This window comes from Oncorhynchus mykiss, chromosome 10 (assembly GCF_013265735.2).
Source record: "Oncorhynchus mykiss isolate Arlee chromosome 10, USDA_OmykA_1.1, whole genome shotgun sequence".
Classification (NCBI taxonomy): domain Eukaryota; kingdom Metazoa; phylum Chordata; class Actinopteri; order Salmoniformes; family Salmonidae; genus Oncorhynchus; species Oncorhynchus mykiss.
Genome location: NC_048574.1, coordinates 71,754,232 through 71,824,767, shown reverse-complemented (window position 1 = coordinate 71,824,767; position 70,536 = coordinate 71,754,232). Strand labels below are relative to the sequence as shown.

At 40.8% G+C, this 70,536-nt stretch overlaps 2 protein-coding genes and 1 long non-coding RNA gene across 3 annotated transcripts; all 3 read left to right on the top strand.

Moving 5' to 3' along the window:
• Nucleotides 1-40,437: 40,437 nt before the first annotated feature.
• LOC118966648 (C-type lectin domain family 4 member M-like) lies at nt 40,438-44,183 on the top strand. Its single transcript, XM_036989383.1, has 5 exons — nt 40,438-41,109; nt 41,229-41,371; nt 41,477-41,580; nt 43,017-43,118; nt 44,096-44,183. Exons 1-5 carry the CDS (start codon nt 40,764-40,766, stop codon nt 44,181-44,183), a joined length of 783 nt encoding a protein of 260 aa, XP_036845278.1. The 5' UTR covers nt 40,438-40,763.
• Nucleotides 44,184-59,262: 15,079 nt separating this feature from the next.
• Nucleotides 59,263-63,349, top strand: LOC110514144 (ubiquitin carboxyl-terminal hydrolase 37-like). The gene is made up of 8 exons (XM_036989382.1): nt 59,263-60,285; nt 60,728-60,925; nt 61,186-61,317; nt 61,939-62,071; nt 62,181-62,317; nt 62,490-62,589; nt 62,724-62,803; nt 62,998-63,349. The coding sequence occupies exons 1-8, from the start codon at nt 59,825-59,827 to the stop codon at nt 63,347-63,349; spliced, it is 1,593 nt and encodes a 530-aa protein (XP_036845277.1). The 5' UTR covers nt 59,263-59,824.
• A 393-nt stretch (nt 63,350-63,742) lies between these two features.
• Nucleotides 63,743-65,163, top strand: LOC110534519. The gene is made up of 2 exons (XR_002475140.2): nt 63,743-63,877; nt 63,947-65,163. It is a non-coding gene; the product is annotated as an uncharacterized LOC110534519 (long non-coding RNA).
• The last annotated feature ends 5,373 nt before the right edge of the window (nt 65,164-70,536 follow it).

The window sequence follows — 70,536 nt, the reverse complement described above, 5'->3', positions numbered from 1 at the left end:
GTGTGATAATATAATACATGATATGACTCCCACCAGCCTTAGTTTGATAATATAATACATGATATGACTCCCACCAGCCTTAGTGTGATAATATAATACATGATATGACTCCCACCAGCCTTAGTTTGATAATATAATACATGATATGACTCCCACCAGCCTTAGTTTGATAATATAATACATGATATGACTCTAGATCATGCTATATGATGTATGTATGAATTCACAGGGTCCCGATTTTGGATCTGCTAAAATAAATTGTGATCCTGTTAATTGACAAATACACTACATATATCCTGACTGAGTTTACAGCACCCCCAGCCTTCAAATGGAGAGCACATTATGGATCTCACTCTGTGACTGGTGGTGTAGGGGGAAGTTGACGCTGATCTTAGGTCGGTTTTGCATTTCTACCACAAATGGTTAAGGTTAGGATTGGGGGAGAGAAACCTGATCCTAGATCTGAACCTAGGGGAATCTTCCTTCCGTGGCCATCTACAGTAGGGGTCTTTTTTTATCTATACTGACTGTGAAGAGTTTCTCAGAATGAAAAAGCAGAAGTTCTAACAATATCTCCATTGTTCCAGTTTGACAGATTTAAGAGAAAGAAGAATATAAACTCTCCACATGTTTTATGATAAAACGTTCATATTTCCACCCTGTCTTTCAGTACAACATCAAATCAAATCAAATTTTGTTTGTCACATACACATGGTTAGCAGATGTTAATGCGAGTGTAGCGAAATGCTTGTGCTTCTAGTTCTGACAATGCAGTAATAACCAACAAGTAATCTAACTAACAATTCCAAAACTACTCTTATACACACAAGTGTAAGGGGATAAAGAATATGTACATAAAGATATATGAATGAGTGATGGTACAGAGCGGCATAGGCAAGATACAGTAGATGGTATTGAGTACAGTATATACATATGAGATGAGTATGTAAACAAAGTGGCATAGTTAAAGTGGCTAGTGATACATGTGTTACATAAAGATGCAGTAGATGATATAGAGTACAGTATATACGTATACATATGAGATGAATAATGTAGGGTATGTAAACATTATATTAGGTAGCATTGTGGCTAGTGATATATTTTACATCATTTCCCATCAATTCCCATTATTAAAGTGGATGGAGTTGAGTCAGTGTGTTGGCAGCAGCCACTCAATGTTAGTGGCCTTGAGATAGAAGCTGTTTTTCAGTCTCTCGGTCCCAGCTTTGATGCACCTGTACTGACCTCGCCTTCTGGATGATAGCGGGGTGAACAGGCAGTGGCTCAGGTGGTTGTTGTCCTTGATGATCTATATGGCCTTCCTGTAACATCGGGTGGTGTAGGTGTTCTGGAGGGCAGGTAGTTTGCCCCCGGTGATGCGTTGTGCAGACCTCACTACCCTCTGGAGAGCCTTACGGTTGTGGGCGGAGCAGTTGCCGTACCAGGCGGTGATACAGCCCGCCAGGATGCTCTCGATTGTGCATCTGTAGAAGTTTGTGAGTGCTTTTGGTGACAAGCCGAATTTCTTCAGCCTCCTGAGGTTGAAGAGGCGCTGCTGCGCCTTCTTCACGATGCTGTCTGTGTGGGTGGACCAATTCAGTTTGTCTGTGATGTGTATGCCGAGGAACTTAAAACTTGCTACCCTCTCCACTACTGTTCCATCGATGTGGATAGGGGGGTGCTCCCTCTGCTGTTTCCTGAAGTCCACAATCATCTCCTTAGTTTTGTTGACGTTGAGTGTGAGGTTATTTTCCTGACACCACACTCCGGGGGCCCTCACTTCCTCCCTGTAGGCCGTCTCGTCGTTGTTGGTAATCAAGCCTACCACTGTTGTGTCGTCTGCAAACTTGATGATTGAGTTGGAGGCGTGCGTGGCCACGCAGTCGTGGGTGAACAGGGAGTACAGGAGAGGGCTCAGAACGCACCCTTGTGGGGCCCCAGTGTTGAGGATCAGCGGGGTGGAGATGTTGTTGCCTACCCTCACCACCTGGGGGCGGCCCGTCAGGAAGTCCAGTACCTAGTTGCACAGGGCGGGGTCGAGACCCAGGGTCTCGAGCTTGATGACGAGCTTGGACGGTACTATGGTGTTAAATGCCGAGCTGTAGTCGATGAACAGCATTCTCACATAGGTATTCCTCTTGTCCAGATGGGTTAGGGCAGTGTGCAGTGTGGTTGAGATTGCATCGTCTGTGGACCTATTTGGGTGGTAAGCAAATTGGAGTGGGTCTAGGGTGTCAGGTAGGGTGGAGGTGATATGGTCCTTGACTAGTCTCTCAAAGCACTTCATGATGACGGAAGTTACCTTAGCTTTCTTGGGAACAGAAACAATGGTGGCCCTCTTGGCCCACATATACATACTGAGGGTGGTACGGTCTGCCCAACATCACATGCTCACTAGCACTCAGTGGGTACAGGGAACAGCACGAGGCTCTCCAGAGGGTGGCACGGTCTGCCCAACATCACATGCTCACTAGCACTCAGTGGGTACAGGGAGCAGCGTGAGGCTCTCCAGAGGGTGGTACGGTCTAACCAACATCACATGCTCACTAGCACTCAGTGGGTACAGGGAGCAGCACGAGGCTCTCCAGAGGGTGGCACGGTCTGCCCAACATCACATGCTCACTAGCACTCAGTGGGTACAGGGAGCAGCACGAGGCTCTCCAGAGGGTGGTACGGTCTGCCCAACGCATTTATCGGGGGAGCACTGCACAGCATTTGACATCTGGTAAATATGTGTATGTGACCAATACAATTTGATTTGATTTGAGCAGCAACGAGATCATTACGTCATCCAAAAACATGACAGTCATTGAGTGAATATAAAAAGTACAAAAATCGGCCTCAGCGACAACTATTTGAGATTACAATGAATTGTTTTGTGCACAAAGGTTCTGACTAAAGTGTCTTATTAGGAATTTTCTAATCTGACTTTCCTATGTGGCTCTGTACGGAAAATCTATTTCTGGGTCGAGTATCTGATAAACTGCAGTACCGAAACCAAACTGTTGGAGCATTCAAAACCGTGCTTCTAGACCAGAATCCTGGCCCTTTGGAGGAGACTCCTGGTAGCCCGCACTGGAGAGTGGTAAAATCTGTTACCTGGAGGGAGGAAGGAAGTTAAGAAGGGGAGGAAGAGGGAGAGGGTATAGACAATGCGAGAGAGCAAGAGAGCTTAGTCAGATAACTGATGCAGCTGATAACAATTGGTAGCTAACAGCAACCAATTCCTTTTCAAATCAGTGGCTGTGAGGGAGAGAGGATATGAAAAAAGGAGGGCATTTTAGTGTTTTGAAACAAGACCCTTACTTTGCTGACAACAGACAGGGTTACAGTACATCCGTTCATGACGGGGTGCTAGCGGGCGCCGTGAGGCTCACCGTACTGTTGGCTGCACCGCCCCCAGTCACCATGGAGATGTTGGCAGGGAAGGAAGAAGTGAATCTGGAATTGTTGGTGGCTCGGGCGGTAAAGGTTCCTCCGGTTCTGTTGGCCGTTTCTGCAGTGAAGCATACTGAAATGGTGGAAAAATATGGACAAAACAGGGTGTACACAAATGATGGGTTAGGTAATAGTAGTATTGATAAATGAGGCCTCAAAGCTCTGTTGGTACAGTCCGATCTGCTGTCTGTCCAGTTTTTAGTCTTGGTCGAAATGTAGAACCAACCTTCAAAATCATCTCTCTTCCTCTGTAGCTGGTCTCTCTCTTTAGTTAAGTTGTTGTAACTTGTATGTAGCTGGTCTCTCTCTTTAGTCAGGGTGTTGTAACTGATCTGTAGCTGGTCTTTATCATTAGTCCGGGTGTTGTAACTGATCTGTAGCTGGTCTCTCTCTTTAGTCAGGGTGTTATAACTGATCTGTAGCTGGTATCTCTCTTTAGTCAGGGTGTTGTAACTGATCTGTAGCTGGTCTATCTCTTTAGTCAGGGTGTTGTAACTGATCTGTAGCTGGTCTTTATCATTAGTCCGGGTGTTGTAAAGGGTCTGTAGATGGTCTTTCTCTTCAGTCAGGTTGTCTTAGATTGTCTGTAGTTGGTCTCGTTCCTCAGTAAGGGTGTTGTAACTGTCACATAGCTGACAGATGTGTCATAGTGCCGATCTCACCGTTCCCCCCAGGGCCTCTGCACTGATGTAGATATCCACAATACTTTTCTCCATATCACCTCTGTCAAACCACATTGGTCAAATCTGGCTTGGTATAGATGGCCTCAGACATTTTCAACAATGTTGCCTTAACTATAGGGAAGAATCAAAATGATGAAATGGTAGTTGTGGCTATGCTAATACATAAAAAAGAACAAGTTTACTTACTTGTTTGCATGTGTGAGTGTAAGAGATCGTTACAGTGGTTATTGTTAAACCATTTTCTGCAGAACAATATAAATCATTCCATGTCTCTACATGGTCATCTTGTCCAGAGTATATCTCAACACTGTCCTCCTGTCCAGGGAACGGGACTTGCTATTTGTGATGATGGACAGGACACTATCATACCAGGAAGATATAGATCATAGAGGGGAAGTGGAGAACAAAGACTAGCTGTTAACATATATTAAATATCATATATAACAGCCCCAAGATAATTCAGGGAGTTTCCAGAACTCCTCCTTCCTTTCACCTTTCTGCTGATGTGGACCCTCTGTTTACTCCCAAATATACATCAACATGTTCAGGAGGTCCAGGACTACAAACATGGGTCATTATAATGTCCAGACAATAGATTTTTCACCACAAGATTACATCAAGTGGATATTGAGGGTGGGTATGCTTAACCAGTGAGGATCAACCTGATTGGTTGAGGAGTTTTTGAGTGACAGCTGGTTGAACCACTGGAAATATCCACTTCCCTTCCCTCTTTTGGGACCATATAGGGGAACAACAGTGAAATATGAGCATTTGAGATAGTGCTTATATGTAACTTGACAACAAAGACTGACTGTTAAATATTATTAAGTAACATTGTTTGATATCTCTATTACACTCATTGATTGGTGATACAGTCACCTCCTTCCTATACAGTGTATGTAATGGTGGTTTGGTACTGTTGAGAATGTCATCACCAGGCCTCAATTGGAGCATGTAAATATCTGTAGAATATATTTTAATTGAATATTATGTAAATGCACAAAGTCAGATGTACTGAATTAATGTTGAATGAAGCTACAAGAAGCAAATTAAGACTTTTATTAAAATGATACCACAAAGAAATACAACAATAGGTGTGTGTGTGTGTGCGTTTGTGTACGTGCATTCATGTGTTCGAGCGCATGTCTGAATGAGGCTGTGTGATGGTGTCTGTGAGAGAGAAAGAGACAGACAGAGAGAATGAGAGAGAATGAAGGAGGAAGTTGTGTGCACTGTAAGCTACTGTATGTGTTACAGTATGTTGTCATGGTGATGTTAAAGCACTTTCTCACAAATCCAGCTGAGTTTGATGCCACATGATATGTCATTCCACGCCTCCAGAGGACTCTGATTGTTACGTATGTGAACACAGTCCTCCTCACCATATTCTGGTTTGCCATCACCATTATCAGGCTGATGTGGAGACCAGCACCTACGGGGTTAAAAACAGTCAGATATCATGGTTAATACCAGTACCTACAGGGTTAAAACCAGTCAGATATCATGGTTAATACCAGTATCTACAGGGTTAAAAACAGTCAGATATCATGGTTAATACCAGTACCTACAGGGTTAATAACAGTAAGATATCATGGTTAATACCAGTACCTACAGGGTTAAAAACAGTGGTTAATGGTTAATACCAGTACCTAAAGGGTGAACAACTGTCAGATATCATGGTTAATACCAGAACCTACAGGGTTAAAAACAGTCAGATATCATGGTTAATACCAGAACCTATAGGGTTAAAAACAGTCAGATATCATGGATATTACCAGAACCTACAGGGTTAAAAACAGTCAGATATCATGGTTAATACCAGTACCTACAGGGTTAAAAACAGTTTGATATCATGGTTAATACCAGTACCTACAGGGTGAACAACAGTCAGATATCATGGTTACTACCAGTACCTACAGGGTTAAAAACAGTCAGATATCATGGTTAATACCAGTACCTACAGGGATAACAACAGTGGTTAATGGTTAATACCAGTACCTACAGGGTTAAAAACAGTCGTCAGATATCATGGTTATTACCAGTACCTACAGGGTTAAAAACAGTCAGATATCATGGTTAATACCAGAACCTACAGGGTTAACAACAGTCATATATCATGGTTAAAACCAGTACCTACAGGGTTAACAACAGTCATATATCATGGTTAAAACCAGTACCTACAGGGTTAAAAACAGTCAGATATCATGGTTAATACCAGTGCCTACAGGGTTAAAAACAGTCAGATATCATGGTTAATACCAGTGCCTACAGGGTTAAAAACAGTCAGATATCATGGTTACTACCAGTACCTACAGGGTTAAAAACAGTCAGATATCATGGTTAATACCAGTGCCTACAGGGTTAAAAACAGTCAGATATCATGGTTACTACCAGTACCTACAGGGTTAACAACAGTGGTAAATGGTTAATACCAGTACCTACAGGGTTAACAACAGTCAGATATCATGGTTAAAACCAGTACCTACAGGGTTAAAAACAGTCAGATATCATGGTTAATACCAGTGCCTACAGGGTTAAAAACAGTCAGATATCATGGTTACTACCAGTACCTACAGGGTTAAAAACAGTCAGATATCATGGTTAATACCAGTGCCTACAGGGTTAAAAACAGTCAGATATCATGGTTACTACCAGTACCTACAGGGTTAACAACAGTGGTAAATGGTTAATACCAGTACCTACAGGGTTAACAACAGTCAGATATCATGGTTAAAACCAGTACCTACAGGGTTAAAAACAGTCAGATATCATGGTTAATACCAGTGCCTACAGGGTTAAAAACAGTCAGATATCATGGTTAATATCAGTACCTACAGGGTTAAAAACAGTCAGATATCATGGTTAATACCAGTGCCTACAGGGTTAAAAACAGTCAGATATCATGGTTAATATCAGTACCTACAGGGTTAAAAACAGTCAGATATCATGGTTACTACCAGTACCTACAGGGTTAACAACAGTCAGATATCATGGTTAATACCAGTGCCTACAGGGTTAAAAACAGTCAGATATCATGGTTAATACCAGTACCTACAGGGATAACAACAGTGGTTAATGGTTAATACCAGTACCTACAGGGTTAAAAACAGTCAGATATCATGGTTACTACCAGTACCTACAGGGTTAAAAACAGTGGTTAATGGTTAATACCAGTGCCTACAGGGTTAACAACAGTCAGATATCATGGTTAATACCAGTACCTACAGGGTTAAAAACAGTGGTTAATGGTTAATACCAGTACCTAAAGGGTGAACAACTGTCAGATATCATAGTTAATACCAGAACCTACAGGGTTAAAAACAGTCAGATATCATGTTTAATACCAGTACCTTCAGGGTTAACAACAGTCAGATATCATGGTTAATACCAGAACCTATAGGGTTAAAAACAGTCAGATATCATGGATATTACCAGAACCTACAGGGTTAAAAACAGTCAGATATCATGGTTAATACCAGTACCTACAGGGTTAAAAACAGTTTGATATCATGGTTAATACCAGTACCTACAGGGTGAACAACAGTCAGATGTCATGGTTACTACCAGTACCTACAGGGTTAAAATCAGTCAGATATCATGGTTAATACCAGTACCTACAGGGATAACAACAGTGGTTAATGGTTAATACCAGTACCTACAGGGTTAAAAACAGTTGTCAGATATCATGGTTATTACGAGTACCTACGGGGTTAAAAACAGTCAAATATCATGGTTAATACCAGAACCTACAGGGTTAACAACAGTCATATATCATGGTTAAAACCAGTACCTACAGGGTTAACAACAGTCATATATCATGGTTAAAACCAGTACCTACAGGGTTAAAAACAGTCAGATATCATGGTTAATACCAGTGCCTACAGGGTTAAAAACAGTCAGATATCATGGTTAATACCAGTGCCTACAGGGTTAAAAACAGTCAGATATCATGGTTACTACCAGTACCTACAGGGTTAACAACAGTGGTAAATGGTTAATACCAGTACCTACAGGGTTAACAACAGTCAGATATCATGGTTAAAACCAGTACCTACAGGGTTAAAAACAGTCAGATATCATGGTTAATACCAGTGCCTACAGGGTTAAAAACAGTCAGATATCATGGTTACTACCAGTACCTACAGGGTTAAAAACAGTCAGATATCATGGTTAATATCAGTACCTACAGGGTTAAAAACAGTCAGATATCATGGTTAATACCAGTACCTACAGGGATAACAACAGTGGTTAATGGTTAATACCAGTACCTACAGGGTTAAAAACAGTCAGATATCATGGTTAATACCAGAACCTATAGGGTTAAAAACAGTCAGATATCATGGATATTACCAGAACCTACAGGGTTAAAAACAGTCAGATATCATGGTTAATACCAATACCTACAGGGTTAAAAACAGTGGTTAATGGTTAATACCAGCACCTACAGGGTGAACAACAGTCAGATATCATGGTTAATACCAATACCTACAGGGTAAAAAACAGTGGTTAATGGTTAATACCAGTACCTACAGGGTGAACAACAGTCAGATATCATGGTTAATACCAGTACCTACAGGGTTAAAAACAGTCAGATATCGTGGTTAATACCAGTACCTACAGGGTGAACAACAGTCAGATATCATGGTTAATACCAGTACCTACATGGTTAAAAACAGTCAGATATCATGGTTACTACCAGTACCTACAGGGTTAAAAACAGTCAGATATCATGGTTAATACCAGTACCTACAGGGTTAACAACAGTGGTAAATGGTTAATACCAGTACCTACAGGGTTAACAACAGTCAGATATCATGGTTAAAACCAGTACCTACAGGGTTAAAAACAGTCAGATATCATGGTTAATACCAGAACCTATAGGGTTAAAAACAGTCAGATATCATGGATATTACCAGAACCTACAGGGTTAAAAACAGTCAGATATCATGGTTAATACCAGTACCTACAGGGTTAAAAACAGTGGTTAATGGTTAATACCAAAACCTACAGGGTGAACAACAGTCAGATATCATGGTTAATACCAATATCTACAGGGTAAAAAACAGTGGTTAATGGTTAATACCAGTACCTACAGGGTGAACAACAGTCAGATATCATGGTTAATACCAGTACCTACAGGGTTAAAAACAGTCAGATATCGTGGTTAATACCAGTACCTACAGGGTGAACAACAGTCAGATATCATGGTTAATACCAGTACCTACAGGGTTAAAAACAGTCAGATATCATGGTTACTACCAGTACCTACAGGGTTAAAAACAGTCAGATATCATGGTTAATACCAGTACCTACAGGGTTAACAACAGTGGTAAATGGTTAATACCAGTACCTACAGGGTTAACAACAGTCAGATATCATGGTTAAAACCAGTACCTACAGGGTTAAAAACAGTCAGATATCATGGTTAATACCAGTGCCTACAGGGTTAAAAACAGTCAGATATCATGATTACTACCAGTACCTACAGGGTTAAAAACAGTCAGATATCATGGTTAAGACCAGTACCTACAGGGTTAAAAACAGTCAGATATCATGGTTACTACCAGTACCTACAGGGTTAAAAACAGCGGTTAATGGTTAATAACAGTACCTACAGGGTGAACAACAGTCAGATATCATGGTTAATATCAGTACCTACAGGGTTAAAAACAGTCAGATATCATGGTTAATACCAGTACCTACAGGGTGAACAACAGTCAGATATCATGGTTAATACCAGAACCTATAGGGTTAAAAACAGTCAGATATCATGGTTAATACCAGTACCTACAGGGTAAAAAACAGTGGTTAATGGTTAATACCAGTACCTACAGGGTTAAAAACAGTCAGATATCATGGTTAATACCAGTACCTACAGGGTGAACAACAGTCAGATATCATGGTTACTACCAGTACCTACAGGGTTAAAAACAGTCAGATATCATGGTTAATACCAGTACCTACAGGGATAACAACAGTGGTTAATGGTTAATACCAGTACCTACAGGGTTAAAAACAGTCCGATATCATGGTTAATACCAGTACCTACAGGGTTAAAAACAGTCAGATATCATGGTAAATACCAGTACCTACAGGGTTAAAAACAATGGTTAATGGTTAATACCAGTACCTACAGGGTGAACAACAGTCAGATATCATGGTTAATACCAGTACCTAAAGGGTGAACAACAGTCAGATATCATGGTTAATACCAGTACCTACAGGGTTAAAAACAGTCAGATATCATGGTTAATACCAGTACCTACAGGGTTAAACACAGTTAGATATCATGGTTACTACCAGTACCTACAGGGTTAAAAACAGTGGTTAATGGTTAATATCAGTACCTACAGGGTTAAAAACAGTCAGATATCATGGTAAATACCAGTACCTACAGGGATAACAACAGTGGTTAATGGTTAATACCAGTACCTACAGGGTTAAAAACAGTCGTCAGATATCATGGTTATTACCAGTACCTACAGGGTTAAAAACAGTCAAATATCATGGTTACTAACAGTACCTAAAGGGTTAAAAACAGTGGTTAATGGTCAATATCAGTACCTACAGGGTTAAAAACAGTCAGATATCATGGTTAATACCAGTACCTACAGGGTTAACAACAGTCACATATCATGGTTAATACCAATACCTACAGGGTTAAAAACAGTCAGATATCATGGTTAATACCAGAACCTATAGGGTTAAAAACAGTCAGATATCATGGATATTACCAGAACCTACAGGGTTAAAAACAGTCAGATATCATGGTTAATACCAGTACCTACGGGGTTAAAAACAGTGGTTAATGGTTAATACCAGCACCTACAGGGTGAACAACAGTCAGATATCATGGTTAATACCAGTACCTACAGGGTAAAAAACAGTGGTTAATGGTTAATACCAGTACCTACAGGGTGAACAACAGTCAGATATCATGTTTAATACCAGTACCTACAGGGTTAAAAACAGTCAGATATCATGGTTAATACCAGTACCTACAGGGTTAACAACAGTCACATATCATGGTTAATACCAATACCTACAGGGTTAAAAACAGTCAGATATCATGGTTAATACCAGAACCTATAGGGTTAAAAACAGTCAGATATCATGGATATTACCAGAACCTACAGGGTTAAAAACAGTCAGATATCATGGTTAATACCAGTACCTACGGGGTTAAAAACAGTGGTTAATGGTTAATACCAGCACCTACAGGGTGAACAACAGTCAGATATCATGGTTAATACCAGTACCTACAGGGTAAAAAACAGTGGTTAATGGTTAATACCAGTACCTACAGGGTGAACAACAGTCAGATATCATGTTTAATACCAGTACCTACAGGGTTAAAAACAGTCAGATATCATGGTTAATACCAGTACCTACAGGGTGAACAACAGTCAGATATCATGTTTAATACCAGTACCTACAGGGTTAAAAACAGTCAGATATCATGGTTAATACCAGTACCTACAGGGTTAAACACAGTTAGATATCATGGTTACTACCAGTACCTACAGGGTTAAAAACAGTGGTTAATGGTTAATATCAGTACCTACAGGGTTAAAAACAGTCAGATATCATGGTAAATACCAGTACCTACAGGGATAACAACAGTGGTTAATGGTTAATACCAGTACCTACAGGGTTAAAAACAGTCGTCAGATATCATGGTTATTACCAGTACCTACAGGGTTAAAAACAGTCAAATATCATGGTTACTAACAGTACCTAAAGGGTTAAAAACAGTGGTTAATGGTCAATATCAGTACCTACAGGGTTAAAAACAGTCAGATATCATGGTTAATACCAGTACCTACAGGGTTAACAACAGTCACATATCATGGTTAATACCAATACCTACAGGGTTAAAAACAGTCAGATATCATGGTTAATACCAGAACCTATAGGGTTAAAAACAGTCAGATATCATGGATATTACCAGAACCTACAGGGTTAAAAACAGTCAGATATCATGGTTAATACCAGTACCTACGGGGTTAAAAACAGTGGTTAATGGTTAATACCAGCACCTACAGGGTGAACAACAGTCAGATATCATGGTTAATACCAGTACCTACAGGGTAAAAAACAGTGGTTAATGGTTAATACCAGTACCTACAGGGTGAACAACAGTCAGATATCATGTTTAATACCAGTACCTACAGGGTTAAAAACAGTCAGATATCATGGTTAATACCAGTACCTACAGGGTTAACAACAGTCACATATCATGGTTAATACCAATACCTACAGGGTTAAAAACAGTCAGATATCATGGTTAATACCAGAACCTATAGGGTTAAAAACAGTCAGATATCATGGATATTACCAGAACCTACAGGGTTAAAAACAGTCAGATATCATGGTTAATACCAGTACCTACGGGGTTAAAAACAGTGGTTAATGGTTAATACCAGCACCTACAGGGTGAACAACAGTCAGATATCATGGTTAATACCAGTACCTACAGGGTAAAAAACAGTGGTTAATGGTTAATACCAGTACCTACAGGGTGAACAACAGTCAGATATCATGTTTAATACCAGTACCTACAGGGTTAAAAACAGTCAGATATCATGGTTAATACCAGTACCTACAGGGTGAACAACAGTCAGATATCATGGTTAATACCAGTACCTAAAGGGTTAAAAACAGTCAGATATCATGGTTACTACCAGTACCTAGAGGGTTAAAAACAGTCAGATATCATGGTTAATACCAGTACCTACAGGGTTAAACACAGTCAGATATCATGGTTACTACCAGTACCTACAGGGTTAAAAACAGTCAGATATCATGGTTAATACCAGTACCTACAGGGTTAAAAACAGTCAGATATCATGGTTACTACCAGTACCTACAGGGTTAACAACAGTGGTAAATGGTTAATACCAGTACCTACAGGGTTAACAACAGTCAGATATCATGGTTAAAACCAGTACCTACAGGGTTAAAAACAGTCAGATATCATGGTTAATACCAGTGCCTACAGGGTGAACAACAGTCAGATATCATGGTTAATACCAGAACCTATAGGGTTAAAAACAGTCAGATATCATGGTTAATACCAGTACCTACAGGGTAAAAAACAGAGGTTAATGGTTAATACCAGTACCTACAGGGTTAAAAACAGTCAGATATCATGGTTAATACCAGTAGCTACAGGGTGAACAACAGTCAGATATCATGGTTACTACCAGTACCTACAGGGTTAAAAACAGTAAGATATCATGGTTAATACCAGTACCTACAGGGATAACAACAGTGGTTAATGGTTAATACCAGTACCTACAGGGTTAAAAACAGTCCGATATCATGGTTAATACCAGTACCTAAAGGGTGAACAACAGTCAGATATCATGGTTAATACCAGTACCTACAGGGTTAAAAACAGTCAGATATCATGGTTAATACCAGTACCTACAGGGTTAAACACAGTCAGATATCATGGTTAATACCAGTACCTACAGGGTTAAAAACAGTCAGATATCATGGTTAATACCAGTACCTACAGGGTTAAAAACAGTCAGATATCATGGTTAATACCAGTACCTACAGGGTTAAACACAGTTAGATATCATGGTTACTACCAGTACCTACAGGGTTAAAAACAGTGGTTAATGGTTAATATCAGTACCTACAGGGTTAAAAACAGTCAGATATCATGGTAAATACCAGTACCTACAGGGATAACAACAGTGGTTAATGGTTAATACCAGTACCTACAGGGTTAAAAACAGTCGTCAGATATCATGGTTATTGCCAGTACCTACAGGGTTAAAAACAGTCAAATATCATGGTTACTACCAGTACCTACAGGGTTAAAAACAGTGGTTAATGGTCAATATCAGTACCTACAGGGTTAAAAACAGTCAGATATCGTGGTTAATACCAGTACCTACAGGGATAACAACAGTGGTTAATGGTTAATACCAGTACCTACAGGGTTAAAAACAGTCGTCAGATATCATGGTTAATACCAGTACCTACAGGGTTAAAAACAGTCACATATCATGGTTAATACCAATACCTACAGGGTTAAAAACAGTCAGATATCATGGTTAATACCAGAACCTATAGGGTTAAAAACAGTCAGATATCATGGATATTACCAGAACCTACAGGGTTAAAAACAGTCAGATATCATGGTTAATACCAGTACCTACGGGGTTAAAAACAGTGGTTAATGGTTAATACCAGCACCTACAGGGTGAACAACAGTCAGATATCATGGTTAATACCAGTACCTACAGGGTAAAAAACAGTGGTTAATGGTTAATACCAGTACCTACAGGGTGAACAACAGTCAGATATCATGGTTAATACCAGTACCTACAGGGTTAAAAACAGTCAGATATCATGGTTAATACCAGTACCTACAGGGTGAACAACAGTCAGATATCATGGTTAATACCAGTACCTACAGGGTTAAAAACAGTCAGATATCATGGTTAATACCAGTACCTACAGGGTAAAAAACAGTGGTTAATGGTTAATACCAGTACCTACAGGGTGAACAACAGTCAGATATCATGGTTAATACCAGTACCTACAGGGTTAAAAACAGTCAGATATCATGGTTAATACCAGTACCTACAGGGTGAACAACAGTCAGATATCATGGTTAATACCAGTACCTACAGGGTTAAAAACAGTCAGATATCATGGTTACTACCAGTACCTACAGGGTTAAAAACAGTCAGATATCTTGGTTAATACCAGTACCTACAGGGTTAAACACAGTCAGATATCATGGTTACTACCAGTACCTACAGGGTTAAAAACAGTCAGATATCATGGTTAATACCAGTACCTACAGGGTTAAAAACAGTCAGATATCATGGTTACTACCAGTACCTACAGGGTTAACAACAGTGGTAAATGGTTAATACCAGTACCTACAGGGTTAACAACAGTCAGATATCATGGTTAAAACCAGTACCTACAGGGTTAAAAACAGTCAGATATCATGGTTAATACCAGTGCCTACAGGGTTAAAAACAGTCAGATATCATGGTTACTACCAGTACCTACAGGGTTAAAAACAGTGGTTAATGGTTAATACCAGTACCTACAGGGTGAACAACAGTCAGATATCATGGTTACTACCAGTACCTAAAGGGTTAAAAACAGTCAGATATCATGGTTAATACCAGTACCTACAGGGTGAACAACAGTCAGATATCATGGTTACTACCAGTACCTACAGGGTTAAAAACAGTCAGATATCATGGTTAATACCAGTACCTACAGGGATAACAACAGTGGTTAATGGTTAATACCAGTACCTACAGGGTTAACAACAGTCAGATATCATGGATAAAACCAGTACCTACAGGGTTAAAAACAGTCAGATATCATGGTTAATACCAGTGCCTACAGGGTGAACAACAGTCAGATATCATGGTTAATACCAGAACCTATAGGGTTAAAAATAGTCAGATATCATGGTTAATACCAGTACCTACAGGGTAAAAAACAGTGGTTAATGGTTAATACCAGTACCTACAGGGTTAAAAACAGTCAGATATCATGGTTAATACCAGTACCTACAGGGTGAACAACAGTCAGATATCATGGTTACTACCAGTACCTACAGGGTTAAAAACAGTCAGATATCATGGTTAATACCAGTACCTACAGGGATAGCAACAGTGGTTAATGGTTAATACCAGTACCTACAGGGTTAAAAACAGTCCGATATCATGTTTAATACCAGTACCTACAGGGTTAAAAACAGTCAGATATCATGGTAAATTCCAGTACCTACAGGGATAGCAACAGTGGTTAATGGTTAATACCAGTACCTAAAGGGTTAAAAACAGTCAGATATCATGGTTAATACCAGTACCTACAGGGTGAACAACAGTCAGATATCATGGTTACTACCAGTACCTAAAGGGTTAAAAACAGTCAGATATCATGGTTAATACCAGTACCTACAGGGTGAACAACAGTCAGATATCATGGTTACTACCAGTACCTACAGGGTTAAAAACAGTCATATATCATGGTTAATACCAGTACCTACAGGGATAACAACAGTGGTTAATGGTTAATACCAGTACCTACAGGGTTAACAACAGTCAGATATCATGGATAAAACCAGTACCTACAGGGTTAAAAACAGTCAGATATAATGGTTAATACCAGTGCCTACAGGGTGAACAACAGTCAGATATCATGGTTAATACCAGAACCTATAGGGTTAAAAATAGTCAGATATCATGGTTAATACCAGTACCTACAGGGTAAAAAACAGTGGTTAATGGTTAATACCAGTACCTACAGGGTTAAAAACAGTCAGATATCATGGTTAATACCAGTACCTACAGGGTGAACAACAGTCAGATATCATGGTTACTACCAGTACCTACAGGGTTAAAAACAGTCAGATATCATGGTTAATACCAGTACCTACAGGGATAGCAACAGTGGTTAATGGTTAATACCAGTACCTACAGGGTTAAAAACAGTCCGATATCATGTTTAATACCAGTACCTACAGGGTTAAAAACAGTCAGATATCATGGTAAATTCCAGTACCTACAGGGTTAAAAACAGTGGTTAATGGTTAATACCAGTACCTACAGGGTGAACAACAGTCAGATATCATGGTTAATACCAGTACCTAAAGGGTGAACAACAGTCAGATATCATGGTTAATACCAGTACCTACAGGGTGAACAACAGTCAGATATCATGGTTAATACCAGTACCTACAGGGTTAAAAACAGTCAGATATCATGGTTACTACCAGTACCTACAGGGTTAAAAACAGTCAGATATCTTGGTTAATACCAGTACCTACAGGGATAACAACAGTGGTTAATGGTTAATACCAGTACCTACAGGGTTAAAAACAGTCGTCAGATATCATGGTTAATACCAGTACCTACAGGGTTAAAAACAGTCACATATCATGGTTAATACCAATACCTACAGGGTTAAAAACAGTCAGATATCATGGTTAATACCAGAACCTATAGGGTTAAAAACAGTCAGATATCATGGATATTACCAGAACCTACAGGGTTAAAAACAGTCAGATATCATGGTTAATACCAGTACCTACGGGGTTAAAAACAGTGGTTAATGGTTAATACCAGCACCTACAGGGTGAACAACAGTCAGATATCATGGTTAATACCAGTACCTACAGGGTAAAAAACAGTGGTTAATGGTTAATACCAGTACCTACAGGGTGAACAACAGTCAGATATCATGGTTAATACCAGTACCTACAGGGTTAAAAACAGTCAGATATCATGGTTAATACCAGTACCTACAGGGTGAACAACAGTCAGATATCATGGTTAATACCAGTACCTACAGGGTTAAAAACAGTCAGATATCATGGTTAATACCAGTACCTACAGGGTAAAAAACAGTGGTTAATGGTTAATACCAGTACCTACAGGGTGAACAACAGTCAGATATCATGGTTAATACCAGTACCTACAGGGTTAAAAACAGTCAGATATCATGGTTAATACCAGTACCTACAGGGTGAACAACAGTCAGATATCATGGTTAATACCAGTACCTACAGGGTTAAAAACAGTCAGATATCATGGTTAATACCAGTACCTACAGGGTGAACAACAGTCAGATATCATGGTTAATACCAGTACCTACAGGGTTAAAAACAGTCAGATATCATGGTTACTACCAGTACCTACAGGGTTAAAAACAGTCAGATATCTTGGTTAATACCAGTACCTACAGGGTTAAACACAGTCAGATATCATGGTTACTACCAGTACCTACAGGGTTAAAAACAGTCAGATATCATGGTTAATACCAGTACCTACAGGGTGAACAACAGTCAGATATCATGGTTACTACCAGTACCTACAGGGTTAAAAACAGTCAGATATCATGGTTAATACCAGTACCTACAGGGATAACAACAGTGGTTAATGGTTAATACCAGTACCTACAGGGTTAACAACAGTCAGATATCATGGATAAAACCAGTACCTACAGGGTTAAAAACAGTCAGATATCATGGTTAATACCAGTGCCTACAGGGTGAACAACAGTCAGATATCATGGTTAATACCAGAACCTATAGGGTTAAAAATAGTCAGATATCATGGTTAATACCAGTACCTACAGGGTAAAAAACTGTGGTTAATGGTTAATACCAGTACCTACAGGGTTAAAAACAGTCAGATATCATGGTTAATACCAGTACCTACAGGGTGAACAACAGTCAGATATCATGGTTACTACCAGTACCTACAGGGTTAAAAACAGTCAGATATCATGGTTAATACCAGTACCTACAGGGATAGCAACAGTGGTTAATGGTTAATACCAGTACCTACAGGGTTAAAAACAGTCCGATATCATGTTTAATACCAGTACCTACAGGGTTAAAAACAGTCAGATATCATGGTAAATTCCAGTACCTACAGGGTTAAAAACAGTGGTTAATGGTTAATACCAGTACCTACAGGGTGAACAACAGTCAGATATCATGGTTAATACCAGTACCTAAAGGGTGAACAACAGTCAGATATCATGGTTAATACCAGTACCTACAGGGTGAACAACAGTCAGATATCATGGTTAATACCAGTACCTACAGGGTTAAAAACAGTCAGATATCATGGTTACTACCAGTACCTACAGGGTTAAAAACAGTCAGATATCTTGGTTAATACCAGTACCTACAGGGATAACAACAGTGGTTAATGGTTAATACCAGTACCTACAGGGTTAAAAACAGTCGTCAGATATCATGGTTAATACCAGTACCTACAGGGTTAAAAACAGTCACATATCATGGTTAATACCAATACCTACAGGGTTAAAAACAGTCAGATATCATGGTTAATACCAGAACCTATAGGGTTAAAAACAGTCAGATATCATTGATATTACCAGAACCTACAGGGTTAAAAACAGTCAGATATCATGGTTAATACCAGTACCTACGGGGTTAAAAACAGTGGTTAATGGTTAATACCAGCACCTACAGGGTGAACAACAGTCAGATATCATGGTTAATACCAGTACCTACAGGGTAAAAAACAGTGGTTAATGGTTAATACCAGTACCTACAGGGTGAACAACAGTCAGATATCATGGTTAATACCAGTACCTACAGGGTTAAAAACAGTCAGATATCATGGTTAATACCAGTACCTACAGGGTGAACAACAGGTCAGATATCATGGTTAATACCAGTACCTACAGGGTTAAAAACAGTCAGATATCATGGTTAATACCAGTACCTACAGGGTTAAAAACAGTGGTTAATGGTTAATACCAGTACCTACAGGGTGAACAACAGTCAGATATCATGGTTAATACCAGTACCTACAGGGTTAAAAACAGTCAGATATCATGGTTAATACCAGTACCTACAGGGTGAACAACAGTCAGATATCATGGTTAATACCAGTACCTACAGGGTTAAAAACAGTCAGATATCATGGTTACTACCAGTACCTACAGGGTTAAAAACAGTCAGATATCTTGGTTAATACCAGTACCTACAGGGTTAAACACAGTCAGATATCATGGTTAATACCAGTACCTACAGGGTTAAAAACAGTCAGATATCATGGTTACTACCAGTACCTACAGGGTTAACAACAGTGGTAAATGGTTAATACCAGTGCCTACAGGGTTAACAACAGTCAGATATCATGGTTAAAACCAGTACCTACAGGGTTAAAAACAGTCAGATATCATGGTTAATACCAGTGCCTACAGGGTTAAAAACAGTCAGATATCATGGTTACTACCAGTACCTACAGGGTTAAAAACAGTGGTTAATGGTTAATACCAGTACCTACAGGGTGAACAACAGTCAGATATCATGGTTAATATCAGTACCTACAGGGTTAAAAACAGTCAGATATCATGGTTAATACCAGTACCTACAGGGTGAACAACAGTCAGATATCATGGTTAATACCAGAACCTATAGGGTTAAAAACAGTCAGATATCATGGTTAATACCAGTACCTACAGGGTAAAAAACAGTGGTTAATGGTTAATACCAGTACCTAAAGGGTTAAAAACAGTCAGATATCATGGTTAATACCAGTACCTACAGGGTGAACAACAGTCAGATATCATGGTTACTACCAGTACCTACAGGGTTAAAAACAGTCAGATATCATGGTTAATACCAGTACCTACAGGGATAACAACAGTGGTTAATGGTTAATACCAGTACCTACAGGGTTAACAACAGTCAGATATCATGGATAAAACCAGTACCTACAGGGTTAAAAACAGTCAGATATCATGGTTAATACCAGTGCCTACAGGGTGAACAACAGTCAGATATCATGGTTAATACCAGAACCTATAGGGTTAAAAACAGTCAGATATCATGGTTAATACCAGTACCTACAGGGTAAAAAACATTGGTTAATGGTTAATACCAGTACCTACAGGGTTAAAAACAGTCAGATATCATGGTTAATACCAGTACCTACAGGGTGAACAACAGTCAGATATCATGGTTACTACCAGTACCTACAGGGTTAAAAACAGTCAGATATCATGGTTAATACCAGTACCTACAGGGATAGCAACAGTGGTTAATGGTTAATACCAGTACCTACAGGGTTAAAAACAGTCCGATATCATGTTTAATACCAGTACCTACAGGGTTAAAAACAGTCAGATATCATGGTAAATTCCAGTACCTACAGGGTTAAAAACAGTGGTTAATGGTTAATACCAGTACCTACAGGGTGAACAACAGTCAGATATCATGGTTAATACCAGTACCTAAAGGGTGAACAACAGTCAGATATCATGGTTAATACCAGTACCTACAGGGTTAAAAACAGTCAGATATCATGGTTAAAACCAGTACCTACAGGGTTAATCACAGTCAGATATCATGGTTAATACCAGTACCTACAGGGTTAAAAACAGTCAGATATCATGGTTAATACCAGTACCTACAGGGTTAAAAACAGTCAGATATCATGGTTAATACCAGTACCTACAGGGTTAAACACAGTTAGATATCATGGTTACTACCAGTACCTACAGGGTTAAAAACAGTGGTTAATGGTTAATACCAGTACCTACAGGGTTAAAAACAGTCGTCAGATATCATGGTTATTACCAGTACCTACAGGGTTAAAAACAGTCAAGTATAATGGTTACTACCAGTACCTACAGGGTTAAAAACAGTGGTTAATGGTCAATATCAGTACCTACAGGGTTAAAAACAGTCAGATATCATGGTTAATACCAGTACCTACAGGGATAACAACAGTGGTTAATGGTTAATACCAGTACCTACAGGGTTAAAAACAGTCGTCAGATATCATGGTTAATACCAGTACCTACAGGGTTAACAACAGTCACATATCATGGTTAATACCAATACCTACAGGGTTAAAAACAGTCAGATATCATGGTTAATACCAGAACCTATAGGGTTAAAACAGTCAGATATCATGGATATTACCAGAACCTACAGGGTTAAAGAAAGTCAGATATCATGGTTAATACCAGTACCTACAGAGTTAAACACAGTCAGATATCATGGTTACTACCAGTACCTACAGGGTTAAAAACAGTGGTTAATGGTTAATACCAGCACCTACAGGGTGAACAACAGTCAGATATCATGGTTAATACCAGTACCTACAGGGTAAAAAACAGTGGTTAATGGTTAATACCAGTACCTACAGGGTGAACAACAGTCAGATATCATGGTTAATACCAGTACCTACAGGGTTAAAAACAGTCATATATCATGGTTAATACCAGTACCTACAGGGTTAAAAACAGTCAGATATCATGGTTAATACCAGTACCTACAGGGTTAAACACAGTCAGATATCATGGTTACTACCAGTACCTACAGGGTTAAAAACAGTCAGATATCTTGGTTAATACCAGTACCTACAGGGTTAAACACAGTCAGATATCATGGTTACTACCAGTACCTACAGGGTTAAAAACAGTCAGATATCATGGTTAATACCAGTACCTACAGGGTTAAAAACAGTCAGATATCATGGTTACTACCAGTACCTACAGGGTTAACAACAGTGGTAAATGGTTAATACCAGTACCTACAGGGTTAACAACAGTCAGATATCATGGTTAAAACCAGTACCTACAGGGTTAAAAACAGTCAGATATCATGGTTAATACCAGTGCCTACAGGGTTAAAAACAGTCAGATATCATGGTTACTACCAGTACCTACAGGGTTAAAAACAGTGGTTAATGGTTAATACCAGTACCTACAGGGTGAACAACAGTCAGATATCATGGTTAATATCAGTACCTACAGGGTTAAAAACAGTCAGATATCATGGTTAATACCAGTACCTACAGGGTGAACAACAGTCAGATATCATGGTTAATACCAGAACCTATAGGGTTAAAAACCGTCAGATATCATGGTTAATACCAGTACCTACAGGGTAAAAAACAGTGGTTAATGGTTAATACCAGTACCTAAAGGGTTAAAAACAGTCAGATATCATGGTTAATACCAGTACCTACAGGGTGAACAACAGTCAGATATCATGGTTACTACCAGTACCTACAGGGTTAAAAACAGTCAGATATCATGGTTAATACCAGTACCTACAGGGATAACAACAGTGGTTAATGGTTAATACCAGTACCTACAGGGTTAACAACAGTCAGATATCATGGATAAAACCAGTACCTACAGGGTTAAAAACAGTCAGATATCATGGTTAATACCAGTGCCTACAGGGTGAACAACAGTCAGATATCATGGTTAATACCAGAACCTATAGGGTTAAAAACAGTCAGATATCATGGTTAATACCAGTACCTACAGGGTAAAAAACAGTGGTTAATGGTTAATACCAGTACCTACAGGGTTAAAAACAGTCAGATATCATGGTTAATACCAGTACCTACAGGGTGAACAACAGTCAGATATCATGGTTACTACCAGTACCTACAGGGTTAAAAACAGTCAGATATCATGGTAAATACCAGTACCTACAGGGATAGCAACAGTGGTTAATGGTTAATACCAGTACCTACAGGGTTAAAAACAGTCAGATATCATGTTTAATACCAGTACCTACAGGGTTAAAAACAGTCAGATATCATGGTAAATTCCAGTACCTACAGGGTTAAAAACAGTGGTTAATGGTTAATACCAGTACCTACAGGGTGAACAACAGTCAGATATCATGGTTAATACCAGTACCTAAAGGGTGAACAACAGTCAGATATCATGGTTAATACCAGTACCTACAGGGTTAAAAACAGTCAGATATCATGGTTAATACCAGTACCTACAGGGTTAATCACAGTCAGATATCATGGTTAATACCAGTACCTACAGGGTTAAAAACAGTCAGATATCATGGTTAATACCAGTACCTACAGGGTTAAAAACAGTCAGATATCATGGTTAATACCAGTACCTACAGGGTTAAACACAGTTAGATATCATGGTTACTACCAGTACCTACAGGGTTAAAAACAGTGGTTAATGGTTAATATCAGTACCTACAGGGTTAAAAACAGTCAGATATCATGGTAAATACCAGTACCTACAGGGATAACAACAGTGGTTAATGGTTAATACCAGTACCTACAGGGTTAAAAACAGTCGTCAGATATCATGGTTATTACCAGTACCTACAGGGTTAAAAACAGTCAAGTATAATGGTTACTACCAGTACCTACAGGGTTAAAAACAGTGGTTAATGGTCAATATCAGTACCTACAGGGTTAAAAACAGTCAGATATCATGGTTAATACCAGTACCTACAGGGATAACAACAGTGGTTAATGGTTAATACCAGTACCTACAGGGTTAAAAACAGTCGTCAGATATCATGGTTAATACCAGTACCTACAGGGTTAACAACAGTCACATATCATGGTTAATACCAATACCTACAGGGTTAAAAACAGTCAGATATCATGGTTAATACCAGAACCTATAGGGTTAAAACAGTCAGATATCATGGATATTACCAGAACCTACAGGGTTAAAGAAAGTCAGATATCATGGTTAATACCAGTACCTACAGAGTTAAACACAGTCAGATATCATGGTTACTACCAGTACCTACTGGGTTAAAAACAGTGGTTAATGGTTAATACCAGCACCTACAGGGTGAACAACAGTCAGGTATCATGGTTAATACCAGTACCTACAGGGTAAAAAACAGTGGTTAATGGTTAATACCAGTACCTACAGGGTGAACAACAGTCAGATATCATGGTTAATACCAGTACCCACAGGGTTAAAAACAGTCATATATCATGGTTAATACCAGTACCTACAGGGTTAAAAACAGTCAGATATCATGGTTAATACCAGTACCTACAGGGTTAAACACAGTCAGATATCATGGTTACTACCAGTACCTACAGGGTTAAAAACAGTCCGATATCATGGTTAATACCAGTACCTACAGGGTTAAAAACAGTCAGATATCATGGTTACTACCAGTACCTACAGGGTTAACAACAGTGGTAAATGGTTAATACCAGTACCTACAGGGTTAACAACAGTCAGATATCATGGTTAAAACCAGTACCTACAGGGTTAAAAACAGTCAGATATCATGGTTAATACCAGTGCCTACAGGGTTAAAAACAGTCAGATATCATGGTTACTACCAGTACCTACAGGGTTAAACACAGTCAGATATCATGGTTACTACCAGTACCTACAGGGTTAAAAAAGTGGTTAATGGTTAATATCAGTACCTAATGGGTTAAAAACAGTCAGATATCATGGTAAATACCAGTACCTACAGGGATAACAACAGTGGTTAATGGTTAATACCAGTACCTACAGGGTTAAAAACAGTCGTCAGATATCATGGTTATTACCAGTACCTACAGGGTTAAAAACAGTCAAATATCATGGTTACTACCAGTACCTACAGGGTTAAAAACAGTGGTTAATGGTCAATATCAGTACCTACAGGGTTAAAAACAGTCAGATATCGTGGTTACTACCAGTACCTACAGGGTGAACAACAGTCAGATATCATGGTTAATATCAGTACCTACAGGGTTAAAAACAGTCAGATATCATGGTTAATACCAGTACCTACAGGGTGAACAACAGTCAGATATCATGGTTACTACCAGTACCTACAGGGTTAAAAACAGTCAGATATCATGGTTAATACCAGTACCTACAGGGATAACAACAGTGGTTAATGGTTAATACCAGTACCTACAGGGTTAAAAACAGTCCGATATCATGGTTAATACCAGTACCTACAGGGTTAAAAACAGTCAGATATCATGGCTTAATACCAGTACCTACAGGGTTAAAAACAGAAGTTAATGGTTAATACCAGTACCTACAGGGTGAACAACAGTCAGATATAATGGTTAATACCAGTACCTAAAGGGTGAACAACAGTCAGATATCATGGTTAATACCAGTACCTACAGGGTTAAAAACAGTCAGATATCATGGTTAATACCAGTACCTACAGGGTTAAACACAGTCAGATATCATGGTTAATACCAGTACCTACAGGGTTAAAAACAGTCAGATATCATGGTTATTACCAGTACCTACAGGGTTAAAAACAGTCAGATATCATGGTTAATACCAGTACCTACAGAGTTAAACACAGTCAGATATCATGGTTACTACCAGTACCTACAGGGTTAAAAACAGTGGTTAATGGTTAATATCAGTACCTACAGGGTTAAAAACAGTCAGATATCATGGTAAATACCAGTACCTACAGGGATAACAACAGTGGTTAATGGTTAATACCAGCACCTACAGGGTTAAAAACAGTCGTCAGATATCATGGTTATTACCAGTACCTACAGGGTTAAAAACAGTCAAATATCATGGTTACTACCAGTACCTACAGGGTTAAAAACAGTGGTTAATGGTCAATATCAGTACCTACAGGGTTAAAAACAGTCAGATATCATGGTTAATACCAGTACCTACAGGGATAACAACAGTGGTTAATGGTTAATACCAGTACCTACAGGGTTAAAAACAGTCGTCAGATATCATGGTTAATACCAGTACCTACAGGGTTAACAACAGTCACATATCATGGTTAATACCAGTACCTACAGGGTTACAAACAGTCAGATATCATGATTAATACCAGTACCTACAGGGTTAACAACAGTGGTAAATGGTTAACACCTGTACCTACAGGGTTAACAACAGTCAGATATCATGATTAATACCAGTACCTACAGGGTTAACAACAGTGGTAAATGGTTAATACCATTACCCACAGGGTTAACAACAGTCAGATATCATGGTTAAAACCAGTACCTACAGGGTTAAAAACAGTCAGATATCATGGTTACTACCAGTACCTACAGGGTTAAAAAAAGTGGTTAATGGTTAATACCAGTACCTACAGGGTTAAAAACAGTCATATATCATGGTTAATACCAGTACCTACAGGGTTAAAAACAGTCAGATATCATGGTTAATACCAGTACCTACAGGGGTAAAAACAGTCAGATATCATGGTTAATACCAGTACCTACAGGGTTAAAAACAGTGGTTAATGGTTAATATCAGTACCTACAGGGTTAAAAACAGTCAGATATCATGGTTAATACCAGTACCTACAGGGATAACAACAGTGGTTAATGGTTAATACCAGCACCTACAGGGTTAAAAACAGTCGTCAGATATCATGGTTATTACCAGTACCTACAGGGTTAAAAACAGTCAGATATCATGGTTAATACAAGTACCTACAGGGTTAAACACAGTCAGATATCATGGTTAATACCAGTACCTACAGGGTTAAAAACAGTCAGATATCATGGTTAATACCAGTACCTACAGAGTTAAACACAGTCAGATATCATGGTTACTACCAGTACCTACAGGGTTAAAAACAGTGGTTAATGGTTAATATCAGTACCTACAGGGTTAAAAACAGTCAGATATCATGGTAAATACCAGTACCTACAGGGATATCAACAGTGGTTAATGGTTAATACCAGCACCTACAGGGTTAAAAACAGTCGTCAGATATCATGGTTATTACCAGTACCTACAGGGTTAAAAACAGTCAAATATCATGGTTACTACCAGTACCTACAGGGTTAAAAACAGTGGTTAATGGTCAATATCAGTACCTACAGGGTTAAAAACAGTCAGATATCATGGTTAATACCAGTACCTACAGGGATAACAACAGTGGTTAATGGTTAATACCAGTACCTACAGGGTTAAAAACAGTCGTCAGATATCATGGTTAATACCAGTACCTACAGGGTTAACAACAGTCACATATCATGGTAAATACCAGTACCTACAGGGTTACAAACAGTCAGATATCATGATTAATACCAGTACCTACAGGGTTAACAACAGTGGTAAATGGTTAACACCTGTACCTACAGGGTTAACAACAGTCAGATATCATGATTAATACCAGTACCTACAGGGTTAACAACAGTGGTAAATGGTTAATACCATTACCCACAGGGTTAACAACAGTCAGATATCATGGTTAAAACCAGTACCTACAGGGTTAAAAACAGTCAGATATCATGGTTACTACCAGTACCTACAGGGTTAAAAAAAAGTGGTTAATGGTTAATACCAGTACCTACAGGGTTAAAAACAGTCATATATCATGGTTAATACCAGTACCTACAGGGTTAAAAACAGTCAGATATCATGGTTAATACCAGTACCTACAGGGGTAAAGACAGTCAGATATCATGGTTAATACCAGTACCTACAGGGTTAAAAACAGTGGTTAATGGTTAATATCAGTACCTGCAGGGTTAAAAACAGTCAGATATCATGGTTAATACCAGTACCTACAGGGATAACAACAGTGGTTAATGGTTAATACCAGTACCTACAGGGTTAAAAACAGTTGTCAGATATCATGGTTAATACCAGTACCTACAGGGTTAAAAACAGTCAGATATCATGGTTAATACAAGTACCTACAGGGTTAAAAACAGTCAGATATCATGGTTAATAACAGTACCTACAGGGTTAAATTCAACTTTGTTGACTGCTGCCATCAATAACAATAACCTGTATAGATAAACGTTGAATGAACTGATAATTGGCCCCTTATGGTCAGAGTAGTTATCATCTCTTAGTCTGTGGTCAGTGTTGGTCCACCAGTTGAGTATGAAGAACCTAGAGTATGAACAACACAGAGAATCAGTCCTTCTCCTTACACTGTGGTCAGTGTTATTATAACAGTAGTGTATTACCTTGGGTTGGTCAGTGTTATTATAACAGTAATATATTACCTTGGGTTGGTCAGTGTTATTATCGCAGTAGTATATTACCTTGGGGTGGTCAGTGTTATTATAACAGTAGTATATTACCCTGGGTTGGTCAGTGTTATTAGAGCAGTAGTATTTTACCTTGGGTTGGTCAGTGGGGTGCCGTCCACCCATCTCCAGGCCGCCTCAGTAACAGAGTCAGTCAGACCAATCCAGAGGCCCTTGTTGAGGTTGAAGAGAAACTCCTGTTGTTGAGAAAGATAAATATACATATACATATACCACTTGTACACCCATATCCTCTCTCTCTCTCTCTCTCTCTCTCTCTCTCTCTCTCTCTCTCTCTCTCTCTCTCGCTCTCTCTATCTCTCTCTCTCTCTCTCTCTCTCTCTCTCTCTCTCTCTCTCTCTCTCTCTCTCTCTCTCTCTCTCTCTCTCTCTCTCTCTCTCTCTCTCTCTCTCTCTCACCTGTTCCTTATCACTGTTTATGATCACCAGGTCTGCTCCTCTCTCCAGACAGTCCTCTCTGCTCTCCTTCCAGGTTTTAGTCTCAGTAGACAGGAAGTACCAACTGGATTCAAACTTCTGCCAGCCTTCAGGACAGGTTTGTTCTACGAGATGAAATCATGAATTTCCTGAATCTTACCACACTGGATACTTAATGAAAGAATACAGTCACACGACAGGGATTAATGATAATGAGTTACTGTAGGTTTACTCACTGAGACTGGTAGACCTCCCACTAAGAAAATCTCTCTCAGTCTGTAGCTGGTCTCTCTCTTTAGTCAGGTTGTTGTAACTGGACTGTAGCTGTTCTCTCTCTTTAGTCAGGTTGTTGTAACTGGACTGTAGCTGGTCTCGCTCTTTAGTCAGGTTGTTGTAACTGGATTGTAGCTGGCCTTTCTCTTTAGTCAGGTTGTTGTGACTGGTCATTAGCTGGTCTCTCTCTTTAGTCAGGATGTTGTAACTGGACTGTAGCTGTCCTCTCTCTTTAGTCAGGTTGTTGTAACTGGTCTGTAGCTGGTCTATTTGTGTTGAGTTGTGATGACCAATGACTCCATCTGTAAAGGGGAAAAGTTTATCAAACATGTAACTAAAACACTATTGATGATTAAGTATTAAGTAGGCTACTTAAGTCTTAGTAAAAACATACTAAACTTACAGTAGACAGACATGTCTATGATCCCAGCCAGTAGGAGAACACACAGCAGCCCCAGACACACTGCAGCAACTCCAGAGGGTCTCTTCCACCACTGAACATGTACTGAATCACAAATGATTAAACATATTTGGTAATGTGTTTTACTGTTTCATCCAGGATTGGGACAAATAAAGCTATAGTACTACAGGGTTATCACACTTGTAGTGTATTGTGTGTGTTATTTGTTTGTGTGTGTGTGTGTGTGTGTATGTGTGTGTATGTGTGTGTGTGTGTGTGTTTGTGCAATCTTACCTGAAACAACAACTCCATCTCTTGGACTGGACTTGAAGGCTCTTACGTTGGAATAATTTTGGTCATCAATGTCTGTGTTCTTCACTGCATCAGGCTCATCGTCTTCAAATCTATCTGAGATTTCATTGACTCCCTCTGACATCTTTAAACACTTGTGGTCAAATACAGTAACTTCTACTTCTAACCTCAACTCTAATGTACGTCTGTACCTGTGTCTTTCTCCCTGCACTGTCCTGCGTCTGTGTGACTTTAGGTAGTGAAACTCTATCAGTCAACCACAATGGATTAGAAACACTGGCAACCATGTGACCCAGCCTTAGTGTGATAAGATACTACATGATATGACTCCCACCAGCCTTAGTGTGATAATATAATACACGATATGACTCCCACCAGTCTTAGTTTGACAATATACTACATGATATGACTCTCACCAGCCTTGGTTTGATAATATACTACATGATATGACTCCCACCAGCCTTAGTTATAATATAATATATGATATGACTCCCACCAATCTAAGTTTGATTATATAATACATGATATGACTTCCTCAAGCCTTAGTTTGATAATATAATACATTATATGACTCCCACCAGTCTTAGTTTGATAATATAATACATGATATGACTCTCACCAGCCTTGGTTTGATAATATAATAAATGATATGACTCACACCAGCCTTAGTTTGATAATATAATACATGATATGATTCCCACCAGCCTTAGTTTGATAACATAATACGACCTGCGACCTGGCCAAGATAAAGCATAGCAGTGTGAACAGACAACACAATTAGTAAAGTAAACAAGTAAGAGTAAACAATTAACAAGTCAATAACACAGTAGAAAAAAAGAGAGTCTATATACATTGTGTGCAAAAGGCATGAGGAGGTAGGTGAATAATTACAATTTTGAAGATTAACACTGGAGTGATAAATGATCAGATGGTCATGTACAGGTAGAGATATTGGTGTGCAAAAGGGCAGAAAAGTAAATAAATAAAAACAATATGGGGATGAGGTAGGTGAAAATGTGTGGGCTATTTACCGATAGACTATGTACAGCTGCAGCGATCGGTTAGCTGCTCAGATAGCAGATGTTTGAAATTGGTGAGGTAGATAAAAGTCTCCAACTTCAGCGATTTTTGCAATTCGTTCCAGTCACAGGCAGCAGAGAACTGGAACGAAAGGTGGCCAAATGAGGTGTTGGCTTTAGGGATGATCAATGAGATACACCTGCTGGAAAGCGTGCTACGGGTGGGTGTTGCCATCGTGACCAGTGAACTGAGATAAAGCGGAGCTTTACCTAGCATGGACTTGTAGATGACCTGGAGCCAGTGGGTCTGGCGACAAATATGTAGCGAGGGCCAGCCGACTACAGCATACAGGTTGCAGTGGTGGGTGGTATAAGGTGCTTTAGTAACAAAACGGATGGCACTGTGAGAAACTGCATCCAGTTTGCTGAGGAGAGTGTTGGAAGCTATTTTGTAGATGACATCGCCGAAGTCGAGGATCGGTAGGATAGTCAGTTTTACTAGGGTAAGTTTGGCGGCGTGAGTGAAGGAGGCTTTGTTGCGGAATAGAAAGCCGACTCTAGATTTGATTTTAGATATGAGATGTTTGATATGAGTCTGGAAGGAGAGTTTACAGTCTAGCCAGACACCTAGGTACTTATAGGTGTCCACATATTCTAGGTCGGAACCATCCAGGGTGGTGATGCTAGTCGGGCGTGCGGGTGCAGGCAGTGAACAGTTGAAAAGCATGCATTTGGTTTTACTAGCGTTTAAGAGCAGTTGGAGGTTAGATAGCACAGTGTCCAAGGACGGGCCGGAAGTATACAGAATGGTGTCGTCTGCGTAGAGGTGGATCAGGGAATTGCCCGCAGCAAGAGCAACATCATTGATACAGTGCCTTGCGAAAGTATTCGTCCCCCTTGAACTTTGCGACCTTTTGCCACATTTCAGGCTTCAAACATAAAGATATAAAACTGTATTTTTCTGTGAAGAATCAACAACAAGTGGGACACAATCATGAAGTGGAACAACATTTTTTTGGATATTTCAAACTTTTTTAACAAATCAAAAACTGAAAAATTGGGCGTGCAAAATTATTCAGCCCCTTTACTTTCAGTGCAGCAAACTCTCTCCAGAAGTTCAGTGAGGATCTCTGAATGATCCAATGTTGACCTAAATGACTAATGATGATAAATACAATACACCTGTGTGTAATCAAGTCTCCGTATAAATGCACCTGCACTGTGATAGTCTCAGAGGTCCGTTAAAAGCGCAGAGAGCATCATGAAGAACAAGGAACACACCAGGCAGGTCCGAGATACTGTTGTGAAGAAGTTTAAAGCCGGATTTGGATACAAAAAGATTTCCCAAGCTTTAAACATCCCAAGGAGCACTGTGCAAGCGATAATATTGAAATGGAAGGAGTATCAGACCACTGCAAATCTACCAAGACCTGGCCGTCCCTCTAAACTTTCAGCTCATACAAGGAGAAGACTGATCAGAGATGCAGCCAAGAGGCCCATGATCACTCTGGATGAACTGCAGAGATCTACAGCTGAGGTGGGAGACTCTGTCCATAGGACAACAATCAGTCGTATATTGCACAAATCTGCCCTTTATGGAAGAGTGGCAAGAAGAAAGCCATTTCTTAAAGATATCCATAAAAAGTGTTGTTTAAAGTTTGCCACAAGCCACCTGGGAGACACACCAAACATGTGGAAGAAGGTGCTCTGGTCAGATGAAACCAAAATTGAACTTTTTGGCAACAATGCAAAACGTTATGTTTGGCGTAAAAGCAACACACCATCCCCACTGTCAAACATGGTGGTGGCAGCATCATGGTTTGGGCCTGCTTTTCTTCAGCAGGGACAGGGAAGATGGTTAAAATTGATGGGAAGATGGATGGAGCCAAATACAGGACCATTCTGGAAGAAAACCTGATGGAGTCTGCAAAAGACCTGAGACTGGGACGGAGATTTGTCTTCCAACAAGACAATGATCCAAAACATAAAGCAAAATCTACAATGGAATGGTTCAAAAATAAACATATCCAGGTGTTAGAATGGCCAAGTCAAAGTCCAGACCTGAATCCAATCGAGAATCTGTGGAAAGAACTGAAAACTGCTGTTCACAAATGCTCTCCATCCAACCTCACTGAGCTCGAGCTGTTTTGCAAGGAGGAATGGGAAAAAAATTCAGTCTCTCGATGTGCAAAACTGATAGAGACATACCCCAAGCGACTTACAGCTGTAATCGCAGCAAAAGGTGGCGCTACAAAGTATTAACTTAAGGGGGCTGAATAATTTTGCACGCATAATTTTTCAGTTTTTGATTTGTTAAAAAAGTTTGAAATATCCAATAAATGTCGTTCTACTTCATGATTGTGTCCCACTTGTTGTTGATTCTTCACAAAAAAATACAGTTTTATATCTTTATGTTTGAAGCCTGAAATGTGGCAAAAGGTCGCAAAGTTCAAGGGGGCCGAATAATTTCGCAAGGCACTGTATATACAGAGAAAAGAGTCGGCCCGAGAATTGAACCCTGTGGTACCCCCATAGAGACTGCCAGAGGACGGGACAGCATGCCCTCCGATGTGACACACTGAACTCTGTCTGCAAAGTAGTTGGTGAACCAGGCAAGGCAGTCATCAGAAAAACCGAGGCTACTGAGTCTGCCGATAAGAATATGGTGATTGACAGAGTCGAAAGCCTTGGCAAGGTCGATGAAGACGGCTGCACAGTAGTGTCTTTTATCGATGGCGGTTATGATATCGTTTAGTACCTTGAGCGTGGCTGAGGTGCACCCGTGACCGGCTCGGAAACCAGATTGCACAGCGGAGAAGGTACGGTGGGATTCGAGGTGGTCAGTGATCTGTTTGTTGACTTGGCTTTCGAAGACCTTAGATAGGCAGGGCAGGATGGATATAGGTCTGTAACAGTTTGGGTCCAGGGTGTCTCCCCCTTTGAAGAGGGGGATGACTGCGGCAGCTTTCCAATAATATAATAATATAATACATGATATGACTCCCACCAGCCTTAGTTTGATAATATAATACATGATATGACTCCCACCAGTCTTAGTTTTATAATATACTACATGATATGACTCCCACCAGCCTTAGTTTGATAATGTAATACATGATATGACTCCCACCAGTCTTAGTGTGCTAACATAATACATGATATGACTCCCACCAGCCTTAGTTTGATAATAAAATACATGATATGACTCCCACCAGTCTTAGTTTGATAATATAATACATGATATGACTCTATATATATGATGTACGTGTGAATTCACAGGAACACAATTTTGGATGTGCTAAAATAAATTGGGATCCTGTTAATTGACATATACACTACATATATCCTGACTGAGTTTACAGCACCCCCAGCCTTCAAATGGAGAGCACATTATGGCTCTCACTCTGTGACTGGTGGTGTGGGGGGAAGTTGTCCCTAGACGCTGATCTTAGGTCAGTTTTGCATTTCCACCACAAATGGTTATGGTTAGGATTGGGTGAGATAAACCTGATCCTAGATCTGAACCTAGGGGAAACTTCCCTCTGTGGTGTGACCGGCCACCAATGGCCATCTACAGTAGGGGTCTTTTTTTATCTATGCTGACTGTGAAGAGTTACTCAGAATGAAAAAGCAGAAGTTCTGACAATATCTCCGTAGTTTCAGTTTGGCAGATTTAATAGAATAGAAAGAAGAATTAAAACCCTTCACATGTATTATGACAAAAAGTTTATATTTCCACCCTGTCTTTTAGTACAACATAACATATGCATACTGGTTACATCTTGGTGACAGAGAACTAGGTGGACTTAGTACTAACTACAGGTACAGCTGTAGTGTTGGTGACAGAGACCTGGGTGGATGTAGTACTAACTACAGGTACAGCTGTAGTGTTGGTGACAGAGACCTGGGTGGATGTAGTACTAACTACAGGTACAGCTGTAGTGTTGGTGACAGAGACCTGGGTTGATGTAGTACTAACTACAGGTACAGCTGTAGTGTTGGTGACAGAGACCTGGGTGGATGTAGCACTAACTACAGGTGCAGCTGTAGTGTTGGTGACAGAGACCTGGGTGGATGTAGTACTAACTACAGGTACAGCTGTAGTGTTGGTGACAGAGACCTGGGTGGATGTAGTACTAACTACAGGTACAGCTGTAGTGTTGGTGACAGAGACCTGGGTGGATGTAGTACTAACTACAGGTACAGCTGTAGTGTTGGTGACAGAGACCTGGGTGGATGTAGCACTAACTACAGGTACAGCTGTAGTGTTGGTGACAGAGACCTGGGTGGATGTAGTACTAACTACAGGTACAACTGTAGTGTTGGTGACAGAGACCTGGGTGGATGTAGTACTAACTACAGGTACAGCTGTAGTGTTGGTGACAGAGACCTGTGTGGATGTAGTACTAACTACAGGTACAACTGTAGTGTTGGTGACAGAGACCTGGGTGGATGTAATACTAACTACAGGTACAGCTGTAGTGTTGGTGACAGAGACCTGGGTGGATGTAGTACTAACTACAAGTACAGCTGTAGTGTTGGTGACAGAGACCTGGGTGGATGTAATACTAACTACAGGTACAGCTGTAGTGTTGATGACAGAGTCCTGGGTGGATGTAGTACTAACTACAGGTACAGCTGTAGTGTTGGTGACAGAGACCTGGGTGGATGTAGTACTAACTACAGATACAACTGTAGAGTTGGTGACAGAGACCTGGGTGGATGTAATACTAACTACAGGTACAGCTGTAGTGTTGGTGACAGAGACCTGGGTGGATGTAGTACTAACTACATGTACAGCTGTAGTGTTGGTGACAGAGACCTGGGTGGATGTAGTACTAACTACAGGTACAGCTGTAGTGTTGGTGACAGAGACCTGGGTGGATGTAGTACTAACTACAGGTACAGCTGTAGTGTTGGTGACAGAGACCTGGGAGGATGTAGTACTAACTACAGATACAACTGTAGAGTTGGTGACAGAGACCTGGGTGGATGTAATACTAACTACAGGTACAGCTTCACCACGCTGTCTGTGTGGGTGGACCATTTCAGTTTGTCCATGATGTGTAAGCCGAGGAACTTTAAACTTTCCACCCTCTCCACTACTGTCCCGTCGATGTGGATAGGGGACTGCTCCCTCTGCTGTTTCCTGAAGTCCACGATCATCTTCTTTGTTTTGTGGACATTGAGTGTGAGGTTATTTTCCTGACACCACACTCCGAGGGCCCTCACCTCCTCCCTGTAGGCCGTCTCGTCGTTGTTGGTACTGGATGGCAGGAAGCTTGGCCCCGGTAATGTACTGGGCCTTTCGCACTACCCTCTGTAGTGCCTTGCGGTCGGAGGCCGAGCAGTTGCCATTCCATGCAGTGATGCAACCCGTCAGGATGATGACTAAAGTGACTTATTACACATTTTCAAATCTGACTTCTCTATGTGGCCGTGTATGGAAATTGTCTTTCTGGGCCAAGCGTCCCTTATACTGCAGTACCGAAACAAAACTGTATTAGCAATCGTAATCGTGCTTCTAGACCAGAACCCTGGTAACTTGGAGGAGACGCCTGGTAGCCCGTTCTGGGGAGTGGTTAAACCTGTCTCCTGTAGGGAGGGAGGGAGGGACGGAGAAGGGGGGGAACACAGAGAGGGGAAAGATAGAGAGAGAGAGAGAGCTTAGTCAGACAACTGATGTAGCTGATAAGAACTGGTAGCTTAAACAACCAATTCCTTTCATATCATGTTGAGAGGATATGAGAAAAGGAGGCCATTTTAGAGTTTTGAAACAAGACCCTTACCTTGCTTACAACGGAGAGACGCAGGAATGTGTTGTTCAAGTCTGTGGCTCCAGCAGCCTCGGCCTCGATGGTCAGGGTTATATCCGTTCCTGACAGATATGAAGAGAGAGACAAGATAAAGACCAGTTAGAACAACCTAACTGAAGAGAGAGACAAGATACAGACCAGTTACAACAACCTGACTGAAGAGAGAGACAAGATAAAAACGAGTTACAAGAACCTGACTGAAGTGAGAGACCAGCTACAGACCAGTTACAACAACCTGACTGAGAAAAAAAACTAGTGTATTACCAATATTATTTCCTCTTTATAGCAGTAGTTATTTCCTCAGATTCTAGCTTCTTGTACACCAGTAGTTGTTTGACAAATCAACACAACATTAGTACATTTTACTTTGTGCACACGGCATGTGGTGCATTTCATCATTTCCATTTCAAATATATGAATCGTTCTTTCTACAGAACGTTAGAAAACCCCTACTGACGCCCCAGAGCACAATAAAAATATCTTCATCAAAATCTGTCAGTTCAAGCAGCAGATATCTATTTTTTGCATGGGCCACGTCTCAATCCACCACATCCTCCGATATCGCCCTTCCTCATCTGTGGTGGAAGGTGGTCGTACTATAGCGGTGTTTGTCAGAACATGAGACATCCCCAAAAATCGCTCTTCTTACAAAAACGTCTGTGTGGTCTGAGCGGTTTGTCTTACAAACTAACATGAACACATTGTGGAAAGGAGAGATTCTGCAGAACTGTCCTAGCAGGTCGACCAGCTTCCTGATTGAATGTGATTTTATACTTAGAACAGTTTCGCCTGCAGTTCGTCACTGACAGAGATCAGAAAAGTACTGAGAGGACAAACACACAAGCACCTACACACACAGAGACACGCACACACACACAAACATATTTAAAGTCCCACTTTAAATCTTCTGATTAAGATGCCGAGAGAGGAAAGGATTGTGTGATGTTTTCTCTCCTCCTGTGGAATAGAGTAGAGCTGTAGAGTTGTATAATATTTAATGTAGGTAGATGTCATGTGGAACAGTGGAATCAGTGCAGAGAGAGTTGTGTCATTAGATATAACCAGTATGTATGTATATGTTATGTTGTACTGAAAGACAGGGTGGAAATATGAACTTTTTGTCATAATACATGTGAAGGGTTTTAATTCTTCTTTCTATTCTATTAAATCTGCCAAACTGAAACTACAGAGATATTGTCAGAACTTCTGCTTTTTCATTCTGAGTAACTCTTCACAGTCAGCATAGATAAAAAAAAGACCCCTACTGTAGATGGCCATTGGTGGCCGGTCACACCACGGAGGGAAGTTTCCCCTAGGTTCAGATCTAGGATCAGGGTTATCTCACCCAATCCTAACCATAACCATTTGTGGTGGAAATTCAAAACCGACCTAAGATCAGCATCTAGAGACAACTTCCCGCCACACCACCAGTCACAGAGTGAGAGCCATAATGTGCTCTCCATTTGAAGGCTGGGGGTGCTGTAAACTCAGTCAGGATATATGTAGTGTATATGTCAATTAACAGGATACAAATTTATTTTAGCAGATACAAAATTGTGACCGAGTGAATTCACACATACATCATATAGCATGATCTAGAGTCATATCATGTATTATATTATCAAACTAAGACTGGTGGGAGTCATATCATGTATTATATTATTACACTAAGACTGGTGGGAGTCATATCATGTATTATATTATTACACTAAGACTGGTGGGAGTCATATCATGTATTATATTATCACACTAAGACTGGTGGGAGTCATATCATGTATTATATTATCACACTAAGACTGGTGGGAGTCATATCATGTATTATATTATCACACTAAGGCTGGTGGGAGTCATATCATGTATTATATTATCAAACTAAGGCTGGTGGGAGTCATATCATGTATTATATTATCAAACTAAGGCTGGTAGGAGTCATATCATGTATTATATTATCAAACTAAGGCTGGTGGGAGTCATATCATGTATTATATTATCACACTAAGGCTGGTGGGAGTCATATCATGTATTATATTATCACACTAAGGCTGGTGGGAGTCATATCATGTATTATATTATCACACTAAGGCTGGTGGGAGTCATATCATGTATTATATTATCACACTAAGGCTGGTGGGAGTCATATCATGTATTATATTATCACACTAAGGCTGGTGGGAGTCATATCATGTATTATATTATCACACTAAGGCTGGTGGGAGTCATATCATGTATTATATTATCAAACTAAGGCTGGTGGGAGTCATATCATGTATTATATTATCACACTAAGGCTGGTGGGAGTCATATCATGTATTATATTATCACACTAAGGCTGGTGGGAGTCATATCATGTATTATATTATCACACTAAGGCTGGTGGGAGTCATATCATGTAGTATATTATCAGACTAAGGCTGGTGGGAGTCATATAATGTATTATATTATCAAACTAAGACTGGTGGGAGTCATATCATGTATTATATTATCAAGGCTGGTGGGAGTCATATCATGTATTATATTATCACACTAAGACTGGTGGGAGTCATATCATGTATTATATTATCAAGGCTGGTGGGAGTCATATCATGTATTATATTATCAAACTAAGGCTGGTGGGAGTCATATCATGTATTATATTATCAAACTAAGGCTGGTGGGAGTCATATCATGTATTATATTATCACACTAAGGCTGGTGGGAGTCATATCATGTATTATATTATCAAACTAAGGCTGGTGGGAGTCATATCATGTATTATATTATCACACTAAGGCTGGTAGGAGTCATATCATGTATTATATTATCACACTAAGACTGGTGGGAGTCATATCATGTATTATATTATCACACTAAGGCTGGTGGGAGTCATATCATGTATTATATTATCACACTAAGGCTGGTGGGAGTCATATCATGTATTATATTATCAAACTAAGACTGGTGGGAGTCATATCATGTATTATATTATCAAACTAAGACTGGTGGGAGTCATATCATGTATTATATTATCACACTAAGACTGGTGGGAGTCATATCATGTATTATATTATCAAACTAAGGGTGGTGGGAGTCATATCATGTATTATATTATCACACTAAGGCTGGTGGGAGTCATATCATGTATTATATTATCACACTAAGGCTGGTGGGAGTCATATCATGTATTATATTATCACACTAAGGCTGGTGGGAGTCATATCATGTATTATATTATCAAACTAAGGCTGGTGGGAGTCATATCATGTATTATATTATCACACTAAGGCTGGTGGGAGTCATATCATGTATTATATTATCACACTAAGGCTGGTGGGAGTCATATCATGTATTATATTATCACACTAAGGCTGGTAGGAGTCATATCATGTGTTATATTATCACACTAAGGCTGGTGGGAGTCATATCATGTAGTATCTTATCACACTAAGGCTGGGTCACATGGTTGCCAGTGTTTCTAATCCATTGTGGTTGACTTATAGAGTTTCACTACCTAAAGTCACACAGACGTAGGACAGTGCAGGGAGAAGACACAGGTACAGACGTACATTAGAGTTGAGGTTAGAAGTAGAAGTTACTGTATCTGACCACAAGTGTTTAAAGATGTCAGAGGGAGTCAATGAAATCTCAGATAGATTTGAAGACAATGAGCCTGATGCAGTGAAGAACACAGACATTGATGACCAAAATTATTCCAACGTAAGAGCCTTCAAGTCCAGTCCAAGAGATGGAGTTGTTGTTTCAGGTAAGATTGCACAAACACACACACACATACACACACATACACACACATACACACACACACACACACAAACAAATAACACGCACAATACACTACAGGTGAGATAACCTGTAGTACTCTAGCTTTATTTGTCTCAATCCTGGATGAAACAGTAAAACACATTACCAAAGATCTTTAATCATTTGTGATTCAGTACATGTTCAGTGGTGGGAGAGACCCTCTGGAGTTGCTGCAGTGTGTCTGGGGCTGCTGTGTGTTCTCCTACTGGCTGGGATCATAGGCCTGTCTGTCTACTGTAAGTTTAGTATGTTTTTACTGAGACTTAAGTAGGCTACTTAATCATACTTACTCATTAATGGTGTTTTAGTTACATGTTTGATAAACTGTTCCCTTTTACAGATGGAGACATTGGTCACCAGCTACAGTCCAGTTACAACATCCTGACTAAAGAGATAGACCAGCTACAGACCAGTTACAACAACCTGACTAAGGAGAGAGACCAGCTACAGACCAGTTACAACAACCTGACTAAAGAGAGAGACCAGCTACAGACCAGTTACAACAACCTGACTAAAGAGAGAGACCAGCTACAGTCCAGTTACAACAACCTGACTAAAGAGAGAGACCAGCTACAGTCCAGTTACAACAACCTGACTAAAGATAGAGACCAGCTACAGACTGAGAGAGATTTTCTTAGTGGGAGGTCTACCAATCTCAGTGAGTAAACCTACAGTAACTTATTAACATTAATCCCTCACACCTTATCGTGTGTCTGTATTCTTTCATTAAGTATCCAGTGTGGTAAGATTCAGGAAATTCATGATTTCATCTCGTAGAACAAACCTGTCCTGAAGGCTGGCAGAAGTTTGAATCCAGTTGGTACTTCCTGTCTTCTGAGACTAAAACCTGGAAGGAGAGCAGAGAGGACTGTCTGGAGAGAGGAGCAGACCTGGTGATCATAAACAGCGATAAGGAACAGGTGAGTGAGAGAGAGAGCGAGAGAGTGAGAGGGGAGAGAGAGCGAGAGAGAAGATATGAGTGTGCAAGGGGTATATGCATATTTATTTATCTTTCTCAACAACAGGAGTTTCTCTTCAAACTCAAGAAGAGAGTATGGATTGGTCTGACTGACTCTGTTACTGAGGCGACCTGGAGATGGGTGGACGGCACCCCACTGACCACCCCAAGGTAATATACTACTGCTATAATAACACTGACCAACCCAAGGTAATATATTACTGTTATAATAACACTGACCAACCCAAGGTAATACACTACTGTTATAATAACACTGACCAACCCAAGGTAATATATTACTGTTATAATAACACTGACCAACCCAAGGTAATATACTACTGTTATAATAACACTGACCAACCCAAGGTAATATATTACTGTTATAATAACACTGACCACCCCAAGGTAATATACTACTGCTCTAATAACACTGACCAACCCAAGGTAATATATTACTGTTATAATAACACTGACCAACCCAAGGTAATACACTACTGTTATAATAACACTGACCACCCCAAGGTAATATACTACTGCTCTAATAACACTGACCCCCCAAAGGTAATATACTACTGCTCTAATAACACTGACCAACCCAAGGTAATATACTACTGTTATAATAACACTGACCACCCCAATGTAATATACTACTGCTCTAATAACACTGACCAACCCAAGGTAATATATTACTGTTATAATAACACTGACCAACCCAAGGTAATACACTACTGTTATAATAACACTGACCACAGTGTAAGGAGAAGGACCGATTCTCTGTGTTGTTCATACTCTAGGTTCTTCATACTCAACTGGTGGACCAACACTGACCACAGACTAAGAGATGATAACTACTCTGACCATAAGGGGCCAATTATCAGTTCATTCAACGTTTATCTATACAGGTTATTGTTATTGATGGTAGCAGTCAACAAAGTTGAATTTAACCCTGTAGGTACTGGTATTAACCATGATATCTGACTGTTTTTAACCCTGTAGGTACTAGTATTTACCATGATATCTGATGATTTTTAACCCTGTAGGTACTGGTATTAACCATGATATCTGACTGTTTTAACTCTGTAGGTACTGGTATTAACCATGATATCTGACTGTTTTAACCCTGTAGGTACTGGTATTAACCATGATATCTGACTGTTGTTAACCCTGTAGGTACTGGTATTTACCATTAACCACTGTTATTAACCCTGTAGGTACTGGTATTAACCATGATATCTGACTGTTATTAACCCTGTAGGTACTGGTATTAACCATGATATCTGACTGTTGTTAACCCTGTAGGTACTGGTATTAACCATGATATCTGACTGTTTTTAACCCTGTAGGTACTGGTATTAACCATGATATCTGACTGTTTTTATCCCTGTAGGTACTGGTATTAACCATGATATCTGACTGTTGTTAACCCTGTAGGTACTGGTATTAACCATGATATCTGACTGTTTTTAACCCTGTAGGTACTGGTATTGACCATGATATCTGACTGTTGTTAACCCTGTAGGTACTGATATTAACCACGATATCTGACTGTTGTTAACCCTGTAGGTACTGATATTAACCATGATATCTGACTGTTTTTAACCCTGTAGGTACTGGTCTCCAAATCAGCCTGATAATGGTGATGGCAAACCAGAATATGGTGAGGAGGACTATGTTCAGATACGTAACAATCAGAGTCCTCTGGAGGCATGGTATGACATATCATGTGGCATCAAACTCAACTGGATTTGTGAGAAATCGCTTTAACATCACCATGACAACATACTGTAACACATACATTAGCTTACAGTGCACACAACTTCCTCCTTCATTCTCTCTCATTCTCTCTGTCTGTCTCTTTCTCTCTCACAGACACACACACACCATCACACACCCTCATTCAGACATGCGCTCAAACACATGAATGCACGTACACAAACGCACACACACATACGTATTGTTGTATTTCTTTGTGGTATCATTTTAATAAAAGTCTTAATTTGCTTCTTGTAGCTTCATTCAACATTAATTCAGTACATTTGACTTTGTGCATTTACATAATATTCAATTAAAATATATTCTACAGATATTTACATGCTCCAATTCAGGCCTGGTGATGACATTCTCTACAGTACCAAACCACCATTACATACACTGTATAGGAAGGAGGTGACTGTATCACCAATCAATGAGTGTAGTAGAGATATCAAACAATGTTACTTAATAATATTTAACAGTCAGTCTTTGTTGTCAAGTTACATATGAGCACAATATCAAATGCTCATATTGGACTGTTGTTACCTTATATGGGTCCCAAAAGAGGGAATGGAAGTGGATATTTCCAGTGGTTCAACCAGCTGTCACTCAAAAACTCCTCAACCAATCAGGTTGATCCTCACTGGTTAAGCATACCCACCCTCAATATCCACTTGGTGTAATCTTGTGGTGAAAAATCTATTGTCTGGACATTATAATGACCCATGTTTGTAGTCCTGGATCTCCTGAACATGTTGATGTATATTTGGGAGTAAACAGAGGGTCCAAATCAGCAGAAAGGTGAAAGGAAGGAGGAGTTCTGGAAACTCCCTGAATTATCTTGGCACTGTTACATATGATATTTAATATATGTTAACAACTAGTCTTTGTTCTCCACTTCCCCTCTATGATCTATATCTTCCTGGTATCATAGTGTCCTGTCCATCATCACAAATAGCAAGTCCCATTCCCTGGACAGGAGGACTGTGTTGAGATATACTCTGGACAAGATGAACATGTAGAGACATGCGCACATGCACACAAGCACAGACACAGTATGCAAACTTGTTCTATTTTGTTGTATTAGCATAGCCACAACTACCCGTGACATTTTGTTGATACTTCCCTAGAGTTAACACCTACAGTAGTCACACAGACAGAGACACACAGATGACTCAGAGACAGAGACATCACAAGAAGCAGAGACTTAACGTATAGAGGGCCTGCAGTTGAAGTACGACGCCTCCTGGTGGCCATGTTGGAAGACCACCACATGAATTCTAGAAGCAGAGACTTCATGTATGGTAGACCTACATAGAAAGAAAGACCCAGTTATTGTTAAAGATGTCAAAGGTCATCTATGCTGAGCCAGAAATGAACAAGAAGGTCAAGTTTGACAGGTGAGATGGAGGAGAGGATTGTGGATATCTATGTCAGTGCAGACACCCTGAGAGACGGTTAGACCAGCACCAAGAGAGAAGAGACAGCACACACTGCTCCTAATAATGGACCAGGAGGCCAGCACTCAAGTAACACAGACGCACACAACTTCCTCCTTTATTCTCTCTCTCTCTCACACACACACACACACAGACACACACACACACACACACACACACACACACACACACACACACACACACACACACACACACACACACACACACACACACACACACACACAAAACATTAAAGTCTCTTGTATGTGTCCACAGAGCCCGATAGCTCAGTGAAGAGACCCTTCCTAGTTGCTGCAGTGTTTCTGGGGCTGCTGTGTGTTCAACTGGCTGGGATCATAGGCCTGTCTGTCTACTGTGAGTTTGTGTCCAAGTTCATTGATTATCACCTAGTTGTAAGAAGTGCTGGTTATTAGGCCTATTTACCTGGTGTTTTACCTAGTAACTCTGTGTTTATACTGTGTAGATAACAGAGAAATCACAGATTCTGAGGATAAAAGGAATAACTTGTTCCAGAGTTTTACCATTAGATATTACTATTAGGAGTCAGACAGAAAGGTAATCATACCGAAACAGTCCTGAAAGGTGCAGAAAATACTAAACAGAACATAGTCACCCACAAAACACAGGTGGGAAAAGGTTACCTAAGTACCATTCTCAATCAGAGACAATGAACGACACCTTTCCCTGATTGAGAACCATACCAGGCCAATCACATAAACACAACATAGAAAAAAGAACATGGACTACCCACCCCAACTCACGCCCTGACCAAACTAAAACAAAGACATAACAAAGGAACTAAGGTCAGAACGTGACAGCTCCTGACTGACGAGCGGCTCTGGCAGCTCAGGACAGACGGGAAGCTCTGGCGGCTCAGGACAGACGGGCGGCTCTGGCAGCTCAGGACAGACGGGCGGCTCTGGCAGCTCAGGACAGACGGGCGGCTCTGGCAGCTCAGGACAGACGGGCGGCTCTGGCAGCTCAGGACAGACGGGCGGCTCTGGCAGCTCAGGACAGACGGGAAGCTCTGGCTGCTCAGGATAGCCGGGAGGACCTGGAGGGAGGAGACGGAGAGACAGCCTGGTTAGTGGGGCTGCCACAGGACCCACCAGGCTGGGGAGACCTACAGGAGGCCTGGTGCTTGGAGGATGATATGTTACTGTATAACCAGCCAGGACATGTTACTGTATAACCAGCCAGGACATGTTACTGTATAACCAGCCAGGATATGTTACTCTATATCCAGCCAGGACATGTTACTGTATAACCAGCCAGGACATGTTACTGTATAACCAGCCAGGACATGTTACTGTATAACCAGCCAGGACATGTTACTGTATAACCAGCCAGGACATGTTACTGTATAACCAGCCAGGATATGTTACTGTATAACCAGCCAGGACATGTTACTGTATAACCAGCCAGGACATGTTACTGTATAACAAGCCAGGACATGTTACTGTATAACCAGCCAGGATATGTTACTGTATAACCAGCCAGGGCATGTTACTGTATAACCAGCCAGAACATGTTACTGTATAACCAGCCAGGACATGTTACTGTATAACCAGCCAGGACATGTTACTGTATAACCAGCCAGGACATGTTACTGTATAACCAGACAGGACATGTTACTGTATAACCAGCCAGGGCATGTTACTGTATAACCAGACAGGACATGTTACTGTATAACCAGACAGGACATGTTACTGTATAACCAGACAGGACATGTTACTGTATAACCAGACAGGACATGTTACTGTATAACCAAACAGGACATGTTACTGTATAGCCAGAAAGGACATGTTACTGTATAACCAGACAGGACATGTTACTGTATAACCAGCCAGGACATGTTACTGCATAACCAGCCAGGACATGTTACTGTATAACCAGCCAGGACATGTTACTGTATAACCAGCCAGGACATGTTACTGTATAACCAGCCAGGAAATGTTACTGTATAAACAGCCAGGACATGTTACTGTATAACCAGCCAGGACATGTTACTGTATAACCAGCCAGGACATGTTACTGTATAACCAGACAGGACATGTTACTGTATAACCAGCCAGGACATGTTACTGTATAACCAGCCAGGACATGTTACTGTATAACCAGACAGGACATGTTACTGTATAACCAGACAGGACATGTTACTGTATAACCAGACAGGACATGTTACTGTATAACCAGCCAGGATATGTTACTGTATAACCAGCCAGGGAATGTTATTGTATAACCAGTCAGGAAATGTTACTTTATAACCAGCCAGGACATGTTACTGTATAACCAGCCAGGACATGTTACTGTATAACCAGACAGGACATGTTACTGTATAACCAGACAGGACATGTTACTGTATAACCAGCCAGGACATGTTACTGTATAACCAGCCAGGATATGTTACTGTATAACCAGCCAGGACATGTTACTGTATAACCAGCCAGGACATGTTACTGTATAACCAGCCAGGACATGTTACTGTATAACCAGACAGGACATGTTACTGTATAACCAGCCAGGGCATGTTATTGTATAATCAGCTATGACATGTTACTGTATAACCAGACAGGATATGTTACTGTATAACCAGCCAGGATATGTTACTGTATAACCAGACAGGACATGTTACTGTATAACCAGCCAGGGCATTTTATTGTATAACCAGGATATGTTACTGTATAACCAGCTATGACATGTTACTGTATAACCAGACAGGATATGTTACTGTATAACCAGCCAGGATATGTTACTGTATAACCAGCCAGGGAATGTTATTGTATAACCAGCCAGGACATGTTACTGTATAACCAGCCAGGATATGTTACTGTATAACCAGACAGGATATGTTACTGTATAACCAGACAGGACATGTTACTGTATAACCAGCCAGGACATGTTACTGTATAACCAGCCAGGACATGTTACTATATAACCAGACAGGACATGTTACTGTATAACCAGCCAGGACATGTTACTGTATAACCAGCCAGGGCATGTTACTGTATAACCAGCCATGACATGTTACTGTATAACCAGGATATGTTACTGTATAACCAGCCAGGACATGTTACTATATAACCAGACAGGACATGTTACTGTATAACCAGACAGGACATGTTACTGTATAACCAGACAGGACATGTTACTGTATAACCAGCCAGGGCATGTTATTGTATAACCAGGATATGTTACTGTATAACCAGCCAGGACATGTTACTGTATAACCAGACAGGACATGTTACTGTATAACCAGACAGGACATGTTACTGTATAACCAGACAGGACATGTTACTGTATAACCAGCCAGGACATGTTTCTGTATAACCAGCCAGGGCATGTTATTGTATAATCAGCTATGACATGTTACTGTATAACCAGACAGGACATGTTACTGTATAACCAGACAGGACATGTTACTGTATAACCAGACATGACATGTTACTGTATAACCAGACAGGACATGTTACTGTATAACCAGACAGGACATGTTACTGTATAACCAGACAGGACATGTTACTGTATAACCAGCCAGGGCATGTTACTGTATAACCAGACAGGACATGTTACTGTATAACCAGACAGGGCATGTTACTGTATAACCAGACAGGACATGTTACTGTATAACCAGACAGGACATGTTACTGTATAACCAGACAGGACATGTTACTGTATAACCAGTCAGGACATGTTACTGTATAACCAGACAGGACATGTTACTGTATAACCAGCCAGGACATGTTACTGTATAACCAGCCAGGACATGTTACTGTATAACCAGCCAGGAAATGTTACTGTATAACCAGCCAGGACATGTTACTGTATAACCAGCCAGGACATGTTACTGTATAACCAGACAGGACATGTTACTGTATAACCAGCCAGGACATGTTACTGTATAACCAGCCAGGACATGTTACTGTATAACCAGACAGGACATGTTACTGTATAACCAGACAGGACATGTTACTGTATAACCAGACAGGACATGTTACTGTATAACCAGCCAGGACATGTTACTGTATAACCAGCCAGGGCATGTTATTGTATAATCAGCCAGGACATGTTACTGTATAACCAGCCAGGACATGTTACTGTATAACCAGCCAGGACATGTTACTGTATAACCAGCCAGGACATGTTACTGTATAATCAGCCAGGACATGTTACTGTATAACCAGGACATGTTACTGTATAACCAGCCAGGACATGTTACTGTATAACCAGACAGGACATGTTACTGTATAACCAGCCAGGACATGTTACTGTATAACCAGACAGGACATGTTACTGTATAATCAGCCAGGACATGTTACTGTATAACCAGGACATGTTACTGTATAACCAGACAGGACATGTTACTGTATAACCAGACAGGACATGTTACTGTATAACCAGACAGGACATGTTACTGTATAACCAGACAGGACATGTTACTGTATAACCAGACAGGACATGTTACTGTATAACCAGACAGGACATGTTACTGTATAACCAGACAGGACATGTTACTGTATAACCAGACAGGACATGTTACTGTATAACCAGACAGGACATGTTACTGTATAACCAGACAGGACATGTTACTGTATAACCAGCCAGGGCATGTTATTGTATAATCAGCTATGATATGTTTCTGTTTCACAAATCCCCACCTACAACAGGTTTAAAAGCAGTCATCTTCAGACTCAGACACTCTGTACTGAGGGCCTCCTCTGGTTGAACGTTTAGTTTTTTACCACAACACTACACAGCTGATTCAAATCATCAAAGCTAGATGATGAGTTGGTTATTTGAATCAGCTGTGTAGTGTAGTGCAAAACACATTAAGTTCACCAATAAGGGTTTGGAAAACCCTGCTTTAAGGCACTGTATCCATAGTCAGAAAACATAGTTTAAAATGTGTGAGTCCATCTATACCAAGACAGATATGACCAATAAGGTTTGACAGAGGTGAGAAATCTGTCGGCATCTTAATCTGAAGATTTAAAGGGGAACTTTAAGGGGAACGTCCATAGTAAATCTCAACACAGTCCTCCTGCACTCTATCATCAGGCTGTCCTTTCCCCCAGTAACTAAACAACACAGAGAACCAGACAGTCGGACAATGTGGTAAAAACATCCTCCTCAATTATATACAGTCCTATGTTTTCACAGCTTAAAAGACACACTCTGTAAGATGATCAGACCATTATCAAGACCATCAACACATTTTTTATTTTACTCTTTCAATTACATTTTCATGTGTCAATATTACCTGCTATCTATAATACATCTCTAGTTCTCATTGAATTACATTCATTATTTTTAAACATACATTTTGATGAATATGATTGGAAGCAATACATCATTGTTGTTTTGTATCTCCATATCACAAGGTAAAATGGTAAAATATCTCACCCTCAGTAAAAGAGTCAGTCAGACCAATCCAGACTCTCAGGTGGAGGTTGAAGACAAACTGTCACTTTGAATATATTTTAAAATACTTCCCAAATATAAGTGTACTGATGAAAATACTTGTTCAAACACTGTCAACCTCTCTCTCTCTCTCACCTCTCCACTCTCTCCTTCTCTCTCTCTTCTCTCTCACCTCTCTCCCCCTCCCCCTTACCTCTCTCCCCTCCCTCTCTCCTCTCTCCCCCTCCCTTCCTCTGTCCTCTCTCACTCTCCCCCCTCTCTCTCTCAACTGTTCCTCTATGCTGTTTATGATCACCAGGTCTGCCCCCCTCTCTCTCTCTCACTCTCTCTCCCCTCTCTCCCTCTCTCTCCCCTCTCTCCTTCTCTCTCTCTTCTCTCTCACCTCTCTCCCCCTCCCCCTTACCTCTCTCCCCTCCCTCTCTCCTCTCTCCCCCTCCCTTCCTCTGTCCTCTCTCACTCTCCCCCCTCTCTCTCTCAACTGTTCCTCTATGCTGTTTATGATCACCAGGTCTGCCCCCCTCTCTCTCTCTCACTCTCTCTCTTCTCTCTCACCTCTCTCCCTCCTCCCTCTCTTTTCTCTCTCACCTCTCCCCTCGCTCCCTTTCTCTTCTCTCCCCTCCCTCCCTCTCTTCTTTCTCCCCTCCCTCGCTCTCTTCTCCCTCACTCCCTCTCTAACTCTCCCTCCCTCCCTCCCTCCCTCCCTCCCTCCCTCCCTCCCTCCCTCCCTCCCTCCCTCCCTCCCTCCCCTCTGGTTGTTGTATCTGGTCTGTAACTGCTCTCTTTCTTTATTCAGGTTGTTGTATCTGGTCTGTAACTGGTCTCTCTATTTATTCAGGTTGTTGTATCTGGTCTGTAACTGGTCTCTCTCTTCAGTCAGGTTGTTGTAACTGGTCTGAAGCTTGTATCTCTCTTTAGTCAGCTTGCTGTAACTGGTCTGTAGCTGGTCTCTCTATTCAGTCAGGTTGTTGTAACTGGTCTGAAGCTGGTCTCTTACTTTAGTCAGGTTGTTGTATCTGGTCTCTAACTGGTCTCTCTCTTCAGTCAGGTTATTGTAACTGGTCTGAAGCTTGTCTCTCTATTCAGTCAGGTTGCTGTAACTGGTCTGAAGCTGGTCTCTCTATTCAGTCAGGTTGTTGTAACTGGTCTGTAGCTGGTCTGTCTATTCGGTCAGGTTGTTGTAACTGGTCTGAAGCTGGTCTCTCTATTCAGTCAGGTTGTTGTATCTGGTCTCTAGCTGGTCTCTCGCTTTAGTCAGGTTGCTGTAACTGGTCTGAAGCTGGTCTCTCTATTCAGTCAGGTTATTGTAACTGGTCTGTAGCTGGTCTGTCTATTCGGTCAGGTTGTTGTAACTGGTCTGTAGCTGGTCTCTCTATTCAGTCAAGTTGTTGTAACTGGTCTGAAGCTGGTCTCTCTATTCAGTCAGGTTGTTGTAACTGGTCTGAAGCTGGTCTCTCTATTCAGTCAGGTTGTTGTAACTGGTCTGAAGCTGGTCTCTCTATTCAATCAGGATGTTGTAACTGGACTGTAGCTGGCCTCTCTCTTTAGTCAGGATGTTGTAACTGGTCTGTAGCTGGTCTCTCTCTTTAGTCAGGTTGTTGTAACTGGTCTGTAGCTGGTTTCTCTCTTTAGTCAGGATGTTGTAACTGGACTGTAGCTGGCCTCTCTCTTTAGTCAGGTTGTTTTAACTGGTCTGTAGCTGGTCTCTCTCTGTTGAGTCATGATCAACAGTGACTCCATCTGTATAAAGGCCACATTTCAGGCTTCAAACATAAAGATATAAAACTGTATTTTTTTGTGAAGAATCAACAACAAGTGGGACACAATCATGAAATGGAACAACATTTATTGGATATTTCAAACTTTTTTAACAAATCAAAAACTGAAAAATTGGGCGTGCAAAATTATTCAGCCCCCTTAAGTTAATACTTTGTAGCGCCACCTTTTGCTGCGATTACAGCTGTAAGTCGCTTGGGGTATGTCTCTATCAGTTTTGCACATCGAGAGACTGACATTTTTTCCCATTCCTCCTTGCAAAACAGCTCGAGCTCAGTGAGGTTGGATGGAGAGCATTTGTGAACAGCAGTTTTCAGTTCTTTCCACAGATTCTCGATTGGATTCAGGTCTGGACTTTGACTTGGCCATTCTAACACCTGGATATGTTTATTTTTGAACCATTCCATTGTAGATTTTGCTTTATGTTTTGGATCATTGTCTTGTTGGAAGACAAATCTCCGTCCCAGTCTCAGGTCTTTTGCAGACTCCATCAGGTTTTCTTCCAGAATGGTCCTGTATTTGGCTCCATCCATCTTCCCATCAATTTTAACCATCTTCCCTGTCCCTGCTGAAGAAAAGCAGGCCCAAACCATGATGCTGCCACCACCATGTTTGACAGTGGGGATGGTGTGTTCAGCTGTGTTGCTTTTACGCCAAACATAACGTTTTGCATTGTTGCCAAAAAGTTCAATTTTGGTTTCATCTGACCAGAGTGGCTTGTGGCAAACTTTAAACAACACTTTTTATGGATATCTTTAAGAAATGGCTTTCTTCTTGCCACTCTTCCATAAAGGCCAGATTTGTGCAATATACGACTGATTGTTGTCCTATGGACAGAGTCTCCCACCTCAGCTGTAGATCTCTGCAGTTCATCCAGAGTGATCATGGGCCTCTTGGCTGCATCTCTGATCAGTCTTCTCCTTGTATGAGCTGAAGGTTTAGAGGGACGGCCAGGTCTTGGAAGATTTGCAGTGGTCTGATACTCCTTCCATTTCAATATTATCGCTTGCACAGTGCTCCTTGGGATGTTTAAAGCTTGGGAAATATTTTTGTATCCAAATCCGGCTTTAAACTTCTTCACAACAGTATCTCGGACCTGCCTGGTGTGTTCCTTGTTCTTCATGATGCTCTCTGCGGTTTTGACGGACCTCTGAGACTATCACAGTGCAGGTGCATTTATACGGAAACTTGATTACACACAGGTGGATTGTATTTATCATCATTAGTCATTTAGGTCAACATTGGATCATTCAGAGATCCTCACTGAACTTCTGGAGAGAGTTTTCTGCACTGAAAGTAAAGGGTCTGAATAATTTTGCACGCCCAATTGTTCAGTTTTTGATTTGTTAAAAAAGTTTGAAATATCCAATAAATGTCGTTCCACTTCATGATTGTGTCCCACTTGTTGTTGATTCTTCACAAAAAAATACAGTTTTATATCTTTATGTTTGAAGCCTGAAATGTGGCAAAAGGTCGCAAAGTTCAAGGGGGCCGAATACTTTCGCAAGGCACTGTATTTATCCCTGTGTTTCCTGTCTCTCTGTGCCACTGTATTTATCCCTGTGTTTCCTGTTTCTCTGTGCCAGTGTATTTACACCTGTGTTTCCTGTTTCTCTGTGCCAGTGTATTTATCCCTGTGTTTCCTGTTTCTCTGTGCCAGTGTATTTATCCCTGTGTTTCCTGTCTCTCTGTGCCAGTGTATTTATCCCTGTGTTTCCTGTCTCTCTGTCCCAGTGTATTTATCCCTGTGTTTCCTGTCTCTCTGTGCCAGTGTATTTATCCCTGTGTTTCCTGTCTCTCTGTCCCAGTGTATTTATCCCTGTGTTTCCTGTCTCTCTGTCCCAGTGTATTTATCCCTGTGTTTCCTGTCTCTCTGTGCCAGTGTATTTATCCCTGTGTTTCCTGTCTCTCTGTGCCAGTGTATTTATCCCTGTGTTTCCTGTTTCTCTGTCCCAGTGTATTTATCCCTGTGTTTCCTGTCTCTCTGTCCCAGTGTATTTATCCCTGTGTTTCCTGTCTCTCTGTGCCAGTGTATGTATCCCTGTGTTTCCTGTTTCTCTGTCCCAGTGTATTTCTCCCTGTGTTTCCTTTCTCTCTGTGCCAGTGTATTTATCCCTGTGTTTCCTGTTTCTCTGTGCCAGTGTATTTACACCTGTGTTTCCTGTTTCTCTGTGCCAGTGTATTTATCCCTGTGTTTCCTGTTTCTCTGTGCCAGTGTATTTATCCCTGTGTTTCCTGTTTCTCTGTGCCAGTGTATTTATCCCTGTGTTTCCTGTCTCTCTGTGCCAGTGTATTTATCCCTGTCTTTCCTGTTTCTCTGTGCCAGTGTATTTACACCTGTGTTTCCTGTTTCTCTGTGCCAGTGTATTTATCCCTGTGTTTCCTGTCTCTCTGTGCCAGTGTATTTATCCCTGTGTTTCCTGTTTCTCTGTGCCAGTGTATTTATCCCTGTGTTTCCTGTCTCTCTGTCCCAGTACGTCTTGTATGTTCAAGTCAATCAGCGTGTTTTTTCCCCTGCTCCTACTTTTCTATTCTCTTCTACTAGTCCTCCCAGTTTTGACCTTTGCCTGTTTTCTGGACTCCATTCCCACCTGCCTGACCATTCTGTCTGCCCTGACCTCGAGCCTGCCGCCAGTCTGTACCTCTGGATCTCTGAACTGGTTTTGATCTTTTGCTTGTCCATGACTATTATCTTGCCTTCCCCCTTTGGATTGTTAATAAATATATTGGGCTCGAACCATCTGCCTCCTGTGTCTGCATCTGGTTCTCCTTGTGCCCCTATTGAAGAAGGTGATTGAATTTAGAACAATAGTGTAGGAATTGCTATTTCTCTGTCCTGCACGCACACCCCAAAAATACACAGAATTCTCACAGATCAGATTTGCCCTAACAAAAAATGTTGCTTAGATATTAATTTAGAATCTTCCAGTCCTCTAAATGTAATTATTGGCGGAGTGTCACGTCATTAGCGGAGAGTCAGGCGGCATTGGTCGGAGAGTCATGTGGAGAGTCATGGGGTGGCAGGTATCCTAGAGGTTAAAGCGTAGTAACCGAAAGGTTGCAAGATCAAATCGCTGAGCTGACAAGGTAAAATTCTGTTGATCTGCCCCTGAGCAAGGCAGTTAACCCACTGTTCCTAGGCTGTCATTGAAAATAAGAATTTGTTCTTAACTGACTTGCCAAGTTCAATATAATAAAAATGATGCATTGACGAGGAATGAGATTGAGTCACAATCCATGCCAGGCACACCTGTGAGGAATTCCATCTCCTGTACTTGATGAAAATACCTGTCTATTTGTGGAAGAATCACCCTGATTAACTCTTTAGTCATATCACAGTTTACCTACTTGTTTATGGTTTTGCCTACACCTAGCGACCTGTAAATTATATGAGAAAAAATATTCAATTTGATTTGAAATGGCAAGCCAGACAAAATTAAAAGGGCCTATTGTTTAACCCCATGTTGGGGCGGCAGGGTAGCCTAGTGGTTAGAGTGTTGGACTAGTAACTGGAAGGTTGCAAGTTCAAATCCCCGAGCTGACAAGGTACAAATCTGTTGTTCTGCCCCTGAACAGGGCAGTTAGACTTAGGCTAGGCTGTCATTGTAAATAAGAATTTGTTCTTAACTGACTTGCCTACTTAAAGGTTAAAAAAAATGTTCAAGAAAGGCCTTTTTCCCTTTAATCAAATTAAAACTGCACATTTTCAGTTATTTGAAAACAAAATCATCTCCAAAATATCAATATTTTTTAAACATGAACATGAAAATGAGATTGTGAACTCACCTTTGAGAATGAAAATGATAAAATACAGCAATTAATACATTCATTCAATACATTGGAATAGAAAAGAAGCCATCCACCCATGATGAAATATTAGCAGGAGAATAGACTCTTCATAGCCCGGCTAATGTAGGCGTGAAAATTCCCCCAACTTGCACGACTTTACAATTGATCCCTAGTTTTGGTCTCAAGTAAGCATGGTGTGTGAAGAGCGTTTAAATAACATAAGCATTGTGTGTGAAAAAACCCACCAGGAATATATAGACCGAGACCTATGAACACTTAAAAAACGAGAGTCAGGGTTAGTACTTTGTATAAATAATTGGTTATCCTGACCTGGATGACATGACAAAAATTCTAAAGTCTACCAGTATTTTTGAAATGTCTCCAGTAGATTGTCTGTTCCCCCTGAAAGCCCCAATCTGCTCACTTAAATGAATAGAGATCCTGGTCATGGTGTTACAGTATGTTCTTACAGCATAATCAAAGTGAGGACATTCGGCGATCTGCTGTATACTTGTGGCCTATAGTAACCTGAAAGTCACACCTTTCCAGTACTCTTCTACCTGCCCCAAACTCCACCCATTCTATGGTGCTATATGTTCCAGGGTTAGGACTGTACCCACCAGAGGACTTGAGAAAATGAGCCAGAGCTGAGAGGATCACCAAAACTAAAGTTTTTTTGGTTTCAATGCATTTACTTATTTTATTTTTTTATATAGTCTGTCCATGTGTAGGCATACTGTGTAATACAATCAATACTTGTGTACTAAAAACATGAATGTGTTTTTGCAGAGCAAACAACCATGCAGACAACCATCCATGGAGATCGGTGGACAAAGGGCTGGACAACGGTACACACCGATAAAACACATGGTTCCCATGAAAGCGGTTGGTTTTGCTACATTCTTAAAACACGTTTCATTATGCAGAATGTGTGTGTTGGAGTCACTTTTAATTCTTAATTGATCTACCATTTCTATCACAGGACACCACAATCGATGGGGGCGCAGAGCAGTACCATTCTGCTCATCTGATGAAGGTGCAGGTGAATCAGTATCACTAATTATTTGCAGAGACAGATACTTGTATTTTTTATTTAACTAGGCAAGTCATTTAAGAACAAATTCTTATTTACAATGATGTCCTAGGAACAGTGGGTTAACTGCCTTGGTCAGGGGCAGAACAACAGATTTTTACCTTGTCAGCTCAGGGATTTCATTCAACAACCTTCCGGTTTCTGGCCCAATGCTCTAACCACTAGACTACATGCCGCCCCAACTGGGATGGATCCCGAGGCAAATGTGGCTGACCAGTGAACCTCCAGGTGTTCATCATTAATACTGTGACCAAGACTGATGCATCCCGAAAAAACATATAAGACAGAGTTAATTAGTACTTGAGGTCACTGAGAAAGTCTTGACATGGCCTGCTCTCCCTTATGTAAGGAATTAAGCATCTTTGCCATGTTTACTATGTACTGTGTGCTATGTTTACTATGTACTGTGGGCTATGTTTACTATGTACTGTGGGCTATGTTTACTATGTACTGTTGGCTATGTTTACTATGTACTGTGTGCTATGTTTACTATGTACTGTGTGCTATGTTTACTATGTACTGTGGGCTATGTTTACTATTTACTGTGGGCTACGTTTACTATGTACTGTGGGCTATGTTCACTATGTACTGTGGGCCATGTTTACTATGGACTGTTGGCTATGTTTACTATGTACTGTGGGCTATGTTTACTATGTACTGTGGGCTATGTTTACTATGTACTGTGGGCTATGTTTACTATGTACTGTGGGCTATGTTTACTATGTACTGTGGGCTATGTTTACTATGTACTGTGGGCTATGTTTACTATGTACTGTGGGCTATGTTTACTTGTCAGACTGCACAGTAGCTTATTAAACGTGTACATTTTGAAATAGTGAAAAAATAAAAATAAATCAATAACATGTTTCTACCACGGTGTGTTTCTGGTTGATGGCCAATATTAAGTACAGTCAAATGCATTTGTGAATTAAATCACTTTATTGTTTAATTAATGAATGCTCCTTTCTCTTTTATGTGCTGGAGTTATTTTAAGAATAAAGTAGGCTAATGAAGGCAACAAATTGTTGCTTACTGAAACTCCCAATGTCATCCAATTGTTACAATAGGATTTGAAGCAAAAGCCTACCTGCGTATGGTCAACTATTTCAGCACCGTTTTGTCCTGCTCTGAGAAAAGCAAGACAACTTAATAAACATGTACATTTTTTAAAAGTAATTCAAAAATATATTTATATTGTACCACTGTAGATGTTGCAGGCAGTCAGAGAAACTTCAATGTATTCGATGCTTAAGTACTCTAAAACCAGATTTGCCCAACCCCTACAAATATATGAATGTATTATTATCCCTGCATTATCATTGTATAAAAGCCCATTAGATATTAATTTAGAATCCTCTAAATGTAATTAGATCTACTATTGAAAATTGTTGATCTGAATTAATCTGCAAGTATTTTCATTTTGAGTTTCCGGTAAACTCTTTGTTTCCTTTCATGTGTCCAACCAATTATTATTGGATTATTCACCATGGCAACCAGTGAAATGTATTTCTGAGTTAGGTTGGCTTGTTTTCAGAATTCACAACGAAATGCCTTCAGCTGTCCATCACCACTGTAAATATAAAGAGTGGTTATAGAGGGTGAGCGTGTATGTGTGTGTTTGTGCGAGAGAGAATCGAAACACACACACAGTAACGTGTGTAAATGATTTCCGAGAGCAGATCTGTTATCCGACAATTAGTTTCATATTAAAAACGGTTAAATGTTTCTCAAAGATGCTCTCTGGTGGTCAAACTAGCTCTAACGAGCGTTAATGGCAACAATGTCTAACACTTAAATAATAAATAATGTGCCATAGAATTCTACGGCAGCCCGCAAGTTGTGCTGCAATATGATGCAACTTTTTAAGGAAGAGCCACTGTAGGAGTTGGCAAGACAGCACTAAACAGACCTGGGACTCTAGCTAGTAGGAGTTGGCAAGACAGCACTAAACAGACCTGGGACTCTAGCTAGTAGGAGTTGGCAAGACAGCACTAAACAGACCTGGGACTCTAGCTAGTAGGAGTTGGCAAGACAGCACTAAACAGACCTGGGACTCTAGCTAGTAGGAGTTGACAAGACAGCCCTAAACAGACCTGGGACTCTAGCTAGTAGGAGTTGGCAAGACAGCACTAAACAGACCTGGGACTATAGCTAGGCTTGGGTTAAGTTTAGGTAAGAATAATTGTTTAGGGTTTGGAGTGAGGTTAGAAAACAAAATTCATGCCAGCAACCTTGTGTTATGCCTTCCATTCAACACCAATGTATCACCTAGCAAGTGTATTTAACACGCACTGGGCACTGTAAGCTCTGCCCACTGACCATTGATCTTTAATTGAACCAATCACATTCATTATGTCCGTGAGACAGAGCTGCCCTCAGGGCAAGATTGAATACGGAAAACTGTCCCTAACCAATCTGGATTGTTGTTTGAGGTTTAGGCTAAATCTCTACCACCTGTTCACATTCTTTTAAACCAACACTTTGTCCATTTGCTGGTGAATAAGAGAAAAAGCATTTAGCATTTAAATAAACCGATAACCAAACCAAAAACAACATGGACGCTATCAAAAAACTATGAAGATGAAGATGAAGGCACTTAAAATGCCTTCATTGTGGTCGTACGTTTAATGAAACAACATACAAAAAATGAATGTAAAAAGAAACAAGAATACAATGGAGCATATTATCTACAATATTGTATGTATACTGCATAACTTTGCTCTTCAATAAAACATATTTGTTCATTGAACAATATATTTTAAAATGTTATAGATTGGGTTGCCAGGTGGTGGTGTCATACATGACCGATGACATCACAATGGTCTTAAAGCCAATTTGAACAATGGGTTAATGTGGAAATGTATCAGTCTTCATTGGTTATCGACATGGCTTGTTTCTGCTGGTGCAAAAAGGTATGAAATCAGGTCATTTAATCAATTAACAACTACTATAATTCTGGAGTAGTATGTTTCTCTTAAACCTAGTGGGAAGAATAAAAGTAAAATTACATTCTGATTGACGAATACGTAAAAAGTGTACATGAAATGTACATGAAGTTCGGCTATTGCAAATGTCACTCAATGTAACCTGTCTATACTGTGTTATTTGAGGTTTAGGATAGATCCCTATGATTCTCCATTTAGGCCAACCTCTTCCTACTCTTATGACCCCCTCTTCCATTGGCTGGGGATCTGGGGGGAAAGTATTTAGCACTATCACATTTTCTTGTCAACAGAAAAAACGTCAGAAAGCAAATTCAGTTGATGTGGAGCAGAAGACAAGAAAGAAGAAGGAGAGGGGCACTTCATCCCCCTCTCCAATTCCATCTGACCGTTCTGAACGGAATGGCTCCACTACCTCTGACCCCTCACCCTCTGACCAACTCTCCTCCCTCCATCCACCTCCCTCTCCTGTTAAATGTTCCTCTCAGCCTTGCTCTCCTGCTAAACAACCCTCTGTACCCCGGTCACCTGCCAAAAACCCTTCCCCAGTGAAATCCTCTCCAGTGGTGTCCCACCCTAGTTCTCCCTCTCCTACCAACCCTCTGGACCGTCATGGAGACACCAGCCAGGAGGGCACAACAGTCAGGTAATCCAAACATAAAGTACAGTGCCATCCTAGAGTCTCTTTGGAGAGTTGGGTTTAGTGCTACCAGACCAGGGCCAGTGTTAATCAACAGTATGAGTGCTAATCTAGGATCAGGTCCTCTCTGTCCATAACAATCTGATTCATTGATCTATGATCTAAAATGCAAAACTGGTCCTAGATCAGACTCCTACTCTGAGACACTTGGTAAACACAGTCCCAGAAAGTTATTTTCCTGAAACTGTAGTTTTAGCCTCTTCTGTCTACATCTAGTGGATAAAGAGAGTACTAACCTATTGGCCTGGTCTACTTGGTACACTGCATTTATATGAACAGCAGTACTAAGCTGTGTTTATAGTACAGTACAGTATTTAATAGAGAGACTGTGTAGAGTGATAATATCTCTGTGTTGGAGGCGTTAGACCTGTTTCTCTCCTTCCTCCAGACCTCTGTCTCTTCAGGAACACTCTAGTCCAATGCCCCAGAGACCAGTCTCAGCCACCAGAAACATGACTCTTCCCAGGACCAGCTCAGCCACCAGAAGCATGACTCTTCCCAGGACCAGCTCAGCCACCAGAGGGTCAGAAGAGACCCAGGGGGCCAGAGGAGAACGGGGGGAACTGGTCAACATGGAATTTCTTGGGTAAACCACAACACACTGCAAATGCATTGAATATAAGTTATTTATTGTTTAGAGATCAGTGTCTGATATACTATGGGGATAAGGCTTACAATCTAGCATGTCCGTTTTATTAGATATTTATAAACCCATGAATTGGACATCCACTTCTTTGTGTTAAATATAATGTATCCCTTATCCCCTGCCATTATCATCACTTTATAGAGATGTGAAGGTTATGATTAATCTCTATGTTTGTACTGATGGCTGCTTCTTCTTCACAGGTTGCCTAACATTGGCAACACTTGCTTCCTTAACGCCACCCTGCAGTGCCTCCTGGTCCTGCCTTCCTTCTCAAAGGAAATCCTGCACCAGGAACAACTCTGGAGCTCCTCCCCCTTCTCCAACCTGCTCAGGTAAGGGAAGGCTCAGAAGCAGACACTCACCCCACACAGCCATTAATTGTGGTCATAAATTAAAGAAGGGTCACTCTTTTCAAGCCACTTCTACAGAAAGGGATTGTCGTAGCAGGTTAAGATAGCACTTTCACTAATCCTAACCCTTTTCCTAACCTTAACCACTTCATATTTTGCTGTGTATTGTATTTATGATTTATTTTCCAGTTTCTTTTTGTTTTGGAATCTTCATAACCAAGAGGAACAACAATGACACACTGATTATGATGTAGCCATTTTGTAGGCCAATTTGGAAAGTGTAGAATGACTACATGACCCATAATGCTCATTGACTGAACATTCCACCTTACCGTGGGAAATTTGGTAGTTTTTTTAAATGCTCTGGAATTGAGAGCAGTATCCAAACCAAATATCTTAGGAGAATAAACAATACATTTTTGTTGTTTGGCTTCATATTCCGTCCTCAAAGGTGAAATTGCATCAAATCGAATGAAACATTTCTAATGATGGGGTGCCACTAGATAAAACATATTTGTATATACTCATCTGCCTCTTCAGGCGTAAGCCAGTAGGTTGACACCATCCAGTCGGCTGCTAACTTACTCTCTGTCTCCCCTACAGGTGTCTGTCTGATGTGCACCGTTCAGGTCTACCTGACAGTGTGGCAAACCAGGCCTCAAAAGCAGACCTCATGTGGAAGGTCAAGTACTCCTTGTCGGGATACGATTTGAAGTATCTGGGGGACACGCAACAGGTAACTGAGGCACTACTCTCTTGTGTACGAGTGCTCTTCTTGCAAGGGTTCATTTTCTCTTTTTAATTTGCTTTTATCTTGGTGTGTTTCTTTCTCTTCCTCATCATAGGACGCACACGAGTTACTCGTCAATATGCTGTGCCAGCTGAAGGAGGAGGGCATGATTCTGAAGACACTCGGGATGAACTATACCTGCCCTGTTTCCCAGCTGGAGTTCCAGCTTGTGTCGGTGCGCACATGTACCAGGTAAGAGATCCCATTGGTTGTAATGTATCTACTGAGAACATGATCTTTCTATATATATATATATACAGTATATATTAATATTACAAAACACATGGCATAACAGAAACATTGTAGAGACCTGAAACAGAAACAGACTTGATGCATTTTTCTTCTCTTTGTCCTGCTTCTGAAGCTGTGGGCGCGAGTCGTCCACCAGAGAGGACTACAACCACCTCTCATTGGACATCAGCCCTGAGCGCACCTTGCTGAACAGCCTAGCACTCACTTTCAAAGTCAGCACTTAGGGCTCAGCCCTGCATGTAGAGACTAACACCCAGGGCAAGCTGCCCACTGCCTCAGAATACGCTATCTTATCTTATTATTGTAGTGGTATCATTCATTATGTAATGCTTTTGTTTCTAACCAGAGTGAACAGGTTGAATTCACATGTGAGGGCTGTAAAGGCCTCCACGCCTCAAAGGTGGAGCAGTTCCACACACTGCCTCTGTGAGTTGTCCCTTTATAACCTCTCATAGTACTAGCAGTGTTTAATGTCCTGAGCCTTTAGGAGTAGTTACCTTCCTGAGCAGGTTGTAGGACTTAGAGGTGAGCACCGCCAAACAAATGTCACTCATCTGTTATTTTGTTGACTGGTTTCATTGTCTGTCTGTTCATCTCTCTTCCTCTCTCTTTCTGGGCAGTGTGCTGGTTCTGCATCTGAAGAGGTTTGGAGGACCTGGGGGGTTGGAGAAGCTGGAGGCTCCTCTTTTGTTTCCTTCGGAGCTGAGGCTCTCCACCCTCTGTGGGGACATGGTGCCACACCTGCACAGTGCCAGCCCACAGGCCCTCACCAACCAGGCCCCCAGCATCCAGGGGTCCATCCCCCAGACCCTCGCCAGCCAAGTCTCCAGCCCACCTGGAGAGGCCAAAGACAGCGCCCTCTGCTGTAAAGGTAGGTCATGGCACCATAACACTATTCTGGCTCCAACACCACACAAACGACCCACTCCCAAAACGGTCCTGCTGACAGAGAAGCTGGAAGCTGCAATTTAAAATGTTTCTCAGATATCTTTAGTGATGTATGGGAGCTGTTTTAGTCCAGAGCAATTCAGACAAGTGACCACGTTTTCACAGCTCCTTATATGTATATTTGACCCCTCAGATTCAAATGAGCAGGAACCAGGGAAAGTGCTGCTGACAGCCTCAGTGGTGAGGAGAGAGAGAGAGAGAGAGAGAGAGAGAGAGAGAGAGAGAGAGAGAGAGAGAGAGAGAGAGAGAGAGAGAGAGAGAGAGAGAGAGAGAGAGAGAGAGAGAGAGAGAGAGAGAGAGAGAGAGAGAGAGAGAGAGAGAGAGAGAGAGAGAGAGAGAGAGAGAGAGAGAGAGAGAAACCAGTGAAAAATAATAGCCTGACCCTTGACCTCTAGTCTGTCTTCCTTGTTCCACAGGGCACTACATTAGTGACATATTGCATGCCAGTGGAAATTGGTTCTGCTGTAATGACAGCCAGGTGTCAATGTCCAATGAAGCCACTGTGCTGAGAACCAGAGCCCGGAGTGCCTACATGCTCTTCTATATGTTCAGGTACTGTTTACTCTCACCATCTATATTCTTGTGTTGCTATTTATGTGTACGGTTCCTTTCACCCTACAGGGCAATAGAGCGGGAGGCCCCAGCACACAGGGCCTAACAGGGCCACCAGCATCAGCCCCAGACTAAACAGGGGCAGAACCTGGACCAACCTCCAAACACTCAGACCTGTCTCAACAGGGGTGGTACCAGGCCCAGCCTCAAAACCATACAGCCCAGCCTCAACACTCACACACCTGCCTCGAAAGGGGTAGCACTTGGCCCAACATCAACAACCCCGAGCCCAGCCACAACAGGGGCAGCACGGGGCCCAACATCAACACACCCAGCCCAGCCTCAACATGTGAAGAACCAGACCCAGCCCCAACACCCTCAGACCTGCCTCAACAGGTGCAGCACTAGGCCCAACATCAACACACCCAGCCCAGCCTCAACATGGGAAGAACCAGGCCCAGTCTCAACATGGGAAGAACCAGGCCCAGCCTCAACATGGGCAGAACAAGACCCAGCCCCAACACCCTCAGACCTGCCTCAACAGGTGCAGCATTCGGCCCAACTTCAATCATGCTGCTCTTCAACACTAGCATGAACATTCTTTCAGTAGCTTATGTCATAAATACCTGCCCTTGATTTGACTACTTCACCTAATGTATAAAGCGTATAAAGTATACACACTAAATGTAGTACACATGTAGATGTGGTGGATAGAGAGTGTGATTATTTAGAGGGTATAACATCCCTTCTATTTGGTTTGGTTTGAAATCCTCCTGTTGTGAAATACACTGTGGTGTCTAACCTCTTATTCAGCATGGTCACACCGGAAGACCTGGAATATTAATAAAGACAAGCAAATGTAAGAAAATCCCATTTAAGATGATTCTGTTGACCGTTGTAACTCTTTAACTCAGGAAGATTTATGGTCTGGGATTCAGGCCGGTCCTAACAGGAAACGTGACAAAGGGAAGCAGCTGTAATGGAGCCTTCTAACACCCAATCAGGTCTGGAGGAGGAATGTCACATAAAGATTCAGAGATGCTATGAGTATATTTTGAAGTTACTCTCCAGTTGTATCAATTTGAATCAATACAGACATGAAAATGCTGGGCTACGGATGTGACCTTGGTTCTGTGAGTAGAGTAACGGGTCACCAAACAAGCTATGGGAACTCCTTCCCTTTCATGTGATATGATTGAGATGCTTAATATCAACGATGTTTACAATGACGCCACACCCTTACTGTACCATTGTGACCTGTCACTATTAAAGGCTGTGTGACGTGACATACTGTCTTTTCTTATCTCACGTACGCTCCCTTACGTATTTATTTGGACAGTGAAGCTACAACTTTTCATTTGGCTCTATACGCCAGCGTTTTGGATTGGAGATCAAATGTTTCATATGTGGTGACTGTACAGAATGTCATCTTTAATTTAATGAATGGTAAATAATGTTGAGTGAGAAAGTTAGAGGATCATACCCCCAAGTCTGTAATACCATTATTTCACCTGAAGCTGGTCTCTATTCAGTCAGGTTGTTGTAACTGGTCTGAAGCTTGTCTCTCTCTTTAGTCAGGTTGTTGTAACTGGTCTGTAGCTGGTCTCTCTATTCAGTCAGGTTGTTGTAACTGGTCTGAAGCTTGTCTCTCTCTTTAGTCAGGTTGTTGTAACTGGTCTGTAGCTGGTCTGTCTATTCGGTCAGGTTGTTGTAACTGGTCTGAAGCTGGTCTCTCTATTCAGTTAGGTTGTTGTATCTGGTCTGTAGCTGGTCTCTCTCTTTAGTCAGGTTGTTGTAACTGGTCTGAAGCTTGTCTCTCTCTTTAGTCAGGTTGTTGTAACTGGTCTGTAGCTGGTCTCGCTATTCAGTCAGGTTGTTGTAACTGGTCTGAAGCTTGTCTCTCTCTTTAGTCAGGTTGTTGTAACTGGTCTGTAGCTGGTCTGTCTATTCGGTCAGGTTGTTGTAACTGGTCTGAAGCTGGTCTCTCTATTCAGTCAGGTTGTTGTATCTGGTCTGTAACTGGTCTCTCTCTTTAGTCAGGTTGTTGTATCTGGTCTGTAACTGGTCTCTCTCTTTAGTCAGGTTGTTGTATCTGGTCTGTAACTGGTCTCTCTCTTTATTCAGGTTGTTGTATCTGGTCTGTAACTGCTCTCTTTCTTTATTCAGGTTGTTGTATCTGGTCTGTAACTGGTCTCTCTTATTATTCAGGTTGTTGTATCTGGTCTGTAACTGGTCTCTCTTATTATTCAGGTTGTTGTATCTGGTCTGTAACTGGTCTCTCTCTTTAGTCAGGTTGTTGTATCTGGTCTGTAACTGCTCTCTTTCTTTATTCAGGTTGTTGTATCTGGTCTGTAGCTGGTCTCTCTCTTTAGTCGGGTTGTTGTAACTGGTCTGTAGCTGGTTTCTCTCTTTAGTCAGGATGTTGTAACTGGACTGTAGCTGGCCTCTCTCTTTAGTCAGGTTGTTATAATTGGTCTGTAGCTGGTCTCTCTCTGTTGAGTCATGATCAACAGTGACTCCATCTGTATAAAGGAAAAGTTAATCAAACATGTAACTAAAACACCATTAATGAGTAATTATAATTAAGTAGGCAACTGAAGTCTCAGTGACAACATACTAAACTCACAGTAGACAGACAGGCCTATGATCCCAGCCAGTAGGAGAACACACAGCAGTGCAGCAACTCCAGAGGGTCTCTCCCACCACTGAACATGTACTGAATCACAAATTATTAAAGATCTTTGGTAATGTGTTTTACTGTATCATCCAGGATTGGGACAAATAAAGATATAGTACTACAGGGTAATCTCACCTGTTGTGTGTGTGTGTGTGTGTGTGTGTGTGTGTGTGTGTGTGTGTGTGTGTGTGTGGTGTGCGTGTGCGAGTGCGAGGGTGCTCAAATACAGTAACTTCTACTTCTAACCTCAACTCTTATATACGAGTCTCAAGTAAGCATGGTGTGTGAAGAGCGTTTAAATAAAATAAGCATTGTTTGTGAAAACCCACCAGGAATATATAGACCGAGACCTATGAACACTTAAAAAACGAGAGTCAGGGTTAGTACTTTGTATATACAGTGCCTTGCGAAAGTATTCGGCCCCCTTGAACTTTGCGACCTTTTGCCACATTTCAGGCTTCAAACATAAAGATATAAAACTGTATTTTTTTGTGAAGAATCAACAACAAGTGGGACACAATCATGAAGTGGAACGACATTTATTGGATATTTCAAACTTTTTTAACAAATCAAAAACTGAAAAATTGGGCGTGCAAAATTATTCAGCCCCCTTAAGTTAATACTTTGTAGCGCCACCTTTTGCTGCGATTACAGCTGTAAGTCGCTTGGGGTATGTCTCTATCAGCTTTGCACATCGAGAGACTGACATTTTTTCCCATTCCTCCTTGCAAAACAGCTCGAGCTCAGTGAGGTTGGATGGAGAGCATTTGTGAACAGCAGTTTTCAGTTCTTTCCACAGATTCTCGATTGGATTCAGGTCTGGACTTTGACTTGGCCATTCTAACACCTGGATATGTTTATTTTTGAACCATTCCATTGTAGATTTTGCTTTATGTTTTGGATCATTGTCTTGTTGGAAGACAAATCTCCGTCCCAGTCTCAGGTCTTTTGCAGACTCCATCAGGTTTTCTTCCAGAATGGTCCTGTATTTGGCTCCATCCATCTTCCCATCAATTTTAACCATCTTCCCTGTCCCTACTGAAGAAAAGCAGGCCCAAACCATGATGCTGCCACCACCATGTTTGACAGTGAGGATGGTGTGTTCAGCTGTGTTGCTTTTACGCCAAACATAACATTTTGCATTGTTGCCAAAAAGTTCAATTTTGGTTTCATCTGTCCAGAGCACCTTCTTCCACATGTTTGGTGTGTCTCCCAGGTGGCTTGTGGCAAACGTTAAACGACACTTTTTATGGATATCTTTAAGAAATGGCTTTCTTCTTGCCACTCTTCCATAAAGGCCAGATTTGTGCAATATACGACTGATTGTTGTCCTATGGACAGAGTCTCCCACCTCAGCTGTAGATCTCTGCTGTTCATCCAGAGTGATCATGGGCCTCTTGGCTGCATCTCTGATCAGTCTTCTCCTTGTATGAGCTGAAAGTTTAGAGGGACGGCCAGGTCTTGGTAGATTTGCAGTGGTCTGATACTCCTTCCATTTCAATAGTATCGCTTGCACAGTGCTCCTTGGGATGTTTAAAGCTTGGGAAATATTTTTGTATCCAAATCCGGCTTTAAACTTCTTCACAACAGTATCTCGGACCTGCCTGGTGTGTTCCTTGTTCTTCATGATGCTCTCTGCGCTTTTAACGGACCTCTGAGACTATCACAGTGCAGGTGCATTTATACGGAGACTTGATTACACACAGGTGGATTGTATTTATCATCATTAGTCATTTAGGTCAACATTGGATCATTCAGAGATCCTCACTGAACTTCTGGAGAGAGTTTGCTGCACTGAAAGTAAAGGGGCTGAATAATTTTGCACGCCCAATTTTTCAGTTTTTGATTTGTTAAAAAAGTTTGAAATATCCAATAAATGTTGTTCCACTTCATGATTGTGTCCCACTTGTTGTTGATTCTTCACAAACAAATACAGTTTTATATCTTTATGTTTGAAGCCTGAAATGTGTCAAAAGGTCGCAAAGTTCAAGGGGGCCGAATACTTTCGCAAGGCACTGTATAATTGGTTATCCTGACCTGGATGACATGACAAAAATCCTAAAGTCTACCAGTATTTTTTAAATGTCTCCAGTAGATTGTCTGTTCCCCCTGAAAGCCCCAATCTGCTCACTTAAATGAATAGAGATCCTGGTCATGGTGTTACAGTATGTTTTTACAGCATAATCAAAGTGAGGACCTTCGGCGATCTGCTGTATACTTGTGGCCAATAGTAACCTGAAAGTCACACCTTTCCAGTACTCTTCTACCTGCCCCAAACTCCACCCATTCTATGGTGCTATATGTTCCAGGGTTAGGACTGTACCCACCAGAGGACTTGAGAAAATGAGCCAGAGCTGGGAGGATCACCAAAACTAAAAAGAAATTGGTTTCAATGCATTTACTTATTTTATTTTTTTATATAGTCTGTCCATGTGTAGGCATACTGTGTAATACAATCGATACTTGTATACTAAAAACATGAATGTGTTTTTGCAGAGCAAACAACCATGCAGACAACCATCCATGGAGATCGGTGGACAAAGGGCTGGACAACGGTACACACCGATAAAACACATGGTTCCCATGAAAGCGGTTGGTTTTGCTACATTCTTAAAACACGTTTCATTATGCAGAATGTGTGTGTTGGAGTCACTTTTCATTCTTAATTGATCTACCATTTCTATCATAGGACACCACAATCAATGGGGGTGCAGAGCAGTACCATTCTGCTCATCTGATAAAGGTGCAGGTGAATCAGTATCACCCATTATTTGTAGAGACAGATACTTGTATTTTTTATTTAACTAGGCAAGTCATTTAAGAACAAATTCTTATTTACAATGATGTCCTAGGAACAGTGGGTTAACTGCCTTGTTCAGGGGCAGAACAACAGATTTTTACCCTGTCAGCTCAAGGATTTGATTCAACAACCTTCCGGTTACTGGCCCAATGCTCTAACCACTAGACTACATGCCGCCCCAACTGGGATGGATCCCGAGGCAAATGTGGCTGACCAGTGAACCTCCAGGTGTTCATCATTAATACTGTGACCAAGACTGATGCAACCCGAAAAAACATTCAAGACAGAGTTATTGAGTACTTGAGGTCACTGAGAAAGTCTTGACATGGCCGGCTCTCCCTTATGTAAGGAATGAAGCATCTTTGCCATGTTTACTATGTACTGTGGGCTATGTTTACTATGTACTGTGGGCTATGTTTACTATGTACTGTGGGCTATGTTTACTATGTACTGTGGGCCATGTTTACTATGTACTGTGGGCTATGTTTACTATGTACTGTGGGCTATGTTTACTATGTACTGTGGGCTATGTTTACTATGTACTGTGGGCTATGTTTACTATGTACTGTGGGCCATGTTTACTATGTACTGTGGGCTATGTTTACTATGTACTGTGGGCTATGTTTACTATGTACTGTGGGCTATGTTTACTATGTACTGTGGGCCATGTTTACTATGTACTGTGTGCTATGTTTACTATGTACTGTGGACTATGTATTGTGGGCTATGTTTACTATGTACTGTGGGCCATGTTTACTATGTACTGTGTGCTATGTTTACTATGTACTGTGGACTATGTACTGTGGGCTATGTTTACTATGTACTGTGGGCTATGTTTACTATGTACTGTGGGCTATGTTTACTTGTCAGACTGCACAGTAGCTTATTAAACGTGTACATTTTGAAATAGTAAAAAATAAAAGAATAATCAATAACATGTTTCTACCATGATGTGTTTCTGGTTGATGGCCAATATTAAGTACAGTCAAATGCATTTGTGAATTAAATCACTTTATTGTTTAATTAATTAAGACTCCTTTCTCTTTTATGTGCTGGAGTTATTTTAAGAATAAAGTAGGCTAATGAAGGCAACAAATTGTTGCTTACTGAAACTCCCAATGTCATCCAATTGTTACAATAGGATTTCAAGCAAAAGCCTACCTGCGTATGGTCAACTATTTC

Bases quoted from the DNA above. Each gene is read 5' to 3' on its own strand.
- LOC110514144 (XM_036989382.1), top strand. From the start codon at position 59,825: ATGATTCTCCATTTAGGCCAACCTCTTCCTACTCTTATGACCCCCTCT. The intron at 62,072-62,180 runs GTAACTGAGGCA...TCCTCATCATAG, and splicing joins ATCTGGGGGACACGCAACAG to GACGCACACGAGTTACTCGT. The intron at 62,318-62,489 runs GTAAGAGATCCC...CTGCTTCTGAAG, and splicing joins TCGGTGCGCACATGTACCAG to CTGTGGGCGCGAGTCGTCCA.
- LOC118966648 (XM_036989383.1), top strand. From the start codon at position 40,764: ATGTTTGATAAACTGTTCCCTTTTACAGATGGAGACATTGGTCACCAG. The intron at 41,110-41,228 runs GTGAGTAAACCT...TTCATCTCGTAG, and splicing joins TGGGAGGTCTACCAATCTCA to AACAAACCTGTCCTGAAGGC. The intron at 41,372-41,476 runs GTGAGTGAGAGA...TCTCAACAACAG, and splicing joins TAAACAGCGATAAGGAACAG to GAGTTTCTCTTCAAACTCAA.